The sequence below is a fragment of the Bubalus kerabau genome, chromosome 13, assembly GCF_029407905.1.
Source record: "Bubalus kerabau isolate K-KA32 ecotype Philippines breed swamp buffalo chromosome 13, PCC_UOA_SB_1v2, whole genome shotgun sequence".
NCBI classification, from domain to species: Eukaryota; Metazoa; Chordata; class Mammalia; order Artiodactyla; family Bovidae; genus Bubalus; species Bubalus kerabau.
In genome coordinates this window covers 6,740,646-6,812,734 of record NC_073636.1, presented here as the reverse complement: position 1 = coordinate 6,812,734, position 72,089 = coordinate 6,740,646, and the positions used below count along the sequence as shown (strand labels likewise).

At 40.1% G+C, this 72,089-nt stretch overlaps 1 long non-coding RNA gene across 2 annotated transcripts; it reads left to right on the top strand.

Moving 5' to 3' along the window:
• Positions 1 to 15,093: 15,093 nt before the first annotated feature.
• On the top strand, positions 15,094 to 43,040 carry LOC129626197 (uncharacterized). 2 transcript variants are annotated; one of them, XR_008701817.1, is made up of 3 exons: positions 15,094 to 15,203; positions 16,130 to 16,239; positions 42,890 to 43,040. It is a non-coding gene; the product is annotated as an uncharacterized LOC129626197 (long non-coding RNA). The 2 variants fall into 2 exon arrangements; XR_008701818.1 differs by lacking the exon at positions 15,094 to 15,203 and adding an exon at positions 15,751 to 15,892.
• The last annotated feature ends 29,049 nt before the right edge of the window (positions 43,041 to 72,089 follow it).

Below are 72,089 nucleotides of genomic sequence, written 5' to 3'. Positions count from 1 at the left end.
TATATAAGCCGGTCTAATTGGCATATATGAAGCTCAAATAGGCTTGCCTGACACAGTATTGTTTTAAGAAGGGGCTTTTATAATAGATGTAATGCCTGCTGTACTGTGCTTCAATTTCAAAACATACACAAGGAGATAAACTGCGTGTCCCTGTTAGAACCAAGTGCTGAGTGCCAGATATGCTGGATGAGAGAGGATCATTTAAACAACTCATCAGTTGGGTTTCTGTTTAGCTATTAGTTATCTGGACTATTTTATATTTTCCCCTGGTCCTTGGCATTAATTACATTTGTCACCGAAGATTTGAAGCATATCTGAAGAGCTTCTGCCAGGCACTCTGCTATGTGCTGGCAACGTCATGGGGGCACTGTCCACAGAAGGCTGACAGTCTAGGGGAGGAACATGTAACCTCTTACCCAAGTCATCATGTTATAAACCTGGTTCCCAAGTGCAAAGGGCAAGATCCCAATGAGATTAATTCTTCCTGAGTTTCTACTGTGTGTAAGGCACTATGAAAACTTATGAATTCTAAATATATGGGCTAAAATTCAAGGGCTACAAAGCCAGTATTCACAATCTGTTCTTTCCTCAATCAGCCTCTTCCTTAATAACTGACTATGATCTTAACTCAGCTGACATGGGCTGCCAGCAAACAGAAGTTGCTTATGACGGCAGTAAACATCATTCTGAGCCAGAAGTCTGTTGATTCACAGCCTGCTATGGGCAAAGGAGGGCACTCTGGAGCATAGGCTGTCCCTGGCCCAGGTGAGAGAAATTGAGTTGAAGCATCTGTATGAAAATAGAGACAGAATGAAGAGAAAACCTCACAATTGTGGGAAATATCACATACACATTTGAGTCTGTCTTCTCAGTCTGTTTACTTTTTTTATCTTTCCATCTTCTGAAAACAAGTTTTTTCCCTCTTAACAGAATACATAGGAGAGATGAAAGAGGAAGAACCTGTCTGTACAAGTCCCACCGGAGAACAGTGATTCCTTTTAAAACCCATTGGAAAACATGCACTGTTATGAAACTCTGTGACCTTTCTCCACCAAAGTTTACCAACATGTGCGTGGGGCAAGGGAGCTAAGGAACTGACTGTGAGAAGTCCTCAGATCTCTATGTGCACACGTATCTTTTTAACCACTTGGCACCAAGGACACTGCCACTCTGCTCTATAATGTGGATGGATTTGATAAATATTTTGGCACATTGCTGGTGAAAGCAAGGTTGGTGCAATTCATTTGGAAAGATTTTAAGCAGTGTCTCTTCTAAAGACAGGACATGACAGATGATATAGATAGATAGATGATACATATGCCCTATGACCCAGCAACTCTCCTTCTGGGTATACATTCAGCACTTACTGAATGCATTGTGTGTGTGTGTGTGTGTGCATGCGTGTACTCAGTCGTGTCCCACTCTTTGTGATCCCCATGGACTGCCAGACTTCTCTGTTCATGGAATTTCCCAGGCAAGAATACTGGAATGGATTGCCATTTCCTACTCAATGGACATGAGTCTGAGTAAGCTCTGGGAGTTGGTGATGGACAGGGATACCTGGTGTGCTGCAGTCCATGGGGTCACAAAGAGTTGGATACGACTGAGCAACTGAACCGAACTGACTCCATATCTTTACAAAAACATGTGTACGTGAATGTTCACAGCAGCACACCCAGTGTCCATCAAGAGTAAGTGGATCACTTTTTGTATACCTGAAGCTAACGCAGCATTGTAAATCAACTATATTTCAATTAAAACAAAAGAGTAAATGGATAGATTGTATTCTTACAATGGAATATTCCATGCTAATGAAAATGAAAGAACTTCAGCTCCATGCAAAGACATGGATGAATTTCAAAAGAAAAATGTTAACTATAAAAAGTCCAAATTGGGAAAGGAGTACGTCAAGGTATTGTCACCATGCTTATTTAATTTCTGTGTAGAGTACATCATGTGAAATGCCAGGCTATATGAAGCACAAGCCGGAATCAAGATTTCCAGGAGAAATATCAGTAACCTCAGAAACGCAGATGACATCACCCTTATGGCAGAAAGTGAAAAAAAAAAAAAAAAAAAAAAGAACTAAACAGTCTCTTGATGAAAGTGAAAGAGGAGAGTGAAAAAGTTGGCTTAAAACTCAACATTCAAAAAACTGAGATCATGGCATCTGGTCCAATCACTTCATGGCAGATAGATGAGGAAACAATGGAAACAGTGACCAACTTTATTCTGGGGGCTCCAAAATCACTGCAGATGGTGACTGCAGCCTTAAAATTAAAAGACACTTGCTCCTTGGAAGAAAAGCTATGACCAACCTAGACAGCGTATTAAAAAGCAGAGACACTACTTTGCTGACAAAGGTCCATCTAGTCAAAGCTATGGTTTTTCCATTAGTCATGTATGGATGTGAGAGTTGAATCATAAAGAAAGCTGAGTGCCAAAGAGTGCTTTTAAACTGTAGTGTTGGAGAAGACTGTTGAGAGTCCCTTGGACTGCAAGAAATTAAAACAAGTCAGTCCTAAAGGAAATCAATCCTGAATATTCATTGGAAGGACTGATGCTGAAGCTGAAACTCCAATATTTTGGCGACCTGGTGCGAAGAACTTACTCCTTGGAAAGGACCCGTGGTGCTTGGCAAAACTGACGGCAGGAAGAGAAGGGAATGACAGAGGATGAGATGGTTGGATGGCATCACTGACTCAATGGACATGAGTTGGAGCAAGCTCTGGGAGCTGGTGATGGACAGGGAGGCCTGGTGTGCTGCCTTCCATGGCATCATGAAGAGTTGGACATGACTGAGCAACTGAACTGAACTGATAGGAAGTCAGGCACTAATGAGAACACACTTTTTATCAACTTCAAGAAACCAATGAAGACCTGTTGTTAGATGTCAGAGTAATGGCTATCTTTGGTATTAACTGGAAGGGGACTCAAGGAGCTTTGGGGGACTTCGATGTTCTTGAAATGGTGGAGGGGTTACCTGGATATGATCACTTTGTGAAAACTCATAGGGTTGTACACGTATGGTTTGTGCTCCTTTCTGTACGTATCCTATGCGTGCATGCTGTCTCCCAGTCATGTCTGACTCTTAGCGACTCCATAGACTGGAGCCCACCGGGTTCCTCTGTCCATAGGACTTTCCAGGCAAGAATACTGGAGCAGGTTGCAACTTCCTACTGGGATCGATCCCATGTCTCTTGAGCCTCCTGCACTGGTAGGCAGATTCTTTACCACTGGAACACCTGGGAAACCCTATGTATGCTATACCTCAACAAATTATTAAAAAATGATACTTAGTTGTAGGGCACTTGAGATGCCTTATAATCAATAGCAGTCAGATTAAGTAACTTTATTATCTTTTGTTATCAATCAATCACCCTTTATTAACCTTCAGCATTTGCTTGGCTCTGTTAAGCTTTAGAAGAACAATTTTTTAATAAAGTACAACACATAAGCCCCAAGTGAATGTAAAAGCTAACTGGGGAGACAAACCACATGAACCTATTAGAAAATTCTATAGGTCAATATAAAGCTGAAGCACCAACAAGTATGTCTAGAAAAAAAATTTTGGTCAGAGACAGAAATAAACTCTGCCTCTTTCTTTTTTGTTTTGTTTGGTTAGTCAATTTTTTTTTATTTTATCATAAGATTTTTATTGAAGTTGGTTGATTTACAATGTTTCAGGTGTATAGCAAAGTGATATATATATATATATATATATATATATATATATACATACACACATATGCTGCTGCTAAGTTGCTTCAGTCGTGTCTGACTCTGTGCGACCCTATAGATGGCAGCCCACCAGGCTCCCCCATCCCTGGGATTCTCCAGGCAAGAATACTGGAGTGGGCTGCCATTTCCTTCTCCAGTGCATGAAAGTGAAAAGTGAAAGTGAATTTGCTCAGTCGTGTCTGACTCCTAGCGACCCCATGGACTGCAGCCCACCAGGCTCCTCCGTCTATGGGATTTTCCAGGAAAGAGTACTGGAGTGGGCTGCCATTGCCTTCTCCTCAGTTCAGTTCAGTTCAGTTCAGTCACTCAGTCGTGTCCGACTCTTTGCGACCCCATGAACTGCAGCACACCAGGCCTCCCTGTCCATCACCAACTCCCGGAGTTCGCTCAGACTCATGTCCATCGAGTCAGTGATGCCATCCAGCCATCTCATCCTCTATTGTCCCCTTCTCCTCCTGCCCCCAATCCCTTCCAGCATCAGAGTCTTTTCCAATGAGTCAACTCTTCTCATGAGGTGGCCAAAGTACCAGAGTTTCAGCTTTAGCATCATTCCTTCCAAAGAAATCCCAGGGCTGATCTCCTTCAGAATGGACTGGTTGGATCTCCTTGCAGTAGTAAATACTGAGTCAGAAAATTCTTGTATCTCTAACAGTGGACCAGGAAATACTTTTCAACAATACAGACCTCATATCATATACATGCATGTATATGTGTGTGCGTGCATACTAAGTCTCCTCAGTTGTGTCCAACTCTGTGCAATTCTATGGACTGTAGCTCACCAGGCTTCTCCAGGCAAGAATACTGGAGTGGGTTGCCATTTCCTCCTCCAAGGGATCTTCCCGACCCAGGGATCGAACCAGCTCTTAGGTCTCCTGTATTGGCTGATGGGTTCTTTACCTTTGTCACCACCTGGGAGGCCCCATATATGTATATATAAATAAGAGGGGGAAAAAAGGGTTTAACATGAGCTGACCTTACGAATAAAGAGTTTACAAAGGAGCCTCATCTAAGCTAGATTTTAAATGATGTATACGAAATGAATTAATATGCAGAGTAGGAAAAATGGATATTAACTGAGCAACAGAGAATGTCTCAAACTGTTCCATGTGCATGTCATTTAATTATCACAATAGCCCTATGACACTAGCCATTTGCTCTCCAGTTATTTATCCCTGTCAAGTATTTGGAAAGGTTAAGTAACTTGCTCCAACTTAGTGCAATTTGAAACTTTAAATGGTTCAGTTTTCTTAAACGGCTCATCATTAAAAAAAAAAAAAAAGAATAAGGCAGGTTTAGCACTTATAGATGGGTTCAGGGGGATCAATAGAATCCCCCATACTATTATATGCATTATTTAGACCCTGAGAGATCTTCTGGGTAGAGACTATTTTGTTCCATTAAGCGAACAGTAGGATTTTTTTGTTGTTGCTTTATTTTTAAAGAAAGCCAAATGATTTCTCTACAGGCTTAATCCATTTGACCATATAAATCCCAGCCAATTGTTAAGGCTTACAATAGTCTTGTCCATTTCTACACAAGAGAAATTTGGGTATAAAATCAATATAAGCAATGAAAATGCATTTCTTAAATGAAGTCTAGGAAGACTTGCAGTGAGGAGAGGGTTAGAGTACGGGACCAGAGTAAAAATGGACCCCAATCTGGCAGGTAACCTTTTCTCTGGATCCTGCACTATTAAGCACAGCCTCTGCTCCACTGCACCCACTCCAGTGTTCTTGCCTGGAGAATCCCAGGGATGGCGGGGCCTGGTGGGCTGCCGTCTATGGGGTCACACAGAGTCAGACACGACTGAAGTGACTTAGCAGCAGCGGCAGCAGCTGCTCCACTCCTCCAGCCCACCTACAGGCCCACGTATGTTTCCTAGTGCCTACCTGTTTATGTGCACATATGGTGCAGCTAATGCCCACCAGCTTTCTAGAGTCCAAGACATCAATATATTTAACAAGACAGTGAAGTCTCTCATTTCATCTTAAAACCATAGAATAATTAAGCTAGGGGGAAACTACACAAAATTATAAAATCTCTAGAATTTATTTCATTTAGTTCGCTTCTCTACAGATGACAAGTTCAACGTCTCAAGATATTGTTTCAGTTAGCTTTTGATGCATGACAAACTTTTCAAAAACTCAGTAACTTTAAATATTGTTTCATCCTCCCGAGTCTACACGTCTAGCTAGGAGATTTTTCTGGTCTCAGTCAGACTGGATTCTGGGTTCATTCGTGCATGTTTGGTCATGCTTGTGAGTCAACAGGTGTAAGCTGGCCTAGGATGTCCTTATTTACCAGATGGGCTGTGACCTGGCGATTCTCCAGAAGACTGGCTGGGGCTGGGTCACACACTAGTGATAGGGGGCCAGGAAAATGAGTGGAAGCATGTGAATCCCCTTGAGGCTATAACTTCAACTGCGTTTTGTTGGCAATAGCAAGCCACAAGGCCAGATCAGATTCCTAATGGAAAGAGCAGAAAGGCTCAGGATATGAAAACAGGGAGAAGTGGGAATTGGGGAATAATTTCTTAATCAGTCTATCAGAGAAGTGAAATGGAAGGACTGGCCAAATGTTACATGGGTCATTAGAGGCAAAGGCAAGGCAGCTCAGTGTTCTGAGTTGCAACCACGCTTCTTCCACATACTGAGTGTTTTGTGACTCCAGGACACCACGTTTCTAGCTCCTGTTTCCTTTCTGGTTCAGACTCCCATCACTCAACAATGACTCTCTCTACCCCTACTCCTCTTCTATTGCTCAAGCGGCTTCCTAAATGGAAATTATGATCCTCCCGATCCTCTTGCTCAGAAGACCTCAACAGGGGCTGTTCACTGTATCCAGAAATTCATGATTCCCAGCTTGGCATAAAGTCTTCCATGGTGTGACCTCAGCTACACTCCTCCTGGCGCCACTCTCTTCCTTTTATGTTCTACACGTGAGCAAGCTCATGCTTCCTGACCATGCTTGTCACTTTTTTAGCCCTCTGCTTTTGTTATTCACTCAATGGTGGATGTTCTTTATTGATGTTCTACCATTCAAAATCCTTCATGTGTTTTTCAAGAAACATTTGACAATTTCTCCTCATATAAGAAGTTATTTTCCCCCATCAATACTTATTATTAAAACTTTCTAACATGAAGAAAAATTGAAAGAATTTTATAGTGAACCCTCTTACATTATACCTACTATCTACCATTAATACTTTATGGTATTTGATTTATCATATATCTACCATCCATTCATCCATCATCCATTCTGCATCCATCCATCAACCCATCTTATTTTCTATGCATTTCAAAGAGAATTGTAGACGTTTGCACATTTCTCCCTAAATACTGCAGTAGCATATCATTAACCAGAGTTCCACATTTATTCATGGTTATTTTAGGTAAAATTTGCATACAATGGGCTGCACACATCCAAAGTAGATAATATGATGAGTTTAACAAATGAATACACCTGTGTAACCTTCCAAAATAGTAAGTACCTTATGCCCTTAACCAGTCACTTCTGTACCCGGAGGACACCGCTGCTCTCATTTTTTTTTTTTTTTTTTTGACCATAGATTAGTTGTGACTATCCTAGAACACCACATGAATGGACTTCTATAAAAGATTTTTGAGTCAGTCTTCTTTTGCTCAGAAAGATGTTTTGTCAAATGGCCTTTGACAAGTTACGTGAGTTCTTGCCTTGTTTCTCCCATTGAATGACCGACTCTATGAGGCCAGGGCTCTGCCATAACATCTCTGAATGTACTACAGCGTGAAGCACTCTGCCTTACTCATAATAGGGATTCAATTTGCATTTGATGAAATGGAAGGCAGAGTTCCTAAGAGAATCTGAAATATTAGAAGAAAATATATTTTACATGTTGTGTTATGCTGGTTGAAATTAGAGGCAGAGTAAACATTTCTAAAGTTCTACATTTGGTGAGGAGTATATAATAAGTATCTGCTTTTCACAGTTGCCTTTTCTTTCTTTCTTTCTTTTTTTTACAAAAGAGGGAGCTGAGTGAACTCCTAAAGACATCCTCAGAGTGGCTATACTCTTGGGGCAAAGAACAGCCAACCCCTTATATCCTTCAGAATCTCCAGTAACAGGTGGGTAGAAAACATTCACAGACAGGCTCAGGATCTTGAATAGAAATCTTGAATGAAGACTATGAGTGTTGGAGTTTTGGATTGACATGTCCACACTGCTATACTTAAAATAGATAAGCAACAAGCACAGCACAGGAAACCCTGCTCAGTATTCTGTAATAATCTAAATGGGAAAAGAACTTGAAAAATAGGTACATGTGTATATATAACTGAATCACCATGCTCTACACCTGAAACTAACGTCTTATTAAATCAACTATGCTCCAATATAAAATAAATTAAAAAAAAGAAACTATGAGTGTAAGTGAAAACCAGAGGCTTTAATAAATGTTCAGCCATTAGAAGTCTGATCTATGTTTCTTACAATTCCTATAATGGAAATTTCATGATAACAGTAGTTCTGTTAAGACTTATCTGAGGGGATTAACTCTGGACATCACAATGTGCTGGGAGGTTTGAAGGATATGAAAACACGGTAGATAGTTCTTACCCTCATCTCGCAGAAGCTTAGGGTCTCACGAGGCATGAAGGTCATCGAGGAATGCACAGCCCCGCTGAGGGAGTCAGCTGGTGACCTGTAAGAAGCGACCTTCCAAAAGGTGCCAATTCAAGTACACTAGTTCTTTCCAGTGTGACAAATGGTTATTTGACTTTATTAAGAAAAGACTGAACTATTTTTTCCCAAGAAGAGTCATATATTTATTGACCATAAAATTACTACTGTAGCAGCTGCCTCTAATTCCTTGGTAGAATTTAGTGGCTAGAATTAAACATTAGTCTCATCATTTGATAATCATAAAGCAAGGACTGTAGCCTGCTAGGCTTCTCTGTCCATATAATTTTCCAGGCAAAAATACTGGAATGCGTAGCCATTCCCCTCTCCAGGGGCTCTTCGAACCCAGGGCTCTAACCCAGGTCTCCTGCACTGCAGGCAGATTCTTTACTGTCTGGGCCACCAGGGAAGGCCAATCATAGAGCGCACTGGGAGTCGGAAAACCAAATGTGATCAGTTTTCATCTCTGGTACTTAAAAAGGGTTCTGTATTTCTGTTCAAAGAGTTAAAATGCATTTAAAAAAAATTGACCTCTGTGAACTCCTTTTCACTTTGCTCAGGCCGTCTTCTGAATTATTATTTATCCACAGTTTGGTTTTCTTTTTGTAGCTGTTTGCATTTAAATGGAGAGTTTCCCAAAGACAGCCTATACTGTAGCTACTATTGGTATGCATTCCGGAGAATGGGCCAGATTTTATGTTCTTTGGAAGTATACATAAAATCATCATTCACTGTGTTCCAAGAAAATCATTCCTGAGGGCCTCCAAGAGGGATTGTACTTGGAAGCACGTTTTTTCTCTGTAGCGCTAATGATTTTTGGATTCTTCATGTTTGGGTATTCATATTCATTAGGAGCCATAATGATGTGCCACCCGGGTTAATTTCTCCATGCAGAAAGCAATAGAGATTTCTATGACATTGCCTGTGGTGGGCAGTGAGGAATCCCTAACTCAACTCAGTATTTTCTCCCACTGGGTAAACGTTTCTCAGAAAAGTTAATAAGGCATTGAAATCTGCACAGACAGAAATGCTAATGCCTCTGCCACATACCTACGATTATCAGCTCAGTCTTTAGCAGTTGGAATCTGACATAAATCCTCTGGATGTATTAACGTCGGCTGTGGTAGCTGGCAGAATCTTGTTATGTTGACCTTGGGCAAAGCCTTACCTGACAGCAATTCAATAGAAAGATGGGTGCCAAGGCACTGCATTTGTATAAAGAAGAGAATAAAGAGGCTGTTAAGTTAAGCATCTGCTGTCATACACCATAAAAGCAGGATTCAGGCTGCCGCATATGAGCTGTGTTCCAATGAGACCCCGAGAGAGTGGAACCCCAAGAGAGGGGCATTATGCCAAGATCAGAGACCGAGGGACATCTAACTATCCATTATTGCCTGCTTCACTGTGGGGGCTAAAAGTGCTTAATGCCTTTGTGCTCCCCCCGACAGAGTTTTATTACTGCCAACTGCATTATTTTGGTACAATATGGGCAGAAGATCGTAACTCTGAAGTATTTCACTGAATCTGGAGGTGCGAATATATTGAATAAAATCAATAGAGGTTTTCCAAAGAGGATTAACTGGTAGAATGGACACCCCCTGCATAGAATTGAAATTCTCTGCATGAAGGAAAGAGGGTATCATTTATAAAGTAGCTGAAGATCTATTTCTCTTTCAAAAACCAGTTAATATTTGTCAAGACCCAACTTTATAATAATGCTGAAATAAGAATATTTTGGGAACACTGGGTTAAGTATAATTAAAATAATTTTACCTATTTGTCTTTGCTTTTTTTTTTAACATATTGTCACCCTGTTTATTTAACTTATATGTAGAGTACATCATGTGAAATGCTGGGCTGGATGAAGCACAAGCTGGAACAAAGATTGCTGGGAGAAATATCAATAACCTCAGATAGACACCACCATTATGGCAGAAAGCAAAGAAGATCTAAAGAGCCTTTTGATGAAAGTGAAAGAGGAGAGTGAAAAATTTGGCTTAAAACTCAACATTAAAAAAACTGATATCATGGCATCTGGTCCGATCACTTCATGGCAAATAAATGGCAAAACAATGGAAACAGTTAAAGACATGTGTGGGGCTCCAAAATCACTGTGGATGGTGACTGCAGCCATGAAATTAAAGGATGTTTGCTCCTCGGGAGAAAAGCTATGAACAACCTACACAGCATATTAAAAAGCAGAGACATCACTTTGCCGACAAAGGTCCGTCTGGTCAAAGCTATGGTTTTTCCAGTAGTCATATATGGATATGGGAGTTGGACCATAAAGAAAGCTGAGCACCAAAGAATTGATGCTTTTGAACTGTGGTGTTGGAGAAGACTCTTGAGAGTCCCTTGGACTGCAAGGAGATCCAACCAGTCCATCCTAAAGGAAATCAGTCCTGAATATTCATTGGAAGGACTGATCCTGAAGCTGAAACTCCAATACTTTGGCCACCAGATGAGAAGAGCTGACTTATTTGAAAAGACCCTGATGCTGGGAAAGATTGAGGGCAGGAGGAAAAGGGGACGACAGAAGATGAGATGGCTGGATGGCATCACCAACTCGATGGACATGAGTTTGAGCAAGTGGTGATGGACAGGGAGGCCTGGCGTGCTGTAGTCCATGGTGTCGCAAAAAGTTGGGACACGACTGAACTGAATAACATGGTTACTAGGATAGTTACTCCCACTGGACATCCTTCCAATGGATTCTCGGCCTATTCAGATTGAAAGGGCAATTCCTCCCCATAGTTTACAAGACTGTCTCTTCAACCTCCTCTCTTAGTATCCTTCACATGTGTACTCCTTTCTAGTCATAATAGCTTTGCTATTTCTGAATACACAAAACTTACCTCTCCCTCGAGGCCTTTGCACACACTGTTCTCTCCACTGGGAATGCACTTTTTCTGGATTTTCTCTTTAGTTTTCACTCCTTTACTGATTTGAGAAAAGGTTTGCCACTCTTCTGACAAGTGTTTCTTGTTCACTCTACCTAAAATAAACTCCCATTTTCCTGATGCTCAATATCTCCTTATCCTGATTTTTTTCCCCAAAATATTGGATTGGCCAAAAGGTTCATTTTTCATTATGTCTTACAGAAAAACCCAAACAAACTTATTGGCCAACACAATACTTATTGTCATTAGATATATTTTGTTGTTGCTGTTGTTTAGTTGCTAAGTTGTATCCGACTCTTTGTGACCCCATGGACTGCAGCATGCTAGGCTTCCCTGTCCTTCACTGACTTCTGGAGTTTACTCAAACCCATGTCCATCAAGTCAGTGATGTCATCCAACCATCTCATCCTCTGTTGTCCCCTTCTCCTCCTGCCTTCCATCTTTCCCAGCATCAGGGTCTTTTCCAATGAGTCAGTCCTTTGCATCAGGTGGCCAAAGTATTGGAGTTTCAGCTTCAGCATCAGTCCTTCCAGTGAATATTCAGGGTTGATTTCCTTTAGGATTGTATTGATTGGTTGGATCTCCTTACAGGGAGATCCAAGAGACTTTTAAGAGTCTTCTCCAGGACCACAGTTTGAAATCATCAGTTCTTTGGTTCTCAGCCTTCTTTATGGACCAACTCTCACATCTGTACATGACTACTAGAAAAACCATAGCTTTGATTACAGGGAACTTTGTTGGCAAAGTGATGTCTCTCCTTTTTAATATGCTGAGAGAATAATTTATTTATTAATTATTTTAAACTTATATATAATGACATACACCAGAGTCCCCTGATGGATCAGATGGTAAAGAATTCGCCTGCAATGTGGGAGACCTGGGTTTGATCCCTTGGTTGGGAAGATCCCCTGGAGGAGGGCACTCCAGTATTCTTGCCTGGAGAATCCCATGGATAGAAGAGCCTGCAGGGCTACAGTTCATGAGGCCTCAAAGAGTCGGACATGACTGAGCAAACACAGCAACACACATAATGACACATAACATTATATTAGATTCAGATATACCATCATATATTTTAATACCTATATTTTATATGTTGTTTTAATTATTTAGCATTTTGTTTGCCTGTTTATTTTAAGTATCTTCTAGAAGACATGTACCAATAGAGAAGGGACAGTGGTATGCTGTATCCAGCTTGTACTGGCTCATGAGAGCCACCTGTTAAATTTCCAGGAATTTTGAGAGCTGGCTTTGAAATACAGCCATTATTGAAATTAAAGTATATTAACTCATGATTAAATGAATTACATTGAAAACAAAGGTAATAAATGCTTAGTCCTTATCACTTTCTACTTGCTTTTTAACATTCTTATTCATGCTCTAGATGTTATTTGTATTTATTGTGTCTTTAGAGTTGAAATATTACATGACAGTATACTACTACCCATCTTTCAGCAACTTATGTCAGGAGTTTGAAACTGGCCATAGTAGATGTCTGTACACCATGAAAACTGACTAGTGCTGCAATCTGGGCTCTCTGTTGCAGAGGATGGAGGAAATCCCTAAGCACCACCATCACTCCGCTGGGCAAGACCTCGTACTTTTGCTGCTGTTTTCCCAGTGTCTGCAGAAACAGGACCTAGCACACACATGTTTCTGGAGAAATATTAATTTAATGGATGGAATTTCATGGAAAGGAAATTTCATGGAAAGCAGAATGCTATAGGCTGAAGTTATTTGAGATTTGAATAAGGTGAAACATTTCTTAAAATATTTAGAAATCAGAGAGGAGTGGGATGTGTGTGTGTGTGTGTGTGTGTGTATGTGTGTGTGTGTGTGTGTGTGTGTATGTTCATGTGTGTATATTGTTGGTCAAAGCAACCACATGAATAAAGAAATTAAAAATGATACTTTTAAAGTGAATTTGGGTCTGAAAATAGAACCACTTATAGTTCAGAAAGGTAAAGAAGGACAAGATAGATTTCTGCAGGCTGATGTTGGGATTCTAGCACAGCTCTGGGTATCCGAGCAGATTAATGCATGTTGTTGTTCAGTCACTAAGTCATGTCAGACTTTCTGTGACTCCAAGGACTGCAGCATGGCAGGCTCCTCTGTCCTCTGCTATCTCCCTGATTTGCTCAAATTCATGTCCATTGAGTCAGTGATGCTATCTAACCATCGTAACCTCTGTCACCCTTTTCTCCTTTTGCTTTCACTCTTTCCCAACATCAGGGTCTTTTCCAACGAGTCAGCTCTTTGCATCAGCTGGTTAAAGTATCGGAGCTTCAGCTTCAGCAAAAGTTCTTCCAGTGAATATTCAGGGTTGATTTTCTTTATGACTGACTGTTTTGATCTCCTTGCAATCCAAGGGACACTCAAGAGTCCTTTCCAGCACCACAACTCAAAAGCAATGTATACGAATCCACACGTGTCTTCCTGGTTCCATGATCCTTGAATCCATCCAAAGGTGACTTGGCAACCTCTTCTTCTTCCCAGCCTCTGAGACCATCTGAGTGTCTATGTTCTTTTTGCATATGATTACTGTCCACAATTATGCCCCTCTAGGTGACATCTAGGCTCAGGGCTTTGCTGTTCCTTGTAGGTTACTTCTTTTAATCTCATCAGTATGTACTCTGCCCACCTGCCAATTCATGTAGAAATTTTAGACGCTGTGAAATATTTCTTCCAACTTGAAGGAATGGAGATCCAGGCAACTCTGGGTATACTCAAAAGTCTACTCCCTCCTGAATCAGCTTTCAAGCACTGTAGTTCTATATAAGCGTGAAGGACACCTCCAGCTTTTTTTTTCCTAGGCTACACAAAGCCAGAATTAGTCACAGCTGCACCTCAGAGAGAAAAGCAAGTAAGAGTTAGGGTAAAATTTCCTGAAAAACCAAATCAAACCTGCTTGAGAGAAAGAGAATGCCATGGAAAAGGGCTGGCTTTAGGCACAGCTTGATCTGAGCCTCAAATGACATCAGCAGGACCAGTTTTCACTCTCTCCTCTCTTGCTGCTGCTGCTGCTGCTAAGTCACTTCAGTTGTGTCCGACTCTGTGCGACCCCATAGACAGCAGCCCACCAGGCTCCTCCGTCCCTAGGATTCTCCAGGCAAGAACACTGGAGTGGGTTGCCATTTCCTTCTCCAATGCATGAAAGTGAAAAGTGAAAGTGAAGTTGCTTAGTCATGTCTGACTCTTAGTGACCCCATGGACTACAGGCTACCAGGCTCCTCCATCCATGGGATTTTCCAGGCAAAAGTACTGGATTGGGTTGCCATTGCCTTCTCCGCTCTCCTCTCTTAAGTTCTCTTAAATTAGGAAACTCCACATAGGCTTTATTTTCAGACAGTTGCTTCCTGAAGTTGACATGGCACTTCTAGACCTTACATTTTCCTGGCTTCAAATCCCATGGAAAAGGATGAGAATTTCTTTCCTAGAAGCCCCTGGGGCGGGGCGGGGGGGGGGGGACAATACTTCAATCAGCTTTTAATTTGCTACTTAACATTTTATTACTTTACACACAGTAACTTTAATGTTTACATTTTTCATGTGAGACCCGCACTTAGATTATTTCTACACTAGAAATAAAGAAACCGGGGTCCAGACAGGTGAGATTAACAAGCCAAGTCCACATACAATAGCAGGCAGCTGATTGGAGATGCGGACTCCGCAGCTGTTCCCTGCCGGCGGCGGGTGTGCGAGCCAAGGGGAGGGTGGGCGTTACCACACCACGTGGCCGCCCGGAAGCCCTTCAGGTGGAGCTCATTGGCTGTGACTGGGCCACGTGCACACGTCCCTGAGCCGGTCCCCACAGCGGTCGGTTGCTTGGTCCTCAGTCGTGTGTGGCAGCCTGAAGTAGGAGTATGGTGCCTTGTTCACCCGACATGCACTAAAAATCGGGAAGGGGTGTGTCTCCTCAGGGCAGTGACTCGAGTTGAGTGAGAGCCGCAGTGTTGACCACAGGGGAATCCCAAGCCCCCGAGGCTCTATTCTCTCTTGGTGGTTTTCACGGCTGCAGAATGCCCCCCGCCCCTCACACAAGCGCAGCAGGTTTCCTAAAGCCCTGGGCGGTGGATGTGGACTAGTCTCTGTCCCAGAGGGGTGAACCTGAGGAGACTGGATACTCTTGTCACCTTGTCAGCCCTGCGGGTTGGGGCAGGCTCTGCCGGCGGGGAATGGTCTGGATCCCTAGATAGGAGCTGCTGGCGTCTGCCTGCCAGGACTCCCGGCACGGCTCTCTTGCTCCAAGCCACAGGGCAGTCATGTGAGAACTCATCGAAAGAAGTCATTTGTGTCCGGCTTTTGAGGAATGTGTGGCAATAAACTGGAAATAGAAATTGCCGCTCTGAGGAATGGGGCGGGGGTGGGGGTGGGGGGGTCAAGTTTTCATCAAATATGGCCCCTGTGATGCGGTTGGGGGCATAAACGTGATCTCTTTCTCTGCAGACCTTTCCACGTTGTCAGCTTAATGGATTGGATCAGCAAAACCTGCTGGCAACTGTCTGTGCTGGGAGAGAGACAGTGATGTAATCCTGATTAAAATAGTTAACAAGGAATTAATGAGAGGTTATCTTCTTGTCTTCAATCATTTCCCGGTGAGAAGAGTCTCTAGCAGAACTCATTAGGGCTGTTCCTTTGCAGCTCCTGAAATTACCTTGTTTTGAAATTGTCAGGGTTTTCAAGAAGCAAACTCATTTCAAGTCCTTATTTCCAAATGCTAGAAGACTGTAGCATGAAAAAACTAAAGGTCTAGTCCAATCATGAGGTCTTTAACACTTATTCTTTTATCTATATTCCACTCACACTTTGTTTTCTGATGGAATGTTTTGCAGGCTCATGAAGGAAACAGAGGCCATTTGGGCCTTCATTAACCATAGTTGATGGAGCCAAATTTATTCTAAGAGGCTATGGAAGAAGAATTCAGCTCCACCCAGTCCAACAGGTATTCACTGTGTACCTTCTGTATTATGATAAGTGGAACGTTTAAGGTATACTGCCCTATGTAATACGGAGAAGGCAATGGCACCCTACTCCAGTACTTTGCCTGGAGAGTCCAGTGGATGGAGGAGCTTGGTGGGCTGCAGTCCCTGGGGTCGCCAAGAGTCGGACACGACTGAGCGACTTCACTTTCACTTTTCACTTTCATGCATTGGAGAAGGAAATGGCAACCCACTCCAGTGTTCTTGCCTGGAGAATCCCAGGGATGCTGTCTATGGGGTCGCACAGAGTTGGACACGACTGAAGTGACTTAGCAGCAGCAGCAGCAGCCCTATGTAAAATAGATAGCTAGTGGGCAGCTGCTGTACAGCACAGTTAGCTCAGCGCTGTGATGACCTAAGAAGGGTGAGATGGGTGTGGAGTGAGGAGGTTCAAGAGGGCAGGACTATATGTACGCATATAGCTGATTCACACTGTTGGACAGCAGAAACTAACACAACATTGTAAAGCAATTATACTCTAATTTTTAGGAAAAGTAAAAAAGATACAACAGCAAAAGTACATGGTTGGTAGAGTCCCACTGTTATGAGCACAGTAAGCTCCAAGTCTCAGCCCCAATATTGATCATCTTTGTAAGTCTGAACAACTGAAGTTTCTAGTTTTCAGTTTTTTAAATATGCAAGATGGGCTTTAAGGTAATAATTGTCTTATAAGGTTAATATAAGGAGTAAAAGAAGAAATCTATAAAAATTATTTAGGAGTGTGTTTGGTGCATGTAAGGGTCCAGTGGATGTCTCATCAAGGGGCTTGAATTAGTGGAAAACTTCAGCTAAAGTAAGAGAACTTCTGCCTGAAAATTTGACAAAGTATGTGGACCATATCTGACCAATTCTGTCAGCAAAACACATCTTATTTCAGGTGATCGTAATGGCTTTCAGGGAAGCTGTTTACATCAGTGCACCTGAGAAAAAACCCAGAAATTGCATCTAGGTATAGTTGGAAGTTTATCATGTGATCAAGATTGCGTTTTAATTTGGGATAGTTTTTGACTATATCCTACTGTAATAATTGCTACCTATGTGGAAGAACATGTGACATCCCTTCCTGACTCTACACATGATGTAAATTCCACATGCATTATGGACATAAATAAAAATATGATGGTATTGGAACAAATTGTAGGAGAATATTTTTACAACTCTGGGATGCTGGAGCACTCTCAAACAAGGCAGGAATCTCAGAAGCCATCATAAAATAAAGACATTTAACTATATAAATATTTTTAAAAGAGTATGATAAACATGACACTGGTAAAGTAAAAATCAAACTCTCTATATATTATTAACATAATTACAACAAATTCCAAGAAAAGAGTACAGTCTCAACTGTTCAAATAACTCTTTCAATTGATAAAATTAAAATGAAAGATTAATCATTCCAGTAAATAGGACATTTCAGAGAAGATCTGCAAAAAGTCAGAAAATTTAGAAAAAGATGCTCAAACACATGCAGGAAAAATGCAATTATACACAATGGAGTATTACTCAGCCATTAAAAAGAATACATTTGAATCAGTTCTAATGAGGTGGATGAAACTGGAGCCTATTATACAGAGTGAAGTAAGCCAGAAAGAAAAACACCAATACAGTATACTAATGCATATATATGGAATTTAGAAAGATGGTAACAATAACCCTGTGTACGAGACAGCAAAAGAGACACTGATGTATAGAACAGTCTTATGGACTCTGTGGGAGAGGGAGAGGGTGGGAAGATTTGGGAGTATGGCACTGAAACATGTATAATATCATATATGAAACGAGTCGCCAGTCCAGGTTCGATGCATGATACTGGATGCCTGGGGCTGGTGCACAGGGACGACCCAGAGGGATGGAATGGGGAGGGAGGAGGGAGGAAGGTTAAGGACGGGGAACACATGTATACCTGTGATGGATTCATTTCGATATTTGGCAAAACTAATACAATATTGTAAAGTTTAAAAATAAAAAAAAAAGAACAACAAAAACAAAAAATTGAAATAGCCTTTTTTTTTTTCAGTCATCACATTGGCAATCTCATAAGATTTTACAGGGAGGCAAAAGAGGAGACTCTGATACATTTCTGGCAGGAGAGTAAATTGCTACCACATTTGGGGAAACTGGAAATACTGACAAAAATTAAAAAACAGAAGTATTGATACCCTTTGCCCAAGAAATCCCACTTCAGGGACTCTTCCCTACAGAAATAAAAGCACAAGAAAATAATGATATTATGCAGCAGCAGCAGCAAATTGTTTACTGCAGCTTTGCAGAGGAAGAGAATGAAAAGTAAGCTGAAAAAATGCATCAACAATGTAAAGACTGAATACATTATGATACATACATTCTATTGAACATTATGTAACTTTTAAAGAAATGAGTTAGGGATGTTTATTTATTTTCCTGTGTCCCAAATAGCTTTTTTTGTTGTTGTTGTTACAATTCTCTCTTGCTTTCTCTGCTGACTGTTCTCAGCCTCAAAAGGAAGACTTTACTGTAGCTTTGTTTACGTTTTCTTCCACATCAGTTGTAAGAGAACTGTCCCCAGGTTGGAAATTCACCTGTTAGATTTGTATTCTGTGTGGCATGAAATTGCTGCCTGAGACATAGTTGAGGAAGCAGAAGGTGAAATCTCAGGGAAAGTGTCCAGAAAAGCATATCAACTCTAGCATGGAGAAGAACGTAGGCTGCATATAAATTTAGCCTGGTTGTTTCCTAATGATTTTAAGGGGTGGTTCTTTCTAATGGTGGGGGCGGGGGGTCATGGTTGCCTCTTTACCTGACAGTGGAAGATTTAGCTACACAACATAGGGTTGTTCTTGTGACGTCAAGGTTAATGTGGCTGTCTGTACCCTGGGACCTGCTGGCTAAAGTCATGTCTACTTTCTGCACCGTTATAGTAAATTAGTCACTTTTTAAAAAACATTTTCATGACTTTTATGACTTCTAGTATCTGAAATAATTCTTTCATGCTGTCATTTCTACAATAGGAATTTATTAAACACCTGATATGTATCATACAGTATTCTGGACAAGGGGGATAGAATAATGAATCAAGTAGATCAGGACTATGCTCTTAGGAAGTTTATATTCTGATTGGGCAAGGAGGTGGGGAACAGACAATAGAAAAATAAACGAATGATATATAGAAGGTGACAGTAAGTGTATGAAGAAAACTAAAGAAGGTAAGGAGTGGAGGGTAAACATACATTGCCTGCATGTAGGCATGCGTATGTGTACATGTGTGTACTCACGCTATTATAATTAGGGCTGCACTTCTCTGTAATGCTGACATTTCAGTAAGACTCTAAGGGAGAACATGGACTCTTGGGGCTTCCCAGAAAAGAGTGTTTCTAGTAGAGGAAACAGACAAACTGCTCCAAGGTGTTACTGAGCCCAGGTTCATCATGCTTGTCACACTACAGGCCAGTAAATCAAGACATGAGTTCTTGGGGGTAACGAATAGTGCCTTTATCCAGAAAGCCTGAAGACCAAGGAGATAGTGAACTGACGTCCCAAAGAACCATCTTACCAGTGTTAGAGTTCAGGTTTCTTTTATACTAAAAGGGGAGAGGGTGTGGTTGGTTGCTATAAACGTCTTGGTCTTGGGCTCTTTCATTCTTGTAGCTGTCCACAGAGGTAGGTTGAGTCACAATATTCCTGTAAACCCCAATAAGAGAAACATTATTCTCTATTCTGCAACTTTATATCTCTGTATGAATGGAAAACTGTTATACCTTTAAAGGTCAGAGCCTTGAGAATGGGCTATCCTGTGTATTTCAAGCTACAGGCAATGTTCTTGTAACACAAGCTATGGAATACAAAGTTTAAACAAAAGAAAGAGATCCAATATGGAGTCAGATTTGTTCTTTCTGATTAGAAAGGCAGGATCATATGTGTGCATGTATTTCCAGGAAGAGTGAAATAGCCAATGCCCCTGGAGCAGAGGGAGTTGGGGTGGTAGGAAGTGAAGGAGATGTTTTCATGGGGGCGGCCTGGGACCAGGTCATCAAGGTCCCTCTGGCTGTGATGAGGATTTTGGATTTTACTCTGCCTGAAACAACTCTGGGTTTTTGAGCAGGAGGCTGATGACGTCCCTTTTAACATTTTGACAATGATGGGTCTGGCTGCTGCGAAGAAGATGGACAGGAAAAAGCAAAGGTGGAAGCAAGAAGCTGACTCAAATGCTCTTCAGAGGTGCAGGGGACATGATGGCACCTTACCCTGGGATAGAAGCTGTGGAGGCAGTGAACAGCTGGCATCTTCTGAAGATAGAGCTGATCAAGTTTGCAGACAGCCCAGATGTGAGGCAAGAGAGAGGAGTTCAAGGTGACCCCCCTGTTTGGGATGAACCCCTGAAAGAGCTCCCTTCACTATTCTTTCTAATCTCCTGGTCTGTATTGTGGAGTCTCCTCAATGAGAAGGTGATGGAGAGTTTGCGCTCTAGACTCCCATTGAGCTCTGGAGAAGGCGGGCCTCCTGGTGTCTGCACCTGGCACCAGGCCCCGCCCCCCAGCTTTGCTCTAAGCTAATCACCAAACACGTTCATATTAATATCTCATTTTAGAATTGAACAAGAGTGGACCACATTCAAATAACTCTTTTGCTATTCAGAAGGACCCGTGTGGTCTTCTGTTAATCCTGAAACTTGTTGATTCTGTAGATGAAACATCTCAAGGTCAAGGGTTAAGTAGTTTAGCCAATGTAACAGGGTTCTAACTTGAGCTCCTCTGATCTGTGTCCCTCACATGCATGGTCTCATGTGAACCTGAAAAAACGCTTCCCAATGAGCTTACTGGTGTGTGGAGTAGATGGAAACAGCTCCATAAACAGTAAAATGAAGCTCAGAAGTATCTCCTGAGATGCCCAGAGCCCACACTCCTCTGGTCAAGGTGAAATTCTGGTCATCTAAGACTTTGTCTGGTGCTGTGTGGCCTCATCTAGGGGTCCAGGGGACTACTGACAACCACAAAGAATTAACAATGGTTAATGGTTAATGGTCAATGGTTCATTTTTTGTTATTTTTCAAGCCAGCTTGTTTAAACACTGAGTTCCTTCAAAAACAGGACTTTCTGAGAGCAAACTTCAATGAGGCTCTGTCTCTTGTGGCATTGGTTGGCTGACACGTTCCAGAGATTTTGGCAGAGTCCGGCTCAGAGCGCAAAACTCCCCACTGACAGAAGTCAGCACAGGAAGCGCCATCACGGTGTGAAGACAGGAAAGGTCCCCAAGTCGTCTTGGCAGGGGAAAGTCTGAAACTGTCGCGGTAACCCATCCTGAGCAGGCTGCTCAGAGGAGGCACATCACTGAGACAGCACAGCCCCGTCCTTTTTGAGACATCACTGCTCCGTGTCAGCTCGAAACTCAGAGGGCGTCGAGGCCCCTGGAAGGCTCTGGTGCCTCTCTTCGCGGCCGCTGCCTCCAGCCTGCTGTGGGAGGTGATGTCAGAGGCTCAGCTCTCAGATGCTCTGGAGCCCTGCTTGCTTCATTTCCGGTGGACCCCTCAATGCCCGTGGAGACCATGGGTTTTGCTTGTGATGCTGGTAATGAACAGCTGCTGGGAACAAATTAATGAGCGTGTCAGAAACTGCAGTGAAACTATATTACGATTCATAAACACCACGATGAAAATGCCAGTTAAGCTCTGGTATAAATACACACAAGCTCTGAAGAAGCTAACTCTTTTTTCTTTCAATTAGAGAAGAATTTAAAATAACATCTTTCTACCCTGAGCAGCATTGCCAGGGGGAAATTTCTTAGTGGAGAGATAGTTTTTCTAATTTCATATTTAACACACAGAGAAACATAAGGGAGTTTAATTTCACTTTTTGTATTTGAGTGTGCATGTACTGTACTTTCAAATGTATGTTTTATATATATATATATATATATATATGTATACACACCATGTGTGGGTGTAAAATATACAAAAACATAAATAGTGTCACCTTTCTAGGTGCTGTATCATGTTTGTTAAATAAGACCTTTAGTTTTTAATTTTTATTTTATATTGAAGTATAGTTGATTTACAATGTTATTTAGTTTCAAGTGTACAGCAAAGTGTACAGTTCAGGTTTACATATACACATATCTATTATTTTTTCAGATTCTTTTCTCATTTAGGTTATTACAGGATGTTAAGTAGAGTTCCCTGTACTACACATTAGATCCTTGTTGATTATATGTTAATTATAACTTCTTATAGTTATATATAGTTAAATATATTTAATATATTTATTATTATTATAATAATATAGTTAAATATAAAAAATATTATAGTTAAATATAAACTATAATTTAACCCTTTCCCCCTTCCCCCTTTGGTAACCATAAGTTTGTTTTCTAAGTCTGTGAGTCTGCTTCTGTTTTGTAAATACATTCATTTGTATCATTTTTTTTTTTTAGATTTCGCATACAAGTGATACCATATGACACTTGTCTCTGTCTGGCTTACTTCACTTAGTGGATAGTCTCGTCTGTCCACGTTGCTGCAAATGGCATTATCTCATTCTTTCCATGGATGAGTCATATCCATTGTGTATATGTACCACATTTTTATCCACTTAGGACATTTAGGCTGCTTCCATGTCTTGGCTACTGTAAACAGTGCTGCAATGAATATTGGGGTGCATGTATCTTTTTGAATTGTGGTTTTATCCAGATATAAGCCCAGAAGTGGTGTCACAGGATCATATGGTAACTCTGTTTTTAGTTTCTTAAATCATTTTTCATAGTGGCTATACCAATATACATTCCCACCAACAGTGTGGGAGGGACTATTGTGTTTACATGGTGTTTCAGTAATAGTCTTCTTACCATTCTGAGTTTAGAATTTGGAGTCAGAAATTAAAATCCAAAAGAGAAATAGCCACATTGATACATAAAGACTTATGACTTTAAAACTCATGTATTCTTTTTAATGGCTGAGTAATACTTCATTGTGTATATGTATCACAGCTTTCTTATCCATTTATCTGCTGATGGACATCTAGGTTGCTTCCATGTCCTGGCTATTATAAACAGTGCTGTGATGAACATTAGGGTACACGTGTCTCTTTCAATTCTGGTTTCCTTGGTGTGTGTGCCCAGCAGTGGGATTGGTGTGTCGTATGGCAGTTCTATTTCCAGTTTTTTAAGGAATCTCCACACTGTTCTCCATAGTGGCTGTACTAGTTTGCATTCCCACCAACAGTGTAAGAGGGTTCCCTTTTCTCCATACTCTCTCCAGCATTTATTGCTTGTAGACTTTTGGATCGCAGCCATTCTGACTGGCGTGAAATGGAACCTCATTGTGGTTTTAATTTGCGTTTCTCTGATAATGAGTGATGTTGAGCATCTTTTCATGTGTTTGTTAGCCATCTGTATGTCTTCTTTGGAGAAATGTCTGTTTAGTTCTTTGGCCCATTTTTTGATTGGGTCATTTGTTTTTCTGGAATTGAGCTGTAGGAGTTGCTTGTATATTTTTGAAATTAGTTGTTTGTCAGTTGCTTCATTTGCTATTATTTTCTCCCATTCTGAAGGGTGTCTTTTCACCTTGCTTATAGTTTCTTTTGTTGTGCAGAAGCTTTTAATTTTAATTTGATCCCATTTGTTTATTTTTGCTTTTATTTCCAATATTCTGGGAGGTGGGTCATAGAGGATCCTGCTGTGATGTATGTCAGAGAGTGGTTTGCCTATGTTCTCCTCTAAAAGTTTTATAGTTTCTGGTCTTAAGTTTAGATCTTTAATCCATTTTGAGTTTATTTTTGTGTATGGTGTTAGAAAGTGTTTTAGTTTCATTCTTTTACAAGTGGTTGACCAGGTTTCCCAGCACCACTTGTTAAAGAGATTGTCTTTTCTCCATTGTATATTCTTGCCTCCTTTGCAAAGATAAGGTATCCATAAGGGCGTGGATTTATCTCTGGGCTTTCTATTTTGTTCCATTGATCTATATTTCTGTCTTTGTGCCAGTACCATGCTGTCTTGATGACTGTGGCTTTGTAGTAGAGCCTGAAGTTAGGCAGGTTGATTCCTCCAGTTCCATTCTTCTTTCTCAAGATTGCTTTGGCTATTCGAGGTTTTTTTTTGTATTTCCATACAAATTGTGAAATTATTTGTTCTAGCTATGTGAAAAATATCGTTGGTAGCTTGATAGGGATTGCATTGAACCTATATATTGCTTTGGGTAGTATATTCATTTTCACTATATTGATTCTTCAGATCCATGAACATGGTATATTTCTCCACCTATTAGTGTCCTCTTTGATTTCTTTCACCAGTGTTTTATAGTTTTCTATATATAGGTCTTTAGTTTCTTTAGGTAGATATATTCCTAAGTATTTTATTCTTTTCATTGCAATGGTGAATGGAATTGTTTCCTTAATTTCTCTATTTTCTCATTATTAGTGTATAGGAATGCAAGAGATTTCTGTGTGTTGATTTTATATCCTACAACTTTACTATATTCGTTGATTAGCTCTAGTAATTTTCTGGTGGAGTCTTTAGGGTTTTCTATGTAGAGGATCATGTCATCTGCAATGATGTGAGAGTTTTACTTCTTCTTTTCCAATTTGGATTCCTTTTATTTCTTTTTCTGCTCTGATTGCTGTGGCCCAAACTTCCAAAACTGTGTTAAATAGTAGTGGTGAGAGTGGGCACCCTTGTTTTGTTCCTGACTTTAGGGAAAATGCTTTCAATTTTTCACCATTGAGGATAATGTTTGCTGTGGGTTTGTCATATATAGCTTTTATTATGTTGAGGTGTACACAGATGTATAGAACAGTCTTTTGGACTCTGTGGGTGGGGGGGATGATTTGGGAGAATGGCATTAAAACATGTATAATATCATATAAGAAATGAATCGCCAGTCCAGGTTCAATGCAGGATACAGCAAGCTTGGGGCTGGTGCACTGGGATGACCCAGAGGGATGGTATGGGGAAGGAGGTGGGAGGGGGGTTCAAGATTGGGAACACGTGTACACCCATGGCAGATTCATGTTTATGTATGGCAAAAGCAATACAATATTGTAAAGTAAAAAAATAAAAAATAAATAAAAAATAAAACTCATGGTAGGAGGAGAAAAATAAACTTCTGTTTACAGTTGTGGTGGGATTGTGTTGGGAGCATCTCTAGGCCTCTGAGTCTCTGCTGGATCGCTGATACACATGAGGAAGCTCATGTTTATGTTGGGGATGTTGCTGATAGGAGACCTAACAGGGAGCTTCCACAAATGCCTGGCTTCCCATGAAACATTGGAGCTTCTGCAGAGAGGGTGGGGGATGGGGAAGGGATCTTAGTAATAAGGTTCCACATTTTCTCTTCTCAGTTCAACCAGAACCACCTCAGTTTTTATAATGTTAGGGCTCCAGGAAAATTTCATTTCATTAAATTGTGCTCTAAATTAAAGCTAGAACCTAAAAGTTAGTAGTAGACTAAGCATGGACTTGAGAACCAATATAACTTGACTTCAGGCATCGACTTCAGTGTTGACCAGCTTTTGGATGTGGGGCACATGTAATCTCTTGGAGTTTTTATTTCTATTTAAGACAGTGATAATAATACCTACTTGATTGGTTGCCATGAGGACTAGAGATAGTGAATTAAAATGTCTTTCATTTAATTGATTTTTGCAAAAGATTATGATTATTATAACAGAGTCTAGCTGGTAACTAAGTGGTTTGTTTTCCTTCTCGGATAACTGCAGAACATGAAGCCTCCTTCCTCCAATTGCTCTAATGTCAAGGCTAACAGAAGTTAATTTCACCTTGAGTCAGAGACTATTTAGCTACTCACAATCTAAAATGTTAGATAGATTTCTAGAAAAGAGAACAGCACTGGTTCTAAAGTATTGCTTGTTTGTCATCGAATTTAGAACAATTTGCAGAAATAATTTACTAAGACGCAAAGCAATAATGTTTCAGTGTTTTTTTTTTTTTTACCATCTATTTTCAGTTATATATTCCTAGATACTTCTTTAGTAGCTTAACATCCCTAGCCTGTGACTTTCCATCTAAAACAGTATACAAAACAGAAAACACAATGACTAAATCAAGACTAGATATCAAACTAACTTTTCAGAAGTTAAAGCACATGTGGGTAGACTCCAGCTTAGTCCCTTTGTGTCTGACCTCAGAAGGTGCCATGTTAGGGCCCTATTCTTTTATCTCCAGTCTTATTACAGGCTTGGCACGTCATATCACTCATTTTACTCTATTCCTTAAGAACAGAGTAACTCCTTATTGATATGGAAATGTTTCATTTGAATGAAGACCAAGGTGAATAGTTAATGAGTTGGTCAGTGGTCAGTAAAGTGGAAAAATGACAAGATATGCATTTGTTTTGAACAGAGTATTAGTCTTTACAGCTAGAAGAAATGAGTAATATGTTGGAAATTATCAGAGGAAATCCAACTGAAAGATACTGCAAGAGCAAATGGAAGATCTGTCCTTCAACCCCCTCTCTTTGGGGAATTCTGTTACTCTAGTTGAATGGTGGTGGTAGTTTAGTCACTAAGTTGTGTCCAACTCTTGAGACTCTGAGGATGGTAGCCACCAGGCTCCTTTGCCCATGGGATTTCTCAGGCAAGCATACTGGAGTGGGTTGCCATTTCCTTCTCCAGGGGATCCTCTCAATCCAGGGATTGAACCCCCATCTCCTGCATTGCAGGTGGATTCTTTGCCGACTGAACCACCAGGGAAGCCCACTCTAGTTGAATAATCTCACACTTATTTTATGTGTTCACAGCCAAAGAAAATGAGATATCACATGACCTTTTCAAACTCGGCAACCCAAGGTAAAATTTTGATGGATAGATCCAGTTTCAAGTAGAAAAACGATCTTAAATGTGCCACTCACTAAACAATAGTGAATGTTAACAGGGAGATGACAATTTACATTCTTAGGTAACCAAGTATTTCCAGAGATGAGATACCCATTGAACTCATTTAGCAGAAAAATTGGTGTTTTAGATTAAAATGGATTCTATCTATCATGAAAATTCATCCTTGAAGAACAGTGAATCAAGGCTTAGATAACACCTTTTATGAATCACTCCTCACAGAATTATTAGAAAAGTTTTAAGAGCTCATTCATATTCAGTCACCAGACTTTCTAAAGTGCTTGTTGACTATATGGGATCATCTTAGCACAGCTGGAGTGTTTCATATCAGCCAATGCATGGTCTAACCTCAATATTCTCAAACTGGTTCTTTATATAATGCCTGAAATAAAACAACAAAGAGGGGGCAAGGAGTCATCAGCATGGTCACTTGCTGGCCTTGATGGGTTATTCAAACCATTGTGTCTCAATATACTCATCTGTAGAATGGGCAAAGTAGTAATAGAACCTACCTCAACAGGTTGATGCAAAAATAAACAAAATAATACATGTATAATGCCTAGGACACTAAACAAACAACAAATGCTACCAGTTACAGTGAACTGTTATGCTTCTTGTTATGTTAAGCATAACTGTTTTGCTACAGTTATGCTTCCCTGGTGGCTCAGACGGTGAAGCATCTGCCTGCAATGTGGGAGATCCGGGTTGGATTCCTGGGTTGGGAAGATCCCCTGGAGAAGGAAATGGCAATCCACTCCATCACTCTTGCCTGGAAAATCCCATGGACGGAGGAGCCTGATAGGCTACAGTCCATGGGGTCGCAAAGAGTCGGACATGACTGAGCGACTTCACAGTGAACTATAGATCTTACTGTGAGTTACTTGAAACACACTAATACAGCTGGAAATTTCCCAAGTAAAATTTCTTTCTGAAATAATACTTTATAATTAAATCGCTATATTCATTACAACAGTAGAGAAGTATTTTCTACATACAGTAGTCAAAACTAAACATAATTTTAGGTATCAAGAACAGATATATTACTCACTGGAGGTAATGACTTTTTCCATGTTCACATTATTTTAATGAATATTCAGATGGACTCTACTACAAAAAATTTACATTTGTATGAAAGCATTTGTAAAGACTTTAAGCTTTAGCACCAGTTCTTGACCACTTTTTTTTGTTTGTTTTTTTTTGATCAGTTGTTTTTATTCACATTCTTCAAAATCATTTCTTATTATAATTGATGTGGAAAACCATGGTATTTTCTCCTTAATTAAGACACCCTTTGGAAATATGTAATTGGCTATAGTAACTTTATAATAAATGCTGTAATATGGGGCTTCCCTGGTGGCTCAGAGGTTATAGAGACTGCATTATAAAATAATGAAGTGCAATGGGTCATTTTTTGTTTTTAAGGTTTTTCCTAAAGTTTATCAGCATTTTACCAGACAAGGTAGTACATGAGAAAAGATTTAGGAGACAGCACCAGTTCTATTAAAAACGAGTATAAATTTTAGATGACAGTCTAATGAGAGACATAGAATAAGAAGACAATGTCTTTACCAAGAAGAAAATGAGAACTGAACAGATTTAAGGCAGAGCTCTTTCCAAGTATGAAAGTAGCCTGATGGACAAAGGAAGAGACATTTAGTCTGAACTCAGCGCCTGAAGCAACAAATGCCGACTCTTTCCCGTCACCACAAGGGCATCTCGGCCAGATGGCAAGCGAGGGTGACGGAAGCAGGCAGACAAATGTGTTAAGGTACATTAGCTCCTTATCTCCTAATGGACAGACTACAATTTGATTTTAATTCCAAAAAAATTTGCATTAGCTGAGCTCAGCAGGACTACAGAGAGAGAGTTATCAGCCATCCTTAATCGCTTCTCAAGTGGTCACTTAACTGGACTTGTAACAGTCAGCTAGTGTCCAGACTCACTGGAGGTGGTGGCTACAGCACCTGGAGACAACTACATCGTGGTTAGCTTCTCTTTCTTCTGTGACGTCCTTATGTTTACTGAAGCCACACTCAGCTGCTTGTGGATGTTGATTGTAAATTGTTGAGAAAAAGCAAGTCACAGTTATGGTTTGCAAAGTATTATTTTCCAGTCACAAAATCTATCTCCATTTTACTGAATTGGTCAACCAGACCCAGTTGGTGCTAACCTGGGCCAAGATCCCCTGTCTTGGCCAAAGTGAAAGTGAAGTCGCTCAGTCGTGTCCGACTCTTTGCGACCCCATGGACTGTAGCCTATCAGGCTCCTCCGTCCATGGGATTTTCCAGGCAAGAGTGCTGGAGTGGATTGCCATTTCCTTCTCCAGGGGATCTTCCTGACCCAGGAATCGAACCCGGGTCTCCCGCATTGCAGGCAGATGCTTTACCATCTGAGCCACCAGGGAAGCAAAGGAGGCTTGTCTTGGCCAAGGAGTTTTTTTTTCCTTTATCAGATCTGCAAAGCCAGTAACAAAACTGATGCTGAGGCTGGAACTGACACCAGCTTTATTCAATGGCTAAAGAATGGAGAAGGTAAAAGCTAGTTTGCAAATCAATTTCTCAACCCGAATGGGGCAAGAGACACCAAATTTGAAAAGAGTGGGAGGAATATTCATGACTTACCAAGAATAGCGTTGTGATCTGAACCTGAAACTGACGCAACTCTTCTTTTCAGTCCTTGTATGGACTTTTCTGGGGTTTCCCTGGTGGTTCAGATGATAAAGAATATGCCTGTCATATGGGAGACCCAAGTTCAATTCCTGAGTTGGAAAGATCCCCTGGAGAAAGGCATAGCAACCCACTCCAGTATTCTTGCCTGGAAAATGCCATGGCCAGAGAAACCTGGTGAGCTATGGTCCGTAGGGTTGCAGTGTAGGACATTATTGAAACGACTTAGCATACGTGGACTTTTCCAGCTGTTGTCATGCAATTGTCAACTGCTGTGGCATTGGTGGGTGTGTCACTTAGTATGCTGATGTATTATTATGATCATATGATGAGCTTTATAGTCTACTGGAAGTCAAATCCTCTACTCTCTTGGGTTGGTTGGGTTGTTTCTAATTTTGTTTCTGATTCTGATTTTTTTTTTCTCTCTTTAAAGCTTCCTCCTGAAACTTAATTAAGAGGGGGGGGAAATATGACTCTGGGGCAACAACATTTGATAAAATTAAAAGACCCTGAGGCTGGGAAAGATTGAAGGCAGGAGGAGAAAGGGACAACAGAGGATGAGATGGTTGGATGGCATCACTGACTCAATGCGCATGAGTTTGAGTAGGCTCTGGGAATTGGTGATGGACAGGGAAGCCTGGCATGCTGCAGTGCATGGGGTAGCAAAGAGTCTGACATGACTGAGTGACTGAGCTGACTGACTGACTGATCCTGTCTAAGAGTTTGGAAATTGGTTTGGCTAGTCCCCATGTAGCCCTCAGGCTTCCCAGATGTCTCAGTTGTAAAGAATCCACCTGCCAATGCAGGAGACACAAGTTCAGTTCCTGGGTTGGGAAGATCCCCTGGAGAAGGAAATGGCGACCCACTCCAGTATGCTTGCCTAGGAAGTCTCATGAACAGAGGAACCTGGAAAGCTGCAGTCCGTGGGGTTGCAAACAGTTGAACATGACTGAGTAACTAAAACAGCGACAACAAGTAGCCCTCTCCTCATTACAGGTAATTGAGAGCATCAAAGCGTCTACCTGTGTGGCTAACTTTGGATCCAGATGGTGTCTTATATTTAACTCAATACAACTATCTAATTGCACTTGGAACACTGTGTGCTTCATTTTTTAAATTTATTAAATTCCTACTATGTGCAAAAGATCCCTTTTCTGGGTGCTGAGAAAAACACCAGTGAAGTATAGGGCACAATCCATACACACATATGAAAACATGCTCAAGTAGCAGGGATAGTCAATTAAATACATCTGTCCTGAAGAGTGGATATAGAGATTTTTTTTTAATGGTGATTAAAATCTGGGACCTGCAAAAATGGCTTTACATTGGATAGATCTTAAGTTGAAAGTACTAACTGTTCCTTTTTTAAAGATGGTTTGCAAAAATATAATTTGTAGAACTCAGCAGTTTCAACCAAAGAGTGAATATTATGATGTAGACTGAAAGAGAAAATTAGAGGTAAGTAAAATTTTTGTTTTATAGGTTTTTAAAATTCATCAAATCTAGTTTCCAGATTGGTTTTGCTGTGGTGACTAAAAAATGGTCATTTAAGGTAACACCTTTCTCTCTCTCTTTCCAGCCCCTCTGTGCCATGCTGATACTAGCTCCCGAATTTAAAGCTTATGTAATTGTAGGCTGGTGGGATATGCGCATGTCAGGGAACTTCGGAAACGCAGTGGCCCCTGAGCACAGAATAATTTGGGGGACACTGAACCCCTTCCACTTTTCTCTCGGTCTTGAAGTAGGAGGCAGATAAAGCAGAGCCCATGAGCTCCCTGAGCTTCCTGCTGTAAGGCAATAAAGCAGAGCCCATGAGCTCCCTGAGCTTCCTGCTGTAAGTGGTGCAGACCGCCCAGAGATTCTAGTCTGGCTCTGCCTGCTCTCTGACCTCACTTCCTCCTGCTGCGGTGTAAGTTGCCTGTGCTTCTGCCTAATTGAACAACCAGAGAGTTCTCTCTAGTTGTTTAGCTGCAGCCTGAGATGCTTCTCTATATCATACACCTACTCATCTAAGTACAGCCTATCTATTTTATCTTCTGGAAAGATTTCTCTCACCAGTCCCAGGCAGCAGAGCCCGATACACTCCATTTTGTGCCATCACCATGCCCAGGTAGATTCTATTAGGGACAATTTTACATGGAGGATTCTCAAAAGATGTTTATTTTTTGGAGGAAGTAAGACAAACACTGGAACCAAGGATCATGAAGTAAATTCAAGATTCATCAGCTCCACTGGTATTTAGTCTTTTTTTCCCCCAGTCTGTGGAGAGTATAGCCATTTCTGAAATGCTTTATATCTATCAAAGTGAAAGTGAAAGTTAAGTCAATCAGTCCTGTCTGACTTTTTGCGACCCCGTGGACTATAGCCCACCAGGCTCTTCCATCCACGGGATTCTGCAGGCAAGAATACTGGAGTGGGTTGCCATTTTCTTCTCCAGGGGATCTTCCCAACCCAGGGATTGAACCCAGGTCTCCCCCATTGCAGGCAGACACTTTAACCTCTGAGCCACCAGGGAAGCCCAATGCAAATATACGAACACTGGAACTAACAGCAGCAAAGAATAGAAAGAATAGATGCCGCCTCATCTCCCAGTCCTCATCCGCAACACACAACCTGAGGCAGTAGCATTCCATGAGAAATCACAAGAGCTGTATTTACAAACCCCATTGCTTTCAGCTTCTTTATGTGACTCTAGACTTCAAGCCTATGTGAGGATTATGGGGTAACATTTGGAAAACTTGTAAATTCAGAGTTAATTTTTTCCCCCTCTAATTTTCTAGTTGGCAATCTACATCATATGCTTTGGCTGAAACTGCTGAGTTCTACAATTTTCATATTGACTTAAGAAGTCTGCTTGGCATGATTCCCCAGAACATAGTGATCCATAAAATTCTGGTTGTCTTGTATATAAAGAGATTGTATAATTATTTGCTGAGGCATCTAAGCCAAATACTAAAAAAGTATAGGGCCAGGGAACTGAAAGTTTATGACTATATTGGATATCTCATTGGACCATGAATTTTCTTTGGAAAGATAGGCATTATAAAGGCAAGCTACCAATTTCACCATAAGGTATTCAAGGAAAGAGTTGAACATGACTGAGCAACTGAGCAACTGAACAACAAAAATTCAAGGAATTTTAATTCAAGTTAGTAAATGAACTAACAACAAGAAGAATAAAGCTTCTAAACTAATAGTGTAAGAGTGGGGTTGCATTTCCCACGAAAGACTCAGCATTGAGTAACTCTAAAAACCATCAGAATTGGTGTTAATAGCAAACAAATAATAACTTCAAGCCATTAAAATAATTTAAAATAGTCAAATTATCCTTTAGGCTCGGTAGCCATAAATGTAGGGTAAACAATTATCTAAAAGTGACTCCATGGGGCTACAAACAGCAGTGTCAGGGGACTTCCCTGGTGGTCCTGTGGTTAAGAATCTGCCTTGTAATGCAAAGGATGCAGGTTTGATATCTGGTCAAGGAACTAAGATCCCACATGCCATGGAGCAGCTAAGCCTGTGCCACAACTACTGAGCCTGTGCACCACAACTAGGGAGTCTATGTGCTACAGCAAAAGAACACAAGATGCAAAGACGATCTTGTATGGCAGAAGTAAGACCCAATGCAGCCAATTACGTAAAAAAAAATAGTAAACAGCAGGGACAGTGTTTCAGTGGGTCTTCAGCACTTGGTAGACACAAAATCCATTTTTATTGAAGTCTTTCACTCAGAATACCAAGCGGTAAACCTGAAGGAAACATTCTTGTTGAAGTGCAAACAAGAGTGGATTTCCCAGACCCTCTCATTCTTCCTCTTTTCTGTCTTACATGGTGGGTACAGTGTAAGGACTTTGCTAGACATAACTGTGGCCCTAAATTAGGCAGGCTCATTAGCCAAAATTAAACATTTGACTCTTGCTCATTTTGTTTTTGTTAAAATTATTTTTACTTGTTTTTGATAAGTGATAGGTGCATTTGGTTAAAAATTCAAAAGACACAAAAGGGAGTAGGATATTTCTGGTTTGGTGATGATAGCATCATCCTCTTCCTTTTTTTCATAAATTATCCCCAAACAAGAACAAAAACCAGACAAGTAAAGTGCATATTGTATACACTTAGCGGTATTGGATTCCATCCCGAGGTCGGGAAGATTCCCTGGGGTAGGAAATGGTGAACTGTATCCAGTATTCTTGCCTGGAAAAATTCCATGGACAGAAGAGCCAGGCAGGCTACTGTCCATGGGGTTGCGGAGAGTTGCACACACTTGCAAGAAGCAAGCAAGCAGAAGGGGTAATTGAAATGTTGAATAAGAGTGGGTGGAGGACCTCCCTGGTGACGCAATAGACAAGAATCTACCTGCCAGGGTAGAGGACATGGGTTCGATCCCTGGTCTGGAAGATCCCACATGCCATGGGGCAATAAAGCCCCTGCACCTCACAACTACTAAACCTTTACTTGAGAGCCCAGGAGCCACAGGTACTGAGCCTGTGTGCTGCAGCGAACGAAGCCCTCATTCCTAGAGTCTGTGCTTTGCAATTAGAGAAGCCACCACAATAAGAAGCCTGAACTGTGGCAAAAAAGAGCAGTCCTCATGCACTGCAACCAGAAAAAGCCCTAGAAAAGCAATGAAGATTCAGCATAGCACAGCCAATAAATAAATAAATAAAATTATATATATATATCAGTCAGTTCAGTCTCTCAGTCATGTCTGACTCTCTGTGACCCCTCGCATTACAAAGCTTGCTGAAACTCATGTCCATCGAGTCGGTGATGCCCTCAAACCATCTTATCCTCTGTTGTCCCCTTCTCCTCCTGCCTTTAATCTTGCCCAGCATCAGGGTCTCTTCAAATGAGTTAGTTCTTCGCATCAGGTGGCGAAAGTATTGGAGTTTCAGCTTTAGCATCCGTCCTTCCAATGAATATTCAGGACTGATCTTTTTTAGGATGAGCTGATTGGATCTCCTTGCAGTCCAAGGGACTCTCAAGAGTCTTCTCCAACACCACGGTTCAAAAGCATTAATTACTCAGTGCTCAAATTTCTTTATTAATCCAACTCTCACATCCATACATGACTACTGGAAAAACCATAGCTTTGACTAGACAGACCTTTGTTGACAAAGTCATGTCTCTGCTTTCTAATATGCTGTCTAGGTTGTTCATAGCTTTTCTTCCAAGGAGAAAGTGTCTTTTAATTTCATAGCTGCAGTCACCATCTGCAGTGATTTTAGAGACCAAAAAAGGCTCTTACTGTTTCCATTGTTTCCCCCATCAATTTGCCATGAAGTGATGGGACTGAATGCCATGATCTTAGTTTTCTGAATGTTGAGTTTTAAGCCAACTTTTTGACTCTCCTCTTTCACTTTCATCAAGAGGCTCTTTAGTTCTTCTTCACTTTCTGCCATAAGGGTGGTGTCATCTGTACATCTGAGGTTATTGATATTTTTCCTGGCAATCTTGATTCCAGCTTGTGCTTCATTCAGCCTGGGATTTTGCATGATGTACTCTGCATATAATTTTAAAAGCAAGGTGACAATATATAGCCTTGATGTACTCCTTTCCTGATTTGGAACCCAGTCTATTTTTCCATGTCCAGTTCTAACTTGCTTCTTGACCTGCATACAGGTTTCTCAAGAGGCAGGTCAGGTGGTCTTGTATTCCCATCTCTTGAAGAATTGTCCATAGTTTGTTGTGATTCACAGAGTCAAAGGCTTTGGCATAGTCAATGAAGCAGAAGTAGATGTTTTTCTGGACCTCTCTTGCTTTTTTGATGATCCAACAGATGTTGGCAACTTGATCTCTCATTCATCTGCCTTTTCTAAAACCAGCTTGAACATCTGGAAGTTCATGGTTCACGTACTATTGAAGCCTGGCTTGGAGAATTTTGAGCAGTTCCTTGCTAGCATGTGAGATGAATGGAATTGTGTGGTAGCTTGAACATTCTTTGGCATTGCCTTCCTTTGGGATTGGAATGAAAACTGACATTCTCCAGTCCTGTGGCCACTGCTGAGTTTTCCAAATTTGCCAGCATATTGAGTGCAGCACTTTCACAGCATCATCTTTTAGGAATTGAAATAGCTCAACTGGAATTTCATCACCTCCACTAGCTTTGTCCGTAGTGATGCTTCCTAAAGTCCACTTGACTTCACATTCCAGGATGTCTGGGTCTAGGTGAGTGATCACACCATTGTGGTTATCTGGGCCCTGAATATCTTTTTTTATACAGTTCTTCTGTGTATTCTTGCCACCTCTTCTTAATATCTTCTGTTAGGTCCATACCATTTCTGTCCTTTATTGTGCTCATCTTTGCATGAAATATTCCCATGGTATCTCTAATTTTCTTGAAGAGATCTCTAATCTTTCCCATTCTACTGTTTTCCTCTATTTCTTTGCACTGATCAGTGAAGAAGGGTTTCTTATCTCTCCTTGCTATTCTTTGGAACCCTACATTCAATTGTTGATATCTTTCCTTTTCTCCTTTGCCTTTCACTTCTTTTCTATTTGCAGCTGTTTGTAAGGCCTCCTCAGGCAACCATTTTGCCTTTTTACATTTATTTTTCTTGGGGATGGTCTTGATCACTGCCTCCTGTACAATGTCAGAAACGTATGTCCATAGTTCTTCAGGCAGTCTGTCTATCAGATCTAATCCCTTGAATCTATTTGTCACTTCCACTATATAATCATAAGGGATTTGATTTAGGTCATACCTGATTGGTTGAGTGGTTTTCCCTACTTTCTTCAATTTAAGTCTGAATTTGGCAATAAGGAGTTCAAGATCTGAGCCACAGTCAGCTCCCAGTCTTGGTTTGCTGACTGTATAGAGCTTCTCCATCTTTGGCTGCAAAGAACTTTATCAATCTGATTTTGGTGTTGACCATATGGTGATGTCCACGTGTAGAGTCATCTCTTGTGTTGCTGGAAGAGGGTGTTTGCTATGGCCAGTGCATTCTCTTGGCAAAACTCTGTTAGCCTTTGCCATGCTTCATTTTGTACTTCATGGCCAAACTTGCCTGTTACTCTAGGTATGTCTTGACTTCCTACTTTTGCATTCCACTCCCTATGAAGAAAAGGACTTTTTTGGGGTGTTATTTCTAGAAGGTATTGTAGGTCTTCACAGAACCATTCAACTTCAGGTTCATCAGCATTAGTGTTCAGGGCATAGACTTGGATTACTGTGATATTGAATGGTTTGCCTTGGAAACAATTAGCGATCATTCTGTCATTTTTGAGATTGCACCGAAGAACTGCATTTCGGACACTCTTGTTGACTATGAAGGCTACTCCATTTCTTCTAAGGGATTCTGCCCACAGTAGTAGATATAATGGTCATCTGAGTTAAATTCACCCATTTCAGTCCATTTTAGTTCACTAATTCCTAAAATGTCAATGTTCACTCTTGCCATCTCCTGTTTGACCACTCCCAATTCACCTTGATTCATGGACCTAACACTCCAGGTTCCTATGCATTATTATTCTTTAAAGCATTGGACTTTACTTCCATCACCAGTCACCTCCACAGCTGGGCATTGTTTTTGCTTTGGCTCCGTATCTTCATTTTTTCTGGAGTTATTTCTCCAGTCTTCTCCAGTAGCATATTGGGCACCTACCAACCTGGGGGAGTTCAGTTTTCAGTGTCATATTTTTTAGCTTTTTCATACTCTTCATGGGGTTCTAAAGGTAAGAATACTGAAGTGCTTTGCCATTCTCTTCTCCAGTGGACCACATTTTGTCAGAACTCCCCACCATGACCTGTCCATCTTGGGTGGTCCTACACGGCATGGCTCATAGTTTCATTGAGTTATACAAGTCTGTTGTCCATGTGATCAGTTTGATTAGTTTTCTGTGATTGTGGTTTTCATTCTGTCTGCCTTCTGATGGATAAGGATAAGAGGCTTATATATATATGTATACAATAATATATGTGTGTGGGTCAGTCCTCAGTTATGTCTGACTCTTTATATATATATATAATATATTTAAATAATAATATAAATAAATAAATATATTATATACAAATTATATATATATATATATATATATATATATATATAAAATTTACTTCCCAGATGGTGCGAGTGTTAAAAAACTTGCCAGTCAATGCAGGACACATTAAGAGACATGGGTTTGATCACGGAGTTTGGAAGATTCCCTGGAGGAGGGCATGACGACAGAGGAGCCTGATGGGCTACTGTCCATTGGATCACAAAACGTCAGACATGACTGAAGTGACTGAGCATGCCTGCACACACATATATATAAAGAGTGGATGGGAAGAGTACCAAGGGCTGTGGATAGGGATGCAGACATAGTATGGACACTAAAGGGGTAAAGAGGGAATGGGATGAACTGGGAGACTGGGATTGACCTACACACACTATAGATATTATGTATATAATAGATAACTAACGAACCCTTATTGTATAGCTCAGGGAGCTCCACTCTGCTCTGTCGTGACCTAATGGGAAGAGAATCCAGAAAAGAGGAGATATATGTATACATACAGCTGATTCACTTTGCTGTACAGTAGAAACTAACACACAGAGAAGGCAATGGCACCCCACTCCAGTACTCTTGCCTGGAAAATCCATGGATGGAGGAGCCTGGTGGGCTGCAGTCCATGGGGTCGCTAAGAGTCGGACACGACTGAGCGACTTCACTTTCACTTTTCACTTTCATGCATTGGAGAAGGAAATGGCAACTCACTCCAGTGTTTTTGCCTGGAGAATCCCAGGGATGGGGAAGCTTGGTGGGCTGCCGTCTATGGGGTCGCACAGAGTCGGACACGACTGACGAGACTTAGCAGCAGCAGCAGCAGAAACTTAACACAACACTGGAAAGCAACTATACGCCAATCAAAAGTGATTTTTGTAAAAAGGCAATGAAGAGGACCTTCTTTCTTCATTCTGAAGCTACAGCTTGCCTTCCCTGGAGGCAATAACAAATACCAGTCAGTTGTGTATCCTTCTGGAGAAAATCTTTAATTTTTCTGTAATCACAGAAATAATACATATTTTACATGCAATTCTGCACTTTGATATTTTTAAAGTTTATCTTTTCATATCAGTTCAAATAGTTCTTCTAGTTCTTAATGGCTTTGTACTATTTTATTTTAATAAATTGCTTATAATTTTTAACTGGTCCTCATTAATAGACATGTAGGTTGTTTATACTATTTTGCAGTTATAAGTAATGCTCCAAGGAATGAAGCTGCATATCCACTATTTGACAAATGCATATCTATGGAGTAAACTCCTAGAGATGAATTGTCATTTCAAAGGGTATGTGCAGTTTTAATTTTGATACATCTTTTAAGGTAGCTCTGCCAGAGGTTGTTCCAATTTATGCTTTCACTGGCAATGAAAGATACTTTTTTCACAACGATACCAAATAAAGTGTGTTTTCAAACTTTACAATCTCGCCTAATCTGTTAATGATAATATCAAAGTTTAATATGCAACTACTGTGAGCTAGTCCACAGGGTCGCAAAGAGTCAGACACAACTGAAGTGACTTAACGTGCACCCTGTATTGTACCTGAAGCAGGAAATGGCAACCCACTCCAGTATTCTTGCCTGGAAAGTCTCATGGACAGAGGAGCCTGGCTGGCTACAGTCAATGGGGTTGCAAAGAGTCAGACGCGACTGAGCACTGAGCACATTCTATTGTAATGAAGCTAACATTTTTACTATTTTTGAAACTTTTTAATGAACTCTATGTCACATGCTTTGCAGTTTTTCTATTGGGAGTTTTAAAAATTGATTTGTAGGTGACCAGTGCAAGTTCGATGAAGCAGGGCACTCAAAGCTGGTGCTCTGGGACAACCCAGAGGGATGGGGTGGGGAGGGAGGTGGGAGGGGGGTTCAGGATGGGGGGACACATGTGCACCTGTGGCTGATTCATGGCGTTGTATGGCAAAAACCACCACAATATTATAAAGTGGTCGTTTAGTTGCTAAGTTGTGTCCGACTCTTGCAACCCCATGGACTGTAGCCCACCAGGCTCCTCTGTCCATGGGACCCTCTAGGCAAGAATACTGGAGTGGGTTGCCATTTCCTTCTCCAATATTGTAAAGTAATTATCTTCAATTAAAATAAATAAATTAATTAAAAATGGATTTGTAGAAACTTTGTATAGCAAAGAAATTAATATTTTGTGATATGACTCACAATTTTTTTTTACAAATTTACTGTTTGACTTTTGACTTTGTATATAGTGCTTTTGAATGCAAAGAAAAAAAAATTTGTTTAATTTACCTACCTTTATATTGCCTGCCTACTTTATCACACCAGTCTCATATGCCTCAAAATTATATAAATTTTTTAATGATTTTTTTCTATTTTATGTTTTATTCACCATAAAATGTTTTTCTTTTTAATCAGTCTGAAATGTGTTTCATTTTAAAGCTAAATTATGAGGTTTAAGGTATATATACTTTCTTTCTCCAGAAGGCTATTAAGCTGTTTAATATATTTGTTGAATAAGCCTTCTTCACTCCTCTCCTGGAATTGAAATGTTATCTTCACAACATATTTTAATTGCCATGTGTATATAGATATTTCTCTTATTCATGTGTCAGTACCACACTATTAAAATTTCTGTGGTCATATAACAAGCATCAGTATTTATAGCTCTAGTCTGCACTCTTTATTGCACCCCATGAATATCCAAGATTATTTTTGTTTGCTTATTTTTCCATATGAGGTTTAGAGTGACTTTATCTAGTTCCAAATAGAATACCATTCACTTCTTTTTGGATTACTGTCTTTAATTTACAGCCAACCCAAGACTGCTTAGTAGTATAAAATGCTAAGAACACAGGATTTCTCCCTGTTTTTTTCTCCTTTTTGCATCTCACTAGTGTTGTAAAATATTTTTTTAACAAATTGTGCATATTTTTGTTAAATTCATGTATGTATCACTTTTTCAGTTGCTCCTCTACATGTTGTATATTATTCCATTATATCTTCTGATTATTTGAATGCATGAAAGCTATTGATTTCTATGCATTAATTTTGTGCCCAGATCTTGTTTGAATTCTCAGTTTGTGGTAACTTTTAATTAGATTCTTTCTAATTTCCATACCCATATTAACATCTGCAGTTGAGCACTTCATTTCTTAGTTTCTCACTAAAACCTCTTTTTTTTTTTTTGATTTGTTTAATTGTGTTTGTTTGTATTTCTAAAGCAACATTAAATGATACTGGTGATAGTATAGAACCCTTATTTTACTTCCAACACTAATGAAAATGCTTTTTAGTTCCTTATAAACCTAGTGCTGACTTTGGGTTGTGATCCTTTATATTTCAGAACATTGTTATACTGTTACTTTATGGGTTTTTTAATTTTGAAATCAAGAATGGATTTTTTTTGAGACATGGCATTTTACTTGATTTATTTTCCATATTAATTTTTACTGGTGTAGTCTGCTGTGTAGCAAACTAAATCAGCTATCTGTATACATATATCCCCTCTTTTTCTGGATATCCTTCTCATTTAGGTCACTATAGAGCTGAGAACTTCCATATGTAAAACTGGATTTAGAAAAGACAGAGGACCCAGACATCAAATTGCCAACATCTTTTGGATCATAGAAAAAGCTTGAGAATTCCAGAAAAACATGTACTTCTGCTTCATTGACTATGCTAAAGCCTTTGACTTATATGGATTACAACAAACTGTGGAAAATTCTTAAAGAGATGGGAATACCAGACCACCTTACCTGCCTCCTGATAAATCTGTATGCAGGTCAAGAAGCAACAGCTAGAACCAGACATGGAACAACAGACTAGTTCCAAATTGGGAAAGGAGTGCATCAAGGCTGTATATTGTTACCATGCTTATTTAACTTCTTGAGCCCCAAAATCACTGTGGACAGTGACTGCAGCCATGAAATTAAAAGACATTTGTTCCTTGGAAGAAAAACAATGACAAACCTAGACAGTGTATTAAAAAGCAGAGATATCACTTTGCCTACAAAGGTCCATCTAGTTAAAGCTATGGTTTTTCCAGTAGTCATGTATGCATGTGAGAACTGGATGATGAAAAAGACTGAGTTCAAAGAATTGATGCTTTCAAACTGTGGTGCTGGAGATGACTTGAGAGTCCCTTGGACTGCAAGGATATCAAACCAGTCAACCCTAATGGAAATAGATCCTGAATATTCATTGGAAGGACTGATGCTGAAGCTGAAACTCCAATACTATGACCACCTGATGTAAATAGCAGACTCCTTGAAAAAGACCCTGATGCTGGTAAAGATTGAAGGCAGGAGGAGAACGTGATAACAGAGAATGAGATGGTTGGATGACATCAGCAACTCAATGGACATGACTTTGAGCAAGCCCTGGGTGATGGTGAAGAACAGGGAAACTTGACATGCTACAGTCCTTGGGTTTGCGAATAGTCGGACATGACTGAGTGACTGAAAAACAAGAACACTGAATAGAGTTCTCTGTACTATACAGTGTCGGATTTTGATCCGTGGGTTGGTCGGAAAGATCCCTTGGAGAAGGAAATGGCAACCCAGTCCAGTTTTCTTGTATTGGAAATCCCACGGACAGAGGAACCTGGTGGGCTACAGTCCATGAGGCTGCTAAGAGTCAGACACTACTGAGCCACTGAACACTCACACACACACACGAAAGCCTTTAAGATACTGCAGAGCTCCTCAAAACAGTCTCGTCTGTGAGAAGGTTGCCTGGTAGAAACCAGTCTCCGTAGCATACCTTGTTCTACAGCTCAGTTTCTCACCCTTGGGGATCACTAATTTCTGATCTTCACAAAGCTTTGGTATTGGGATGGCCAAAAAGTTTGTTCAGATTTTCTCCATAAGAACTTTCTGAACCAAACCAGTACATCCTTGTCAATGTAGAAAACTGACCGTCTGTATCCACAGCTGCCTCTGCTTGTTATCTCAAATCATCTCACATACACCCATGTGTCCTTTTATGTGTGGGTGTCGTTCAGAGTGTGGTGTGTTGCACAGGCCTCTAACTGAGAGTTAATTAGGCAACAGATTAAAAAAGAAAGAAAAGAAAAAAATCCTATTTAATCACCTTCTGTGTATATGACCTGATAACAACTCTACATATGCTATATTACTTAAGTTTTACGTGTGACTTTTTTTTTTTTTTCTAGTTTCATCCAATTAACGCATAACGGAGTTGCAACATGAGCCGATGTTCGTTCCTCTACCCGATCCTGAAATTCCAATGACAAAACGAAAAACTGCAAATAAATAAAAAGGTTGTTGCTAGAGTAAAATATTGGTGACCCCAAGGTAAGGGGTTAAGAGATTCCATGGACAATAAAAACTGAGGCCACCAAAGCTTCACATTTTGGCTAATCACTTTAATTCCACTTTTATCAAGCCTTTTATCACATCAGGGGGGAAATAACATTCTTAGTAGTTTCTATTTTGAAGCTGTCAGACACATTAAAAAAGAAAGGAAGGAAAATTATGACTTTGTTCTTAGCAACTTCCTGGTCAGAGAGGTAATTTTCTAAGTAGGCAGTAAGTTCCTGAGTGCGGATGTTGCTATTTTGGTCTGACCCAAATATCCACCCTCCATCCTTAAGAAATTGGCAGACAGCTCCCAGAAGGTTTTCCTGTGAAAAGGTAGGCTTTATAGCGTGTCCAACAGGCCCTTAATCCAGGATGGTTTCGGGAACTAAATTTCAACACAGAAACCATTTTCATCTGTACCACACGAACGCCAGAGCCCTTGTTCCAGGCTTCTCATTCGTCTGTGCTCCTCTCAGTCATTTTCTTAGAACTCAGGTCACGTTCCCTAAGCTAAATGTCGCTTCCAAGAGAGTTCTATGGAAAACACTATTCCCTAAAGATGAACTTGAAGACAGTATTTCTAAAGTTAAGAATATGTTCGGGAATGTATATAGGGCACTGGATCTATCTCTTGGTATCTGCAATACATGTTTACATAGTAAAGAAATTCTAAAACAAGAAACTTGCTTACCTTTAATCCAGCATTTTCAAAGTAATATTTGGCAAAGACTGTATTTTTCTAAATCATATCACATTCTGCGCATAAAATTTTTTCTAGATCAGTGGCTTACAAACTAAAGCACATCAACCAAATACATCCATAAGCTCCCTTTTATATACCCCAGAGCCAAGTTGTTTTTTTTTTTTAAAGATTGTATAACAAGGTCCTTATGTGACCCTCAAATCCTAAAAATATTTATTTTCTGGTTCTTTCCAGAAAAAGTTTTCCTACCCCTTTTATTCTAAGCCAAAAATATTAACACATTTTAAGTAAATAAAGATATACCACTTTTTATGAATTATATAAAGAAATGAGGTAATAACTTTTCATTTTAAATTACTCCTCTAAATAATTCAGAATTGAATTATTCAAATGAAAAGCATGGCAATGAAAATATTAGAGGGTTCAGGAAGCTCCTGCAGATTTAAACCCTCAAATTTACAGTTGATACCAAGAGGCAACGTTTTATGGGATAAAATAAAGGTTAGTTTTAATTAAATAAAATAACTCAAAAAATAACTTTAAGGCTATTCCAAATGAATGATTTCTATCTTCACAGAATCAATCACCATTTCTATAGTCTCTTATTTATATATATTTTAACATAGATTGAGTTCATTATTCTTTGCTTAAGGAGAGAGTTTCAGAATTATATGGTAATTAAATACTTAAGGTTTGCAAGATACAAAACTGTCCCATATTAACTGGTTCATGTAAGAAACTCACTGAATCTGGGAAAGTTTTTCAAAACATACATTTCTCCATTAGATCCTCCCTTTTGTGATGCAAATTTTGTAGATGTGAGGTATGTCCTCTATATGTAATTTGGTAGACATTTCAGCAGCTTTTTTTTTTTTTTTTTTTGCTTTCTTCCCTCCTTTTCCCTCCTTATTGTTGTGAACAAACCACTCTGATATTTGATGGCTTGAAACAGCAATACAAGATGACTGACTACACACTAGTATGTTACATGGTCTATGAGTTGACTGGGCTTGGTTAGTTGGTTCTCACTTTTGATCTTTCACCCAATTGTGGTCAGATGGCTCATTAGGATATGGACATCTGAAGGCTTGGTTGGGTTGGACATCCAAGATGACTCACTTACATGGATGGCAGTTGATGCTTGTATTAACTAGGCGCTCATCTGGGACCATCAACTAGAACATGGTCTGTCCATGTGATTTGGGTTTCTCACAGTTCAGAAGGTTAGTTCAGAGAAGGGGCATTCAAGAGACCCAGGTGAAATCTTCGAGAGACTTAGCCTTGGAAGCTCAGAGTCTCACTTCTATAGCATTCTATTGTCAAGCAAATCACTAAGGCCACCTCAGTTTCATGGAGGGAGGGATAGGGTCTTATTTCTGGAGGTGAGGTGCAGCATGAGCAAGAAGGAATTGGTACCCCTTATTTTTGGAGTCTATCTATCTTCTTCTTCCCTGGTGGCTCAGATGGTAAAGAATCTGCCTGCAATGAAGGAGACCGGGGTTCAATCCCTGGGTCAGGAAGATACCCTGGAGAAGGGAATGGCTACCCATTCCAGTATCCTTGCCTGGAGAATTCCATGGACAGAGAAGCCAGGTGGGCTACAGTCCATGGGGTCACAAATAGTCAGACACAACTGAGCAACTAACACTTTCACTTCTTTTACCCAAAGCTACATGATACCTAGTCATCTAAGAAGCTCTTCCATTTTGAACCTATGGTGAATAAAAAGATGGTACTTTCTCTTTCTAATATCTCATTGACAAGGCATTGATTCTACTCATTGTTTCTAGAGGAAAGCTGAAAACTACACACTTGGATGTACTCTGACAGCCTTTTAAGTTGAGCTACATTTAGGGTACCCTAAATCACAGCAGATGGTGATTGCCGCCATGAAATTAAAAGACGCTTACTCCTTGGAAAGAAAGTTATGACCAACCTAGATAGCATATTCAAAAGCAGAGACATTACTTTGCCAACAAAGGTCCGTCCAGTCAAGGCTATGGTTTTCCCAGTGGTCATATATGGATATAAGAGTTGGACTGTGAAGAAAGCTGAGCACCAAAGAATTGATGCTTTTGAACTATGGTGTTGGAGAAGACTCTTGAGAATCCCCTGGACTGCAAGGAGATCCAACCAGTCCATTCTAAAGGAGATCAGCCCTGGGATTTCTTTGGAAGGAATGATGCTAAAGCTGAAACTCCAGTACTTTGGCCACCTCATGCGAAGAGTTGACTCATTGGAAAAGACTTCTGATGCTGGGAGGGATTGGGGGCAGGAGAAGAAGGGGATGGCAGAGGATGAGATGGCTGGATGGCATCACTGACTTGATGGACGTGAGTTTGAGTGAACTCTGGAAGTTGGTTATGGACAGGGAGGCCTGGTGTGCTGCGATTCATGGGGTTGCAAAGAGTCGGACACAACTGAGCGACTGAACTGAACTGAAGGTTGTAATAGTTTTATTTTTCTCTGGCATTTTCTTGTCAAGTAACTTAATGTCTTATGTAACCTCATCAACTATGGGGTATCTTAGAGTCTGGATAATATGATGTAGACTGTTTCCTTAGTTTTAAATTGATGTGATTCTGCAAATGCGTGTAGTACACACAGCACGGCAGTGTATTTACTGTAGAGGTTTCAGGGGTTTGTTTACACAATTGGATAAATGCAGTAATTGGACAAAGTGATTTATTATTTAGGGGCAGTCCTGAAAGCAACTGCTCTATTTAATGTGTCTTTTCATTTATTTAGTCTGGCTGTATATTTTCCTCTTAATGCTCTTTCATGTATGTCTTCCATCTCTTAATTGATATATATGTGAGAGATGCTTTCACCCAAATAGGAATAAGTCTTGCTGCTTGGGCTGATGCTTACCCAAAGTATATGATACCGAGTTAGGTAGGGGAGAAGATGGCCCACTTAGCACTTCACATTCATGGAGAGCCTTAAAGTTAAAACTGATATTTTCTCAAATGAAGTCATACTCATACTCAGAGAGAAACTCTGGCACAAATGAAAAAATAGTCATCATGTATCTTTAAACCTGAATTCATGATCTAATCACTCCCCAAACTTGTAGTACATTTTTTTTAACTTAAATAAATCCTTTGACTGTCATGTAAATTGCATCATTATATTATGATGCATTTCTTTGTATATATGTGTGTATATTAAAGCCATTGAATTTTTTTCAATGTAATCACATCCCATTGATCACAATTTTGGGAGTCTGTTTTGACCCTTCTTTATTTTGCTTCATATGTGGAATATCTCAGGAGCTGGGATCTCATGTTTCTCCCTCATCTGCATTTTCTGGGGGTCAGGAGGAGAGCATAAACGCTCTTCTGTTCCCCAACTGAGATAGCTCTCCTTAACTTTACATAAATAACATAGGAAAAATGTTTATCTTAGCAACAGATGCAAGAAATTCATTTATGGCAGAAGGCTACCTCTACTGAAAAAAGCCTTTGATGTGTGACTATAGTCTGAAACTCAGATTCAAACTGGCTTCCACATTTATACAACAGACAGAGGAGGACTTTCAATAATTTTGTGGAAAGAAGGAGGAATCCTCAGTTGAGCAGTGAATGTGGGGAAGCTTCAAGGACAAAGACGCCCCTCACACCTACTATATTGTTTCCTGTATAATTGCTGTTAAGACACTTGCCTCAGTAAATCCTATGTTGCCCCCAAATGCTTTTTGCAAGTGTTATATTTGAGAATCTCGGAAAGAAAGAATAGCATAATGCCTGAGTGTTTGAGCTACATCCAAGAATAATGCAATTGGCTGAGAGTGGGTTACCAAGCAGGGTCCCAGCAGGACAGAAAATGGACAGCTTGAGCTCCAAGCTGTTTCAGCAAGACCAGGGGGCTTGACAACAGGATGCAAGAGGTGGGACTCAACTGAATCTACAAGGCTTTCAATCATTGGGAGAGATAAAAGTGAAAGTTGCTCAGTCGTGTCTGACTCTTTGCAACCCTATGAACTATACAGTCCATGAAATTCTCCAGGCCAGAATACTGGAGTGGGTAGCTGTTCTCTTCTCCAGGGGATCTTCCCAACCCTGGGATCGAACCCAGGACTCCGGCATTGCAGGCAGATTCTTTATCATATGAACCACCAGGGAAGCCCATTGGGAAGGATACCTGGGCCTTATTTTTGTCCCATTAATGGCAGGAAGCCCATCCACACACTTCCTTATTGGGAAACACCATTAAGAGTGGGGTTAGAACTGGGTTTTGGTACCAGATAAGAGCACATAGTCTGGATCTTCAACATTGTAGCCATGTGATGTAGCCATGCCCAATTGGACAAATTCCTTAACTCTCATTGCCTGCTTCTCTCAAATTATAGTACATTAGAGTAATGACACTCAGCTTAATATGTTTCTCTGAGACTTCGGTGATACAAGGTGTAGAACATCCTGTCAGAGACCCGCACCCAGTAAGTACTTGATAAGCAATAGCTACCATTGTCATTAGTGATCATGTTACCACAACCGTAAGAGATGTTCAGACATCAGTTAAGGACATTATAGGGCAACTGTTTGCTTATAGAAGGAACATCGTGCTTCTGGCAGCTCCACATTTGCATGGAACTTGGCAGTAGTAATTCAGAGAAGAAATAGCTAAAGACATAGATGCAGAGTTGGCGGTTTTTCAGAACAGAGCTCTGAGGCTTGAAGACACAATGTCCTCTGGAATTAGAACACAGTCTCTGGATGGAAATTATATATTAAGACACCAGCTAGGGTACTTCCCTGATGGTTCAGTGGCTAAGACTCCATGGTCCCAATGCAGAGGTCCTGGGCTGGATCCCTGGTTGGGGAACTAGATCTCATGTAATGAAACTAAAGATTCCGCACCCTGCATGCTGCATGGAAAAGTGAAGATCCTGTGTGATGCAGTTAAGACCCAGGCCAACTAAATAAACAAACTTCATTTTTTTTAAAGACACCAATTAGTAGGGACCGGTATGGGGCAAGGATAAGTGGAGAAGGGCAGGGAAGGAAAAGGATGGAGTTCATGATATTAAGAGCTGAAAGAAACTACAGCCTAGAGAGTTCTTTAGTTCAGGTCTCTGAGAGTCAGACTCTCAGGTCAGGATTTGCATCCTCCCAGGAGGAACTGATTAAGATGAGGGGGGAGCAAGACAGGGGAAAAGGACGGGCAAAGCCAAACAAGAACACAGTGTTAGAAATCCCAGCCCCAGCCTGCCCAAAGGAAGTTCTGAAGCTACTTCTCTCGAGGTGAAGGAGGTGACTTCTGTTACTCAGCTTCTATCAGTCTTGGCATTTTCCAGCTCTCATTATACAGCAGTATAGAGAGCATCGGTTGGAGGCATGCACTGGAGCCAGAGCAGGATATATCCTTACTCATGGGCAATGTCTCCGCTTTTTAATATGCTGCCTAGGTTGGTCATAGTTTTTCTTCCAAGGAGAAAGCATCTTTTAATTTCATGGCTGCAGTCACTGTCCACAGTGATTTTGGAACTCAAAAATTAGTCTCTTGCTGTTTCCATTGTTTCCCCATCTATTTGCCATGAAGTGATGGGATTGGATGCTATGATCTTCATTTTTTGAATGTTGAGTTTTAAACCAGCTTTTTCACTTTCCTCTTTCAATTTCATCAAAAGACTCTTCAGTTCCTCTTCACTTTCTGCCATAAGGGTGGTGCCATCTGCATATCTGAGGTTATTGATATTTCTCCTGGAAATCTTGATTCCAGCTTGTGCTTTATCCAGCCAGGCAGTTCTCATAATGTACTCTCTATATATGTTAACATATATGTTAAATAAGTGACAATATACAGCCTTGATGTACTCCTTTCCCAATTTGGAACCAGTCCATTGTTCCATGTCTGGTTCTAACTGTTGCTTCTTGACCTGCATACAGGAGGCAGGTAAGGTGGTCTGGTATTCCCATCTCTTTAAGAATTTTTCACAGTTTATTGTGATCCACAGAGTCAAAAGCTTTGGCATAGTCAATAGGGTAGAAGTAGATGTTTTTCTGGAACTCTCTTACCTTTTCTATAATACAATATTTGGCAATTTGATCTCTGGTTCGTCTGTCTTTTCTAAAACCAGCTTGAACATCTGGAAGTTTGTGGTTCACTTACTGTTGAAGCCTGACTTGAAAAAGTTTGAGCATTACTTTGCTAGTGTGTGAGATGAGTGCAATTGTGTGGTAGTTTGAACATTTTTTGGCATTGCCTTTCTTTGGGATTGGAATGAATATGGACATTTTCCAGTCCTGTGGCCACTGCTGCATTTTTCAAATTTGCTGGCATATTGAGTGCAGCACTTTAACAGCATCATCTTTCAGGACTTAAAATAACTCAGCTGATAGAAGTAACTGCTGTGACTTTGAAATGTCTCTTTCTACACATTTCATTCTGATTATATTTTAAAAGACTTTTGATCAAGTATTAATTGTATATGTAGGTTTTTTTATAATAAATTGTTGACAATTATGTGTATTAGAAAAACCTACAAAATAAAAAAAATTAAAAAAAAAAGAAATAACTCAGCTGGAATTCCATGACCTCCACTAGCTTTGTTCCTAGTGATGCTTCCTAAGGCCCTCTTTACTTCAGATTCCAGGATGTCTGTCTCTAGGTGAGTGATCACACCATCATGGTTATCTGGGTCATTAAGATCTTTTTTTATATAGTTCTGTGTATTCTTGCCACCTCTTCTTAATATCTTCTGCCTCTGTTAGGTCCATACAATCTCTGTCCTTTATTGTGCCCATCTTTGCATGAAATGTTCCCTTGGTATCTCTAATTTTCTTGAAGAGATCTCTAGTCTTTTCCATTCTCTTGTTTTCCTCTATTTCTTTGCATTGATCACTGAGGAAGGCTTTCTTATTTCTCCTTGCTCTTCTTTGTAACTCTACATTCAAATGGGTATATCTTTCCTTTTCTCCTTTGCCTTTAGCTTCTTTTCTCAGCTATTTATGAGGCTTTCTCAGACAACCATTTTGCTTTTCTTTTTTGGGGGATGGTGGTACAAAACCAAACCACTTCAGTATTCTTGCCTTGAGAACCCCATGAGCAGTATGAAAAGGCAAAAAGATATGACACTGAAAGATGAACTCCCTAGGTGGTAGGTGCCCAATATGCTACTGGAGAAGACTGGAGAAATAACTCCAGAAAGAATGACTCCAGATGGAGCCAAAGTGAAAACAGTGCCCAGTTGTGGACGTGACTGGTGATGGAAGTAATGTTCAGTGCTCTAAAGAACAATATTATGTAGGAACCTGGAATGTTAGGTCCATGAATCAAGGTAAATTAGAAGTGGTCAAACAGGAGATGGCAAGAGTGAACATTGACATTTTAGGTACCAGTGAACTAAAATGGACTGGAATGGGCAAATTTAACTCAGATGACCATTATATATACTACTGTGGGCAAGAATCCCTTAGAAGAAATGGAGGAGCCCTCATAGTCAACAAAAGAGTCTGAAATGCAGTACTTAAGTTCCTTTCCAGGCAAACCATTCAATATCACAGTAATCCAAGTTTATGCCCCAACCACCAATGCTGAAGCTGAAGTTGAATGGTTCTATGATGATCTGCAAGACCTTCTAGAAATAATACCAAAAAAAAGATGTCCTTTCATCATAGGGAAGTGGAATGCAAAAGTAGGAAGTCAAGAGATACCTGGAGTAGCAGGCAAATTTGGCCTTGGAGTACAAAAAGAAGCAGGATAAAGCCTAACAGAGTTTTGCCAAGAGAACGCACTGGTCATAGCAAACACCCTCTTGTAACAACACAAGAGACAACTCTACACATGGACAGCACTAGATGGTCAGTATCAAAATGAGATTGATTACATTCTTTGTGGCTGAAGATGGAGAAGCTCTATACAGTCAGCAAAATCAAAACCAGGAGCTGGCTGTGGCTCAGATCATGAACTCCTATTGTCAAATTCAGACTTAAATTGAAGAATGTTGGGAAAACCACTAGACCATTCAGGTATGACCTAAATTAAATTCCTTACAATAATACAGTGGAAGTGACAAATAGATTCAAGGGATTAGATCTGATAGAGTGCCTAAAGAATTACAGACAGAGGTTCATGACATTGTATAGGAGGCAGTGATCAAGATCATCCCCAAGAAAAAGAAATGCAAAAAGGAAAAATTGTTGTAAGTTGTTAGTCAACACTTTAATGAAATTGTATATAATTTCTTAAACTTTCCCTTCCAGGGAGTAAATTCCAAAGTTTTGTGGATAGAAGCAAAGACAGTGCTTTGAGGGATTTTCTTGGTTAATTTCTCTTCCTTATCTAAAAATTCCTGGACATGTTTAATAATGTCCTTGATCTGATTTAGTAAAGTGACTTTAATGGCAAGTAGGCTCACTTCTCTTCTAAACCCTGCTGGTTATTAGGAAACAATAGGGAAATAGTCTATGAATCACTGTAAAGTTCCACACCATGACAACGGAGAGAGAGGTAGTGTATCAGTCAATGTTTAGCACAGGATTTGTTGCTGTGATTACTCCTCTGAGTTCCATTGAGGCTCCTATAATGACTGTTATGACAAGCTAAATCTGTCTTCCATCCATTACCAAATAGAACTATTTCATTGTATACTGGGAGGAGGATAAACTTGTAAGCGGTGATGGAATAACCAAAGATGGGTGGTTGGACTTAACTCTTACCATGACACATTTGCCTCCAAGTCAAATTCCAGAGGAACTTGACTGTAGACAGGGTCCTGTTCAGTCATGTCAAGAATAGAAGAGACGTTTACTGCCCCATCGGCTTCTGCATTACTTCTAACTGATGTGCACGGTTAACACACCTCCTGGTCCTAGGGGTGTATTCAGGGCTGTGTGCATGTGAGTGTGTATGAAAGGGTTGTCATAGTTTGGGTTTCCCCAGAAGCAGACCCTAAAGCACAGTCATGAGAACCAGCAGCTTTTTTGGAAAGTGACCCAGGAAGCACTGGAAGGGAGTGAGGGAAGGAAAGGGAGTGTCACTGAACAGGTCATCCCTGTGGTCCCTAGAGCTCAAAGTTGATGGAAAAGTTAGGTAGTGTAGAGCCAGTGTAGAGCATGCAGCCCAGGGAAAACCTCACCAGCGCACCAGGAACATCCCTCTATATCCAGGCCATTTCAAGCCTGCATTTACCTGTCTTCTTGGGAGACATGTGTTTTTGAAAACCTGTGATTAGTTGATAAGTCAGAACAAACAAGATAGGTGTAATTACCTGGTTTTTCCTTGACTTTCTGACACCAGACATTAAGAGGAGTCTCTCTGTGACTCAAAACATAGAAACATGAGAGGTCTTACTAACTGCCACCCTCTGTCTTTACAATGTCTTCAATGTTTTCTTTTTGTCAATAGAACTACAGCAGCCGTTTTGATATTTCTGGGTTGATAGGCTTACAGTGACTCTTCTAGAGAAGACTCAGCTTTGAAAAGCTTTAGACATCTTTGTAGCTGTGCCCAACCAAAGAAGAGATATGGGAAAACAAGGCATTTCCATAATCTCTCCAAATTCCATTTCTTTATCTTCTATCATTGATGAATGAATCCAGGGAGACAATCTAAGGAACCCCAAGCAGTAAGAGTAAGGACATTAAATCGACTGCAATACCTTTACTTTATGGCAATTTGAAGGACTTAATGTGATAAAATGAACCCTAGACTGGTGTTTCAGTTCAGTTCAGTTGCTCAGTCATGTCTGACTCTTCACGACCCCATGAATCACAGCATTCCAGGCCTCCCTGTCCATCACCAACTCCCGGAGTTCACTCAAACTCATGTCCATCGAGTCGGTGATGCCATCCAGCCATCTCATCCTCTGTCATCCCCTTCTCCTCCTGCCCCCAATCCCTCCCAGCATGAGGATCTTTTCCAATGAGTCAACTCTTCGCATCAGGTGGCCAAAGTATCGGAGTTTCAGCCTCAGTATCAGTCCTTCCAATGAATACTCAGGACTGATCTCCTTTAGGATGCACTGGTTGGATCTCCTTGCAGTCCAAGGGACTCTCAAGAGTCTTCTCCAACACCACAGTTCAAAAGCATCAATTCTTCAGCGCTCAGCTTTCTTCACAGTCCAACTCTCACTTCCATACATGACCACTGGAAAAACCATAGCCTTGACTAGATGGACCTTTGTTGGCAAAGTAATATCTCATCTAGAAAACTCATTTTTGAGGCTATGACTGGGTCATCCTGAAAAATAACCATGGTTGACTCTTCACCTATTTTGGTCTCAATTTTAGCATGTAAATGAGGAGAATCTTGAATTATATGATCTCTACTTTGGCCAAAAATTCAGCAAATTGATTTGTTTCTCTTTCTCTTACATTTTTTTTTCAGAAGGAAAGATAACACTTTCATTTTTTTATACCTTTCCCCCCATTACCTAAACAATTTCACAACTTAGAGAACATTTGGAAAATATAGAAAAGGAGAAAAAGATAATGCTTATCTTCTCCATTCTATTTCAGTGTCTCTTTCATTTTCTCTCATGAGAACTATTTTTATGTAATCAAAATTACGATGTATATAGGCTTTTGTATTTTTATACAGCTTGGAGGAAATGAAAACATCAGAAAGGAAGGTGATAGCTCTTTCAAATACTTAAAATATTACCACGTGGAAGAGATGACAGACTTGTTCTGTGCAAACTCAAAGTATCAATTAGAAGAGGGAACAACATCCATTTGGCTTATTACAGGGAAAAAGTTTCCTTTTCTTGCCCCTGCCAGATTAATGGTACTGGATGGGCATGCAGAAGGGAAGAACCAGAGGTGTGAGCTGAAAGCGATGTCACTCCATTTGGGGGAAAGTACAATTCTAAGGTTTTATAATTTAAAGCCTCTTTCTGATACTTCACTTTGGCACTTTCCATCTTTGTATGTAGTTTTCATTATATTATTCCATCAACATAGCAGCCATTTGGTCATATCCACATTTGTGGCTTGATGTTATTACTAATGAATACCTCTTCCAAGGATGATGCAGATTATAAAAACCTTTAGATCTCCATAGCTGTGCCCAAGGCAGAGGAGACATATAGAAAAACAGAACAATTTCATTAACTCTCCAAATTCCATTTCTTTAGTTTCTATTCTCAGCTACCTTAAATTGTACCAACTTTGCCTTGTACATTTCTCCTAATTGGCTTATTTCACTCCCTTTTCATATTTTTTTTTAAAATTATATTTCAGACTCCTAAGGTTCTGTTGGATTAATCACTGATGTTTAGGCTCATGTTTGCTATGAGAAATACGAGTGGCAAATGTAGCAAGGAATGGAATGTTATATCTATTAAACCTTGCTTGTAAAAGCAATTTTGAATTCTTGAGATATGGGTATAAACTAGAACTCTAATTCTTACAAGCTTTTCTCCAAACTTTTTTTCCTCCACTTCCTTTTTTTTTTTTTTTCCACTTTACTGCTGTTCTTAAAAATACTTTTTAGTGTGCGTGGGAGTTAAATTGGTCATCAACTGGAAGTTAACTCAGTTCTGCTTGAGGAACCATCCAGAAGGGGATATTTGGGTATTCAACATCCTTTTAAGATGAGAGAAACATATGCAGGAAGAATTAAATCCTGTAGGCATATCATTGCAGAAGACATTTAGCTAAAACATTTTTCTACCAAATTGCCTTCTGAAGGTTTTATTGAGATTTACAACTGAGAGACTTTAGAAAGAAGGTAGAGAAAGGTGGAAACTCAGGCATGATCTGGAATAGAAATGCTTCAGTAGGAGACCCATTTTTTACCAGATGTCTGGTGCTTTAATCTTCTCTCTATTGCAGCAATCATTACTTAGAAGTGTCCTACTTCTGCTGCTTTCAGCTAAAGTTTCATCTATTTGTTTTATTTCATATGCTCTTCTTTAAAAAGCTTTTTTTGATGTAGATCATTTTTTTTAAAGTCTTTATTGAATTTGTTACAATATTACTTCTGTTTTATGTTTTGGTTTTTGGCTGTGAGGCATATGGGATCTTAATTCCCTGACCCGAGATCGAACCCACATTCCTTCATTGGAAGCACAGAGTCTTAACCTTTAGGCCACCAGGGAAGTCCCTCATATGCTGTTAAAATAAGACCTCTAACAATAGGAAACAAAGACATGAACCCCACTCAGCTCAGGTCTCCGAAAGATTATAGGCTTTTGCTAAAGTCATACAAACATTAACAGTAGGAATGAGATTCCTTTCCAGGTCTTCTGCTGGTCATTTCTTTTGATTGTTTCTTGTGCATTAGCGTATGGGTGATTACAGGTATAATTCATCTGCTTATTTTTAAATACATTTATTCTCAAATGTGAGGCAGTAGAAATTGAAATGAGGTTGACACAACCATGGTATATGACCTATCTTGCCTCAGATAGAGATAGAATGGTACTGCAGAAAGAGTATAAGACTAAAGGCAGAAACTGGACTCAAAATTTAACTTGCTGCGACTTTGATTGAGATGGGTAAGCATACTCTTTCTGTATTTCTTCTGAAACGTATTTCCTTAAATTCTATTTTGAAATAAATATGTTTAGTAAAAATAATTTCTTGGGGGGGTCTTCCCTTTGATGTTGAGAACCTACTTAGTCCATTGGAGCCTCAATCTGTACATATTTCTAAATCCTTTCCAAGATGATCTTTATTTAGGTGGTACTATCTAGAAGTTCCCCATAGCTTGGAATGGACTAATATTAATAGTGTGTTTTCCTAATATTCCATAAGAGAAGGAAATGTGGAAAATATCTATAATGTATAAAATTACTGAATTTCTGTTAAGTACTAGATTTCAGTTACAATCTCTGTAAGTAGTCTCTAGGTTGGTGATTACATTCACATTAGCATTTTACGTGGCTACCCTGTAGTTTCAATGATGTCTAAATTCCCTAAGTTCATTAGCTCTGAAGAGAAACTGTGTTTAGTTTCCAAATTATGGACATTTTCCCTTTATCTTTCTGTTACTGTTTTTGTTTTGGTCAGAGAATACACTCTGCATCTTTTCAATTATTTTAAACTTGTTGAGGTTTGTTTTTATGGTCCAATGTATAGTCTGTATTGTTACATGCTCGGTGAATGTCTGACAATAATATATATTCTGCTGTTGTTGGGTGATGTGATCTATGGGTGTCAATTAGATCCTGTTGGTTTATTGAGCAAGGGAATCCACTGTGCCTAACCCACATTTGTGCTTACGGTGTTTTCCCAAGATTTCTTTCTTTTTTTTTTTATCATTTCCTTTCTGTTTTTAGAATTTTTTTAACCATTATTTTAGGAAATGTATCCCAGCAACAGGTCTCCTCATTTCCCTTCATCTGAGAAGATCTTGATGTTCCCTTCATTTCTGAAGGTATTTTCACTTGGTATAGAATTGTGGGTTATTAGTTCTTTTTTTTTTCAACACTTGAAAATTGCTGCAACTGTTCCGTTCGGCCCCCACGGTTTCTGATGAGAAATCCACTGTCATTTAAGTTGTTTCCCCCCATAGTTAAGGTATGGGGTTCTGAGGGATTGAAGATTTTTTTGGTCTTCAGTTTTCAGCTATTTAGTTGTGATAAGTCTCAGTGTAGATTCACTGAGTTTATTCTGTTTATATTAAATTCACTGTTTCTTGACTCAGTAGGTTTACATTTCTTGTCAAATCTGGAAAGTTTTCAGCCATTCTGTCTTTGAATATTTTTTCAATTTTGCCCTCTTTCATTTCTCCTTCCAGAATTCTAATGACACACATATTAGATATTCATTTTAGTGCCACAGGTCCAGAAGCTTTGTTCATTTTTATTTTATTGTCTTTCTTAGTGCAGTTTTAGATTTTCCTGGTCCTTAGTATGATGCATACTTTTTTGACTGAAACCTGCCTGTTTGTATTTGGCCCCCAAACTCTGCTCTTGTTCAAACCTCCTGTTTCAGTTGATTTTGTAAGTTTTTCTCTTACGCAGTTCCAGCAGGGCAAGGGGTTAGGAGGACCACCTCTTTACTGTCAGAGACTGAATTCTCAGTTCTCCACTTGGTCTCTGTTGACTGCGGAGGTGGGGATACTCTGTTATTACTGGACTAATGTGGGAATTCTAACTCCCCTCAAGGAGTTTTTTTGCAGCAGGGGTGATCCTCTCATTTGCATGGAAAAAAGAATATGTAATAGTTCCTTCTAGAGTATTCTGGGCACTGTTTGCTTGACTAGATGTGATTCTCAAGCCTGACTGTCCAGGATACATGCAAAAGACCCTGATGATTAGTAACAAATAATTCTTGTCAATATCTTGATATTTAAATAAAATGGTTTGTTGACTTATCTTAACACCAAAGAAAGAAGTATTTAAATGCCAAAGCCTCCATAGTCTCTGAAATTCTGGTAACACAGAAAACACTGACATTGTAATAATGCTGTGTGTATCTTACTTTGTCTAAGTAGAATGTTCCCAGTTTTTTATTAAATACTTAAAGGGTTCTATATACACCAAATTAAATAAAATTACCTGTCTAGGGGATTTAAATTGGTAAATTTAAATCTGCACTTCAGTAACTGGCACTGGTTTAGTAAAGCCCAGCATTAGGCAACCTTGCAAATTACGTTTCACAGGGAGAGAGGTGAAGGATCCTTATGAATTATATCCATGGTCAGAAACCACCTTTTGACCTTCCTAGGCAAACTGAGTGAGCAAATCCTGTTTGTTACCTGTCAGTTACAGTTCTCTTCTTGAGTAACCTGGTGCACCGCATCCTCTCTCATAGCCAGTGATGTGATCCAAGCGCTAGCCAGCTACCTTTCTATAAGTCTGTCACTGATTGCAGCAGGTGGGATCTTAGTTTTCTGATTAGGGATTGAACCAGCACCCCCTGTATTGGGAGTGTGGAGTCTCAACCACTGGACCACCAGAGAAGTCCCTGAAATTAAAAGTTGCTTGATCCTTGCAAGGAAAGCTGTGATAAACCTGGACACCATATTAAAAAGCAGAGACACCACTTTGTTGACAAATTTCTGCATAGTCAAAGCTATGGTTTTTCCAGTAGTCATGTACCAATGTGAGAGTTGGATCATAAAGGAGACTGACCACCGAAGAATTGATGCTTTTGAACTGTGGTGTTGTGGAAGACTCTTGAGAGACTCTTGGACTGCAAGGAGATCCAACCAGTCCATCCTAAAGGAGATCAGTCCTGAGTGTTCATTGGAAGGACTGTTGCTGATGCTGAAGCTCCAATACTTTGACCACTTGATGAGAAGAGCTGACTCATTGGAAAAGACCCTGATGCTGGGAAAGATTGAAAGTCAACTGAAGGAGAAGAGGGCAACAGAGGATGAAGTGGTTAGAAAGCATCATTGACTTAATGGACTTGAATTTGAGTAAACTCTGCAAGATAGTGGAGGACAGAGGGATCCTGGCATGCTGCAGTCCATGGGGTCACAAAGAGTCAGACATGACTTGAATAACAACAACAAATTACTGATCACAGAGGAGAACTTGATAGGGAGTAGGATATGGTTGTGTGATGTAGAGATTAAAAGGCAGAATCTGCCTCGGATCAGGCATGAAATCTTGGAGAAATTGCCTTATGTCTCTGAGATTCAGTTTTTTCATTTATAAAATGTGGCTATTAATAGCACCCAGCTTAGAGAATTTTTTCCTAGATAATGAATTATTTCATGTAAAATCCTTATCACTGTGCCTGTTAGTTAGTATTTCTAGCACTAGAAAAAGTACTAAGATTATAAATCTGATTGCCAATGGCTCATGAGTATCTTTATATTCAGAGTTGCCAATTTCTGGTAACATTTGTCCATTTAGCCTTGAGAGACTCTGGAAATGCATGTACCTCCCCTGCTATGCCCCTTACCCGATACCCTACCTGATGTTTACCTGGTTGAACATAATTTATAATAAGCACAATATCTGAGGCTGAAGAGCAAAGTGGTAGTGATGTGGGGCAGAGAAAAGGAGGGAAAATAATTAGGACTGACATTTTATGTCTCTTAAAAAATCTGACCTTTTGGAAATATCACTGTGTACATTTAAAATATTAATAAAGGCTCTTGCTGTTAGTAGACAAAGGGGGTTGTTGTCATGTGTGACCTTTTATTGAAGTAAAAGAAAATTGACAGTTTTATTAGCAGTAGAATATCACATGAGAAAATGCAAAGGCAAAAGAAAAGCTGCCGCAGCCGTAATTAGTTACACACGCTGACTCTCGTTAGGCAGCTGTGACTTTACACAAGAGAAGCCTAAATGTGACTTTCGAGCCTCCTCCATTGAAGCCAGGACAAATTATGGCTAGAGTGCAAAGAACTATTCCTATTCTATTCTTTCCAGAGGATGTATAACAGGCTTTTTATATTTCTTTTCTTGGAAAAACATTCAGCCAAGGTATTCTTTTCAAGATTGAACCTATAAACAGAACAGGAACAGCCCCACCGACATCGGAAACAACTTATGGTTATCAGAAGGGAAATTAGGGATAAATTAGGAGTTTGGGATTACTATAGACACAGTACTAAACATAAAATAGATAACCAACAAGGACTTGCTATATAGCACAGGGAACTATAGTCAATAATCTCTAATAACCTAAATGGGAAAAGAATGTGAAAAATAATTGACATATGTATATGTGTATCTGAATCACTTTTGGTACACCTGAAACTAACACAATATTGTAAATCAACCATGCTTCAATTTTTAAAAAAGGAAAATATTAAAAAAATTTAAAAAGCAACATCTGTCCAAGTCAGGGAATATGGACTTAAAACCCAAAGCAATCTCTGTTTCAGATAAACTTAAATTTTCTTGGCAAAAATAGAAAAATCATGTAGAAAACTTCTAATCCCCTATGCCCTGCTACCCACTTGTGCATTTAATCAACAGATATTTAAAAACTACTCACAACGTGTTGGCATTTTTCTAGGCTTGGAGGAATCAGTGACAAGTAAAAGAGAGAAGGTCCTTGCCGTTGGGGAGTTTATGTTCCAATGGAGAAGATAGAAAATCAGCAAGCACATAAAAATATGGAACTGATGTGTTGAAAGAATAAGCTCTGGGAAACAGTCATAACACCATTTTGACAATTCTGTGTGAAATTTCCTGGATGAAATATTGGTCCAATCCCAGAACTTCTTCAACTCATATCATCATTCCAATAACAAAAAATTTCTCCAACTATATGTAGGCACAAAACCATTTCATTTAAGTAGCTTCTTACTTTATTTATAGCTAAAGATTTTCATTTTACTAACAAGGGTGACCACAATCTATTTTTCTCCATGAGATTTTCCCACAAAGTGTTTCACACCACGAAGGGGACATAGTCTCCAAAGGTCTCCATCAGACTGGGGACAAACCCTGGGAGAGGAAGCAAACCAACAACAAACCACACCAACATTCCCCAATTCTCCTGCTCTGAGATGTTCTAACCTTTTCATACACTTGAGGTGAGTGTGGGCTCAGGCCATAAACTTCCACCAGTCTCCTCTGTCCATGGGATACTCCAGGCAAGAAACTGGAATGGGTTGCATTTCCTTTTCCAGGGGATCTTCCCAACCCAGGGATCAAACCTATTAGGGAAACCCAAACTTCTTCTTGTTGTAACCTAACCTCTCATTTCTGGGCTTCCTAGGTGGCACTGTGCTGTGCTTAATTGTTCAGTTATGTCCCACACTTTGTGACCCCATGGACTGTAGCCTGCCAGGCTCTTGTGTCCATGGGGATTCTCCAGGCAAGAATACTGGAGTGGGTTGCCATGCCCTCCTTCAGGGGATCTTCCCAACCCAGGGATCCAACTCAGGTCTCCCGCATTGCAGGCAGATTCTCTACCACCTGAGCCGTCAGGGAAGCCCAAGAATACTAGAGGGGGAAGCCTATCCCTTCTCCAGGGGATCTTCCCACCAAGGAATCAAGCTGGGGTCTCCTGCATTGCAGGCAGATTCTTTACCAACTGAGCTACCAAGGAAGCCTAGTGGTAAAGAACCAGCCTGCCAATGTAGGAAGTGGAATAGACTCAGGTTCAATCTCTGGTTTGGGAAGATACACTGGAGTAGGTATGGTAACCCTCTCCAGTATTCTTGCCTGGAGAACCCCATGGACAGAGGAGCCTGGTGGGCTACAGTCCATAGGGTCACAAAGAGTCGGACATGACGGAAATGAGAGCATGCAGGCAACTTCTTTCTAAAGGTGCAAGTACCTGCCACCTACTGTGTTCTCCCCTACTTTTTAGGACCTTAGCCAAATTAGAGACAGAAACAGCCCCAATTAAATAAACTTCTATTTGTCTATCATTTATCATTTTCCAGGCTGTAATACAGTAATAATTTAAAATAACAAAGTAAAGTATAGCATAGTATATTATTGGTGTGATAGGAAAGTCTTTTAAGGAGGCAATCCTGCTCCATTGAAGGGATATTGCAAAAAGGAAATAAGGTGAAATAGTGGCTCAAGGTGACCTTGGACTTATTTACCAAATAAAGTTAAAGCAACTCGATGGGAAGGATTATGACTTTTGTTCCTGCTGCACCGTCTGTTTTTCTTTATCTAGCTCTGCTCAATAGAAAATGGTGGGACTTCCTGGTAGTCCAGTGGTTAAGACTTCACCTTCCAACTCATGGGATGTGGGTTGGATCCCTGCTCATGGAGCAAAGATTCCACACGACTCTCAGCCAAAAAACCAAAACATAAAACAGAAGCAATATTGTAACAAATTTTAAAAAGACTTAAAAAAAAGATGGTCCACATCAAAGCAATCTTTTAAAACAATAGGAAATGTTAAATAATTTTTCGTTTATTGACTAAATGGTTAGGGAGACAAAAGCTGAGAGGTTGCTTGTTTATAATCTCAGCCATGAGGATTCACTCCCATTAAATATGCCAGTACTGTTGGTCAGGTTGGTGGGTCCAGTTTTGCCAGCCACTGAGAATTATCTCTTGGGCTCACGTTTCCCCTCCTTTCACACCCTGTCTTTCTTTGTCCAGGAAAAAAAAAGAACAAAACATTTTTTAAAAAGTAGTGACTTATATTTTAGAGATTGCTAACTTCAGAGAGAATCTCAGGCTAAAATTTGAACCTGTCTTTTGACGTGATATGTGATTCTTCTTTTACTGATGTATTTATGGATGCAGAAACAAAGTTTGGACATTTACAGAGAGCTTTGCGAATATTTGAAGTAGTGCCCATCAAGTGGAGTTAAGAGTCTAAGTGATTTCATAGCAGAAAAAAATAGCTGTCATAGAACTCAGAGTCAAATGGGAGGTGTAAGTGTAAACTACATGAAATCCATTTACTGGAAAATAAATATATGTCCTTATGAAGGACCCTGAGGCACCCAAGGGCTGTTTTTACAACGCTCTCTTGGTTGTTTCTCTAACACTCCTAAATGTCAGACTTACTCCATGGCTAAGGAATTTCTGTCCTCTGATAAGCTGCTGAGTGGAAGTCAGGGATGACGTAAGTTGTTTATATAATTTAAAGATTAAGACTCTATGATTAAAATAGTTGGGATGGCCTTTAGTTTTAAGAGTTTTAACCAAAACTTTATGGAATAAAGTGCTTATGCTTCTAGACAATGAACCACCTCATAGCATACAACAGTCACCCACTGATTATTGTCGGTGTTTGTGTTATGTTTTCATTCAGCTTACAGATATTTGTGATGCGTTATGTGCCGAGCATTGTGCTAGACACAGAGTTTGCAGACAGGACCATGGCATGCATTTTGCCTTCAAAGGCAGGTGAGTGTCACACTTTATTGATGACTTAATATTTGGGATACATAGCATTAAACATATATTCTTAAAGCTAATTTCATTTATTTCTCTTTACCTTTAAAATGTGACCACAGGCATACCTTGGAGATATTGTGGGATCACTTCCTAACCATCTCAATGAAGTGAATATCACAATAGAGTGAATCACATGAATTTTTTTGGTTTCTTAGTGCATATAAGACTTAGACTATATTGTAGTTTATTAGTGTGCTGCTGCTGCTAAGTTGCTTCAGTCGTGTCCGACTCTGTGTGACCCCATAGACGGCAGCCCACCAGGCTTCCCCGTCCCTGGGATTCTCCAGGCAAGAACACTGGAGTGGGTTGCCATTTCCTTCTCCAATGCATGAAACGGAAAAGTGAAAGTGAAGTCGCTCAGTCGTGTCTGACTCTTAGCGACCCCATGGACTGCAGCCCACCAGGCTCCTCCACCCATGGGATTTTCCAGGCAAGAGTACTGGAGTGGGGGTGCCATTGCCTTCTCCCCATTAGTGTGCATTATGTCTAAAAGGCAATGGATATGCCTTAATTTAAAAATATTGCTAAAAATGCTAACCATCTTCTGAGACTTCAGCAAGTCATAGTAATAACATCAAACACTGATCACAGATTCCCATAACAAATATAATAATAATGGAAATATTTGAAATATTGTGAGAATTACTAAAATGTGACATGGAGACATAAAGTGAGAAAAATGCTGTTGGAAAAACGGTGCTGATAGACTTGCTTAATGCAGGGTTGTCACAAACTTTTAATTTGTAAAAAAAAAAGTAATTAGTATCTGTAAACTGTGATAAAGCAAAGGACTATACAGTGAAGTTCACCTGTACTAGCATACTCAGAGTTACACAAGTGCCTGACATTATTCTGCTGTTGGACAACACTGATCTAGAGGGATCTCCCTGCACATGTCTACTAGCGTTCATGTCAGCGCCCCACTGGTGAAAGTCCAGAAGTGGGCTTCAGTGCTATTTACTGGCAGCCTAGGTCCATCACCAGGATCTCTGATGAGGAGCATGCCTTCCTGTCTGGACAGATAAGACCCTCATGTCCTTATCCAAGCTTGCATCCCAAGCGCAGTACTATTAATACATTTTTGAGTTTTTCCTTTTTTCTTACACAAGTAGGTGCCGAACTTCAGGGATGGTGTCCCATAGTGCAACATGAAAGTGACGGTGTTAGTCAACTCGGTCATGCCCAACTCTTTGCAACCTTATAGACTGTAGCCCATCAGGCTCCTCTGTCCATGGACTTCTCCAGGCAAGAATACTGGAGTAGGTAGCCTTTCTCTTCTCCAGGGACTGAACCCGGGTCTCCTGCATTGCAGGCAGATCCTTCACCCTCTGAGTCACCAGGGAAGTCCACAGGACAGCAGATAGGTCTTTTATTAAATCCTTAGAGTTGTAAAACTTCCCCATCCAGGTCAAGTATCACAAACATTTGCCAAGTACCTCAGCTATCAACTATCACAGGAAAATTTTAGACAGTAATCACCAAAAATTGACCATTACGTTTTGTTTTGCTTTAAAAAATTGGAGAAAACCAAGAACATGGAAGAGATCAGGTGTGACTAGAGTAGAGACAGGACTGGATAAGTAAGTGGAAAATCTCTTCAAGTAGAAACAATGGTGAGTAGGTAACTTGTATTAATTGATAGCAAATAGAGATGACAACCTTGTTGTTATCCTTGGGAATTTCCTGGGTGAATTTTTTACTTACTCTTGTAGGTTTGAAACACTTCAAAGTTGGGAAATGATTTTATGGGAGATTTCTTGCAAAAATGACTACTGTTGTTCCCATTCCTGTGTCCACATCCCTTTGCCATGTGGCTTTAAAAGTTTTTTTTCCAGGAGAGGTGGAACCTATTTCTCCATCCTTTTTTTTTTTTTTTTTTTTTTAAACCTCTTTATTTTGTATTGGAGTGTGATTGATTATATATAATCCTCTGTCCAAAGAAATTCTCCCACTGTTAGGAAAGTTCTAGAACACAAAACAGATTTCCCAACCTCAGGATCTGGCAAATAGACTGAGAACCCCCAGGGAATTTGACTTTGGATGCCAGTGGGATTTGATTACAGAACTTCCACAAGACTGGGGAAACAGACTCTTGGAGGGCACAAATAAAACCTTGTGTGCACCGTGAGCCAGGGGAAAGGAGCAGTGTCCCCACAAGAGACTGAGCCAGACTTGCCTGTGAATTGTGCAGGGGTCTCTGGCAGAAGTGTGGGTTGAGTGGCTTACTGTGGTGTCATTACCCCTACCATAGTTTGGCCTCAGGCCAAAAAACAGGGAGGGAACACAGCCCTGTCCATCAACAGAAAATTGGATTAATGATTTACTGGGCATGGCCCTGCCCTTCAGAACAAGACCCAGTTTTCCCCACAGTCAGTCTCTCCCATCAGGAAGCTTCCACAAGTCTCTTCCTTATCCAGCAGAGGGCAGACAGAATGAAAGCCACAATCACAGAAAACTAACCAAACTGATCACGTGGATCACAGCCTTGTCTAAATCTAAGAAACTATGAGCCATGCCGTGTAGGGCCACCCAAGATGGACGGGTCATGGTGGAGAGTTCTGAAAAAATGTGGTCCACTGGAGAAGAGAATGGCAAAGCACTTCAGTATTCTTGCCTTGAGAACCCCATGAACAGTATAAAAAGGCAAAAAGATATGACACTGAAACATGAACTCCCTAGGTCAGTAGGTGCCCAATATGCTACTGGAGAAGAATGGAGAAATAACTCCAGAAAGAATGAAGAGACAAAGCCAAAGCAAAAACAACACCAAGTTGTGGATGTGGCTGGTGTTGGAAGTAAAGTCCAATGCTGTAAAGAGCAATATTGCATAGGAACCTGGAATGTTAGGCCCATGAATCAGGGTGAATTGGAAGTGGTCAAACGAGAGATGGGAAGAGTGAACATTGATATTTTAGGAATTAGTGAACTAAAATGGACTGGAATGGGTGAATTTAACTCAGATGACCATTATATCTACTACTGTGGGGAAGAATCCTTTAGAAGAAATGAAGTAGTCCTCATAGTCAACAAAAGAGTCTGAAATGCAGTACTTGGGAGCAGTCTCAAAAATGACAGAATTTTTGCTCATTTCCATGGTAAACCATTCAATATTACAGTAATCCAAGTTTATGCCCCAAACAGTAATGCCAAAAAAGCTGAAGTTGAATGGTTCTATTAAGACCTACAAGACCTTCTAGAACTAGTACCAAAAAAAAAAAAAAAAAAAGATATCCTTTTCGTCACAGGGGACTGGAATGCAAAAGTAGAAAGTCAAGAGATACCCAGAGTAACAGGCAAGTTTGGCCTTGGAGTACAAGATGAAGCAGGGCAAAGTCTAACAGAGTTTTACCAAGAGAATGGACTGGTCACAGCAAGCACTGTCTTTAAGAACACAAGAGATAACTCTACACATGGATATAACCAGATGATGTACTCAATCAGATTGATTATATTCTTTGCAGCTGAAGACAAAGAAGCTCTATACAGTCAGCAAAAAGAAGACTGGGAGCTGACTATGGCTCAGGCCATGAACTCCTTATTGCCAAATTCAGACTTAACTTGAAGAAAGTAGGGAAAACCATTAGACCATTCAGGCATGACCTAAGTCAAATCCCCTACCATTATACAGTGGAAGAGATAGGCTACCCACTCCAATATTCTTGGGCTTCCCTGGTGCTTCAGATGGCAAAGAATCCACCTGCAATTTGGGAGGCTGGGTTCGATCCCTGGATTGGAAAGATCCCCTGGAGGAGGGCATGGCAACCCATTCCCATATTCTTGCCTGGAGAATCCCCATTGACAGAGGAACCTCTTTGATTTTGCAAAGAGTCAGACATGGCTGAGCGACTAAGCCCAGCACAGCATAGTTGATGAACCATGCTGGGATAGTTTCAGGTGTATTGCAAAGTGATTCAGTTACACCTATACATGTATCTATTCTTTTTCGAATTCTTTTCCCACTTAGGTTGTTATATAATGTTGAGCAGAGTTCCCTGTGCTATACAGTAGGTCTTTGTTGGTTATCTACTTTAAATATAACAGTATGTACATACATGTTGATCCCAAACTCCCTAACTATCCCTTCTCCTGACCCTTCCATCCTGGTAACTGTAAATTCCTTCTCTGAGATTGTGAGTCTGTTTCTCTTTTGTAAGTAAGTTCATTTGTATCTTTTAGATTATCTTTTTATATTTTGCTTATAAGAGATACATCATACCAATATGTCTCTTTGTCTAAATACCTTACTTCACTTAGTATGACAGTCTGTTTCTCCATCCTTTGACTTTGGTCTGACCTGTGACTTGCTTGGGCAGCAAAAACGACACTATGCCAGTCTTGACTCTGGATATTAAGAGGTATTTCATAATTCTGTCTTTCTTGTGGAACCATGAAACTACCATGAAAACAAACCCAGGCTACCCTGATAAAAGATATTTTTAAAATGTGGAACAGAAATGAAATGTCCCACTCAAAATCATCCTAGATTAGACAGCCACAGATATCTGGTAGCTGACCCCAGACATGTGAACCAGCCCACTGAGATCAAGACAGCCAATCAGTTCAGCCTAGCCCCAGTTACTGACCTGCAGAACCATGGGGATTTTTACATTAAATTTATTTTTACTAAAATAACATAGTTGAGGAGCCATCTGATAATTGTAATTTGTCAGTTTCAGTAAAGACAAAATTAAATCCCAAATCAAGAAAACCTGTGTTCCTGGCTTCCTTGTATATGCATGATGTAATGTAGAGACAAGGCTGGACTGTGGCCCTGGCCCATAGGAACAGCTCCTGGAAGATTTTAAGCCAGTAAATTTTAGTTTGTCATGCACCAAAAGCTAATCAATGAGTCTTCTAATTCTTTTATTTCCTTCTCCCACAATAGAATGTAAGTTTCTGAGGTTGATGACTACCAATTAGTTCCACTGCGATATTTAAGTGACAAACCTGTTTGAATATTGAAATCATACTTCTTATCCAGAAGATGTATAAATTTAGATGAAACTGCAAATTTGGAAGACCATTAAGAAGAGGCTATAAATAGTCTGGTTCTACATGTTTTTAATACCCTCAGAGGATTTTCAAGATTCTGAAACTATTGGGTCACCAGACAAGTTCTCTGAAAAGACTGGTTATAATTTTAAAAATTACATCTTCAGTGATTTGGATCATTTGGAATATTTTCTACTGTTTTATTATGCCTTCTGAAGATTTGAATTTAGTCATTGAAATCCATCCCCTGGCAAATTTGCCGATGTTGTTTCCGTTTGAGTGGGATAATACCATAATCAGGGTACTCTTTGAAGTCACATTTTTCTTCAGGGAAATTGCACCAGCTTTAATGTATCTAAGCTTAAATGTGAATGTGATGTGCCATGTGACACTTGGCTATGCTAGCAACTGGAAGAAATAAACACCCTACTTCAAATACGCACATAAGAAAGAGGTACTTACAGAAACATTTCCTTTAAAAAAGTCTGATTCAATGAATGGAGTTTACACATCATGCAAACTGGCTCTTGCCTGGACTATTTTTTTCTCCTATGTGTGTGTGCTCAGTCTCTCAGTCGTATCCAACTCTTTGAGGCCCCATGGACTGTAGCCTGCTAGGCTCCTCTACCCATGGAATTTTCCAGGCAAGAATACTGGAGTGGATTGCCACTTCCTCCTCCAGGGGATTTTCCTGACCCAGGGATCAAAACTGCACCTCTCACGTCTCCTGCACTGGTGAACAAAAGCAAAAGTGGAGTAGGAGTTTTGGGGGAGTTCCCTTGAGGTGGAGACTGGGGGAGGGCTTCCAGTGGATCTTTGAAAGTTTGCAGAGGATGAGCAGAAAGGAGGGAGGGAGATGGTGGAGAGTTGAGCCCACTGCTGTAGAATCCCCATCCTTCAGTGACACTACAAAGCCCCATAGGACAGGCAGATTTGATTCTGTTTCTTGAGGAGGCTAGTGACGGTGTTGTTTTGTGCCAGTGACTCTAAATGACTCATGGGTGTGGAGAGATAAAAGGAGGTGCTGGGATGGTAACATCGAGGAGTTAATGAATTTGTTGGGAGATATTAAAACAACCCACAATATAAAATTAAATATTCCAATTAAGAAATGTAAATTTCAGATAGGCAGGAGGGTGTGAAGTTATTTACAAGTCATTATGTTGTAGGGGGTTTCTCAGCATACGGGTCATGAGGAGCAATGTACATCTACATCATTTGTTCATTCCTCTTGAGTTGAATTCTATGCACCAAATCCTGACCACAAAAGTACAACTCATTGTACAGCAAGTGAACATTGATCACAGAGGGTATGGTGGTCCTTACAAGGGCAGAGATGCAGAAACAGGCTTAGATTGACATCAGAACCTCTCGTGAAACTCTTTCAAGACTAAATGTTTCAGAGAGACTCAGGTTCATGAAACAAGAGAATGATGTGCAATGACCAAAGTGACTTTCTCATGATCAGGCTGCAAGTTGGTGATAGCGATATTTAGCTAATCCTTTTTCTTTTCCTTGCAGACCATTCTAGAGGGGAAAGGAGCTCCAGCTCCGCAGTGGGTTCTGATTTGTTGAAAGAGGATTCCCTACACTAGACCCGACTGTGATGATTCCACGGCTGGCTGTCAGCATTGCTAGAATCCTGCTTGGGGATACTCATCTTCTGAAACTGGAGGTTTTTGCCAGGAGCATAGTGCCATGAAGTAGGATATTTTACAAGTGATGTTAGAACAGCATCGATCAAACTGAGGTTTATGAATTCTCTAGAAGAATTTTTTTTTTTTTTAGGATTTTCATTGGATGAACAGATGAAAGAGCTGTGCTTTAAGGTCTATTTCAGGTCCCCCAGATGATTCTTATGAGACTTGTCCTGCCATTTTAGGACCTACTTTTTTGTTATGGAGCTGTACAAAAGCTCTACAATGTCATTACCTGGGACAAATAAAGGTTTTGTGGGTGTTTAATAATGGAAAAGTGGTGGCCATCATGCTTCACATAGTATGAAAGACAAATCAAATTCTGAAGCAGCACTAGAGTTGAGGAATTTTGTTTCTCTTTTAAAAGATACCTATGCATTATTTATGTTTGGAAATACTGAGTTAGAATATGCTACGGAAATGCTGAGAGAGTGGCAGGCCTCTGGGGAGAAGGTGCTAGAAAGGTTGTGTGATCTCATCTGTAAAACTCCATGCTGGTTGCTCTGCCCAACACAGAAGCTCCTAGCCCCATGGGCTGTTTAAACACACATGCAAACAAATGAAACTTTTTAAAAGTATAACTTCAGCTCCTCAACTACATATTTCAAATGTTTCAATTGCCATAGTTCATTAACTTGGCAAACCCAAGCATTATATATTAATTTGCTCAATTCATAGTTATTGAATGTTTATGTATGCAAGGTATGTCCTGACAATTATGGTAAGAACCAGCCAAGGGAGTGGGAAAACATGAACCCAAATAAAATCAAATATTCCTGAGTCTCAAATTTGTGTCAGTAACTTCAACATCTGTTCCTATTTAGCCTTTTATCAGTTATATTAAAAAAGTAACCAAACTGATGATTCTGAATTTTATTACTGCTCAGTATAATATCTCTCTTTTGACACGATGAAACATGAAATGGACAAATTGTGGATAAGTGAAAAGAGAAATAAGAAAAGGGCAGGGTCCACCTACTAGTTAGTCGGTACTTGAAAAAGTGTGAGCTGAAAATATGCCCCTTGTCCTGCTGTCTATCTTACACTCTGCTGCTGCTGCTAAATCACTTCAGTCGTATCCGACTCTGTGCGACCCCATTAGACGGCAGCCCACCAGGCTCCCCCGTCCCTGGGATTCTCCAGGCAAGTGGGTTGCTGGAGTGGGTTGCCATTTCCTTCTCCAATGCAGGAAAGTGAAAAGTGAAAGTGAAGGCACTCAGTCATGTCTGACTCTTAGTGACCCCATGGACTGCAGCCTACCAGGCTCCTCCGCCCATGGGATTTTCCAGGCAAGAGTACTGGAGTGGGGTGCCATTGCCTTCTCCTATCTTACACTCTAGTGGCAGCAGAAAATGTAGAATATTGTTATTGCTTCAAGTTGGGGCTGGATACCTTTTGAATGTCTATTGATACCAAGCAGTTATCAACAAACATAATGTATCATCCACCGTGACTATTTTTCTAAGAAAAAATAAGCATGAAAACGTTTCTATTCATTGTGATGACAAGAGAGAAAATGTTTCTTTACTTAGAGTATGCAATTTAGAGTTATGAACTGAAGTCTTATCTGGAAACCATGTTCATTTTCTTTTTGAGGAAATAAATCCTCATGCTCTAAAGCTTTTCTTTACAGAGAACATGGACTTCTATGGTATTTAGCAATCATGGAAAAGAATTGCTTTCATTTTATGTCCAATTCTCTTTACCATTGAATCCATTGACACTGTTGGATCTTACATAGAGTACTTTACCCAAAATGGCTTAGGAATTGGGAGTGTTATCCTGGTGAGGGATAGAATGACTGACTGCTGTTCTCTACTCCATGGAGAACAGAATACCCCTCTTTGTGTAGTTGTCTAATTTGGCAAAAGTCTTTTGAGTTCCTTGCCTTGATGGAACCTATCATCACTCTGTACTGTTTT